At 34.1% G+C, this 72,089-nt stretch overlaps 1 pseudogene; it reads left to right on the top strand.

Annotated features, from left to right (window-relative positions):
* Positions 1–24,733: 24,733 nt before the first annotated feature.
* Positions 24,734–64,352, top strand: LOC149155358 (putative E3 ubiquitin-protein ligase RHC1A; annotated as a pseudogene).
* Positions 64,353–72,089: the final 7,737 nt, after the last annotated feature.

Here is a 72,089-nt window from a genome sequence, read left to right as displayed (position 1 = left end):
AGATACCATTTAAAACAAAGCAAGGTTTGCTTGATTGGCTAGTTATGTCGTTTGGTTTATGTAATGCTCCCCCTACATTAATGCGTGTGATCAATGATGTGTTGATGCCACTTCTTGATGATTTTTTCATAATCTACTTAGATGACATCTTAATTTTCATTAAATATCGTGATGAACATGTCATGCATGTAAGAAAAGTACTTGATGTATTGAAAAAAGAAGAGTTGTATCTTAAGATGTCAAAGTGCGAGTTTCGAAAAACTTCTTTCGTTTACTTGGGTCATATTGTTGGAGGAGGTGAGTTGAAAATAGATCCCTCTGAGGTTGATGCTATTGTGAATTGGCCAAGGCCCAAGATAGTTATTGAGTTAAGAATTTTTTTGGGAGAAGCCCAATATTTAAGGAAATTCATTGCTAATTATTCTCGTATAGCCGCTCCTTTTGCATGCGTTGACAAGTGTGAAAAAGGTCTTTCAGTGGGGAGGCAAAAAACAAAATGCCTTTGATGCATTGAAGGAAAAGATTAATACAGCTCCAGTACTTGCACTTCCAGACTTGAGACAGTCATTTAAGATTCAGATTGATGCTAGCAACTAGACCATGGGTGCGGTCCACATGCAACATGGTAAGCCTAATTTTTTTTATTTAGAAACTTTTAATGGTGTAGTGATTAACTATCCTACTTATGAAAAAGAATTGTATGCATTGGTGCAAATTAAAATGCGAACACTACTTGATGGGTAAGGAAAAAATCATTCTCACTGATCATCAACCATTGCAATACTTGAAATCACAATGAAAGTTGCAGCAATCAAGGCACTTCCGATGGATGGGTTTTCTTCAACAATTCCACTTGGTAATCAGGTATAGGAAAGGTATCTACAATAAAGTTGTTGATATTCTTTCTAGGTCTATTGTTAGTGCAACTACTTTACTCAAGCATAATTTTGTTTTACATGAAAGTTATATTGAACAATATGCATTAGATAATGAATTTCAAAATGTTTATGCAAGCTTGAGTCAAGGTAACCAAGTAGAGGAATTGGATATCATTTGCATGATAACTTGTTGTGCCATCTTGGAAAGCTTTGTATTCCACATGGAGAAAGAGTTAACATCATAAGAGAGGCACATACTTCTCTTATTGTTGGTCATTTCAGTGTAAATAAGATGGTGGCACATCTATAGAGGTATTGTTATTGGCCTCATATGCTTGAATGTATGTCTCGTTTTATTAAATGATGTTCATTATGTGCATTCAGTAAGCCTAGCAATAGGAAGTTAGTATTCTACACACCAATTCTGGTTCCTTCACGACCATGGGGAGTGTTTCTATGGATTTTGTAGGAGGTCTTCCATTGTCGAAAAGAGGTCATGATTATTTGTATGTAGTTGTGGATAGGTTCAGCAAAATGTGTATTTTGATGCCATGTAAAAAACAAGTTATAGCTGAACAAACTTCTCAGTTATTATTTCGGAATGTTTGGGTGCATTTTGGATTTCCGACATCCATTGTTAGTGATGGAGATTCTCTCTTTGTTGGGAATTTTTGGTCAAGATTGTGGGGATTCATGGACACCAAATTGAAAAAGAGTACATCTTTTTATCCACAAACAGATGGCCAAACAAAAGTGCTGAATAGAACAATGATACATCTTCTTCGTGTGTATTGCAACAAGCATCCTAAGTTGTGGGATGAACATTTGCACAATATTCAACATGCTTACAACTGAGCCAAGCACTCTTCAACTCAAACTTCATCATTTGAGGGATGATTGGGTTACTTGCCTAAATCTCCTTTGGATTTTATTTTTGGCAAAGATGTTTCTATTAAAGGTCATAAAAACATAGACAAAGAAAGAAAGTCCATTGAACAAATCTAATTAGTACACCAAAAGGTTCAATAACAGCTTGAGAAAAGACAAGGCAAGTACAAAGCAAGGCACAACAAGCATCGTTAAGATCACAAGTTCCAATCTGGTGATGAACTTTGGCTTCACATTAACAAAGAGAGCCTCCAAGGAGAAGGTAAAAATCTAAAACCAATTAGGTATGGTCCATTCAGAATTTTGGAAATGACTGGTAAGAATGTCTTTAGGCTAGATTTTCCTTCATATATCAAAATTTATGTTGTTGTTAATGTTGAGAATTTAAGGTTGTATGAGCCTCCTTTGATTGAATAACAAGTAGAGAATATTCAAATTCCATCTATTGAAGACTTTTCTCCAGAATTCCTTGATGAGCTTCAATAAGACACTATACTTGACAGAAGAAAAAGGATATTAGAAAGGGGAAGTGGCGATTATCTTTGAGTGGGATCAAGGGTACAAATCCTTTAAAAGCCAAATGGATAGAAGTTGGAAAGGTGAGGGAACTATACCCTCACCTGCTAGACAATTGAAAGTGATCTTTTGGGGTCCAAAAGGCTTCCAATGGGGACGAGTGATCACGTGCTCAAAATTAGGCTTAAACTAAAAGTGGAAGAATCTTAATAAACTTAGCTTCAGATCGAACTGCTCATCATCCTGATTCCAACAGTATAAATGACACTTGAATCTGATCTCATATGAAGAAGTTAGAGAAAGTCAAAGTTCAGGTTTGACTTGGACAGATGGCAGGAGAAGATGACATGGCAGGACTCTTCAAAAAATGGGGAATATATAAATGGCAGGCTACCATTAGCCCCATATTTCGCAAATCACATATCAGAGGTGTGTTTGTGTTAAAGAATCAGCCCTAGAGCAAGTCAGGGTTACGATGCGATGATCACGATTGCACATCATAAAATGGAAGTGTTACACAATCGGCCCCGAAAGGATTAGGTTTTGATTGCGATATCGCAATCACATATCACAAAGTCAAAAGTCCTGTTATATGTATTACCTTGGCTCTAGAGATTGTGATATATTTCGGATGCGATACACTTATACTGCAGTTGATAGTTTCGTCAGGTCCGCCGCTTATCGCAATCATATATCGATGATGCCGCGTTCAAAAACCATAAGACCCACTGGTTCCTGTTGATTGTGATTTGCGATGGCGCTATTAGTGCCGATAGCGTATGACCGCTGCGAGGCAAAATTTTCACCCAGTTATCGCTTTTTGGAGAGAAATTGTAGGATCATGCTGGAAATGGTGCAATTTGTGGAGCGAATATTGGGAAAAGTAGGAGCTCAACCGAAGAAATCCTTGCAGATGCTTTATGGATGTAGGAATTTTCCAGTCCTTAATGGCTTTAATTTTTCTAGGGTCTACCTTAAAACCTTCACAAGATACAATATGACCCAGATATTCCACCTCTTGTACTCCAAAGAAACATTTGGAGTTTTTTTCATATAATTGTTTCTCCTCTATTAGTTTGAGCACCTTGTCAACATGTTGAACATGATCCTTCCAAGACTTGTTGTAGATTAGTATATCGTTAAAAAATACTAACACGGATTTTCTAAGGAAGGGTTTGAAAATTGAACTCATCAAACCTTGAAATGTAGAAGGTGCATTAGTAAGGCCAAAAGGCATGACCAAAAATTCATAATGATCCTCATGAGTTCTAAATGTTGTTTCCAGAATGTCTTCGGTCTTCATTCTGATTTGATGATATCCTGAACGAAGATCCAACTTGGTGAAGTAAATTGATCCATGCAATTCATCGAATAATTGATCAATCACAGGAATGGGAAATTTAACTTTAATAGTGTGTTTTTTGAGGTCCCTATAATCCTCACACATGCGCCATGATCCATCCTTCTTATGCACCAATACTACCGGAGAAGAGAAAGAACTTTGACTAGGTTGAATTATACCAGCCTCTAGCATTTATGCAACCATATGTTCAATTTCACTCTTTTGGGCATAGGGATATATGTACGACGTGATGTTTGGAGGAGAACTTCCTGGAATCAAATGAATAGCATGATCATGATCATGAATAGGTGGGAGGCCTTTGGGAGTCTCAAATTCCTTAGAAGGATTGTCCAATACATTTTGGAGATCTGGACAAATATATGATTTCGACGTGGGAACCTCTAGCGAACATAATTGTGAAATTATGCCTCGTTTTTCTTTCTTTAGAAGCTTTGTCATTCTTTTAAAGCTGATTATCTTTCCCAGTTTCCCTATGATATCCCTTAATTCAACTTCCTTTCCTTCTGAAACAAATTTCATGAAAAGTTCTTGAAAATTTAAAGCTATTGTACCTAAGGATTGTAGCCATTGTACTCCTAGTACACCATCAGCACCACCCATTAGAATGGAAAGCATTGGGCTATTCAATACATATTCTCCCATGGATAGCTTGATATCATGGCACTTTCCATAGAAATTTATGGTTCCTCCACTTGCAACCATCACTTGACACTATAGTGCTGGATATAGGAAGAAAATCAATTCCTTGGCTATCTTAGAATGAATAAAATTATGGGTACTGCCTAAATCATTCAACACTATTACCTTGTTCTTCTTGATATGTCCTTCTATCTTGATAGTTTGAGGAGTGGTAATTTCGGCTAATGCATTAAAAGATATGGTCGGATTCATTTCTTCTTTCTCTAGGGTTTGTTCCTGGTGTATATCCTCTTCTTTTGACATTTCTTGTTCCTTTTCTTCCTCCTCTTCAAAATCTATGTAAAATAATTTCTTTTGTTGTAGATCCAACCCAGAAATATTATAGATATGATATAAAAATATAAGACAATGTGAAATAACCCAGAAATAAGATGAAATGATTCACTTTATTGATCACAACCCTTAAGGTAGGGCAACACCATACATTCACTCCTTAAGGAAGGAGAACACTCCACAAGCCATATGCCTGTTCATACAAGAATACTTCTCTTCATATCTCTCCATGTGGAGTCTCTAGCCTCTATATAGGCCTCATACATACAATACCATGCATCATTACCATGGTTTCCTCATACCATCAACTAATACCATGGGCCCATTACATTATTATTAACTACTTGTGGTCCCTTACATGACATGGGTTAACCACCTTATTTATTACTATGGCCCATCCCATTATTACATTATTACCTTGGGTACCTCCCTTGGTACCCCATATTATCCCCCTAGGTACATAACATTCCACCCCCTAAACATGTTTCGTCCCCGAAACATGGGAAGAACATAAATAATAAGATATACTCAAAAGAGTAGTCCACTGATACCATGCACGTGCATCTAGCCATCCAAGAGAAAGGTGAACCCTCGGTCTCGCTGGTGCCTCGCTCGCTTGAGATGGAAGTTGACTGCGGTAGCTCTTCTGTGTGGATGTGTAGTAGGTGGATCTTTGTTCCTCTCAATCTGTACTGCGGGGTTTGTTGTCCATGTGGCTAATTGGTTGCCATCTTGATTGTTGTCTTGCTGGGTGATGTGGGTGATGATATGTTGAAGTTTTAACCCACGATGGTTTTTTCTTTACTTCACCTTGCTGTGGTGCCTCTTGTGGTGTCTTCTTTCTTATTATGACTTCAACCACTGAATCATCCTCAGATGTATCAGCACCTGTAACATTTTCTGCTTCAGCCTCTGTTTGTGTTTGATTGTCGACCATCAACTGCTCATCATCTGATATGTCAGTCCCTGTAACATCTTGTGCGTCAACCTCCGTGGACTCTACCTGTTTATGGATGGAAATATCCTGTAATGTAATCTTCTTCTTTTTATACCATAGCTTCAAGAATTTCTTCTGCACATTAATATTGATAGTACCCACAGATTCCATCCAAGGATATCCCAAAACAACATCGATATTATCCATCTCTGAAGCATAAAAATCACCATGAAACACATACTTATCCATAGAAAGCTTCAAATCCTTATAGATTTGAACATCCTTATCATCATCCTGTGTATGTGCAATTTGTTTTGCTGGGACTTGCAATTTTTTTGCCAAATTGACATTTATGAGATTTTGCTTGCAACTCAAATTTATAGACACAATGATTTTCTCCTTCTGAATCAATCCATGAACCTGCAATAAGGAGATACCAACAGAAAATAACCCTTTAGGTTCCTTGGTTTCCTTCATTCTTGTAAAAATAAAATCTTTGCTAGGCTGTGTTTCTGTCTGTGTGAGCTTATCCACAAGATTAGCTTTACGGTCAAATCAGTCCATAAGAGCTTTAGTGAATTTGTCCCAAGTCAAGGGCCAACAATAGCAACGTTGATGCCCTTGCCACCATTGCAACCTTTCATTGTCCAAGTACATTGTTCCCGAATTCAGCTGAGTCTCATCATTCATGATGTAATTCAATCTAAAACATTTCTCCATTTTTGCTAGCCATTTGGCTAGATGAGAGCCATCAAATGGATATAAGTCATTCAAATTCAGATCTAGGCCCGCCATCACAAAAAAATTGGCGAAAATTTGAAATGGTCACAGTTTCGTCAATATTGCTCAGAATCCTTATTATGACCTGTTTTCAGAAATGGAACAATCATTCTGCATCTGCCCATGTGATAGAAATCCTGATCCAGGCACTAGAATTCCAGATCTGCGCTGCAACTCTCCCACCATAACCCAAAATTTCTGCAAAAAGAGCTGATTTTAAATCAACGATATCTCCCTCATCCGGACTCCGATTCGACTGATTTTTTTTTTGAAATTAGGTGTTTTTTCACAAAGATTCCAGATCTACAATTAGATCTTGTAGATATGGCACCAGGACTTCTAGATCTGCGCCGCAACTCGCTGTCCTGAAAATTATCTGCAACCCCACTGATTTTTAAATCAGCGATATCTCCTTCATCCGGACTCCGATTCAACTGATTTTTTTTTTTGAATTTGGGTATTTTTTCACAAGGAATACAGATCTATAATTAGATTCTACAGATTTGGCACTAAAACGTACAGATATGATCTTCAAATTCGCCACCCCAGAAACCCTGCAAAAATGAAAAAAAATTCTCCACGGTTTGCCCAAGAAAGTGCTCTGATACCAATTGTTGTAGCTCTGATCCAAAAGATATATGATAACAGAAATAAACCCAGAAACAATAATAGAGAAATAGATAGAAAAGCTTCTTTATTATCAAAACCCTTAAGGTAGGGCAACACCATACATTCACTCCTTAAGGAAGGAGAACACTCCAGAAGCCATATGCCTGTTCATACAAGAAAAAAAAAAAAAAAATCTCCACGGTTTGCCCAAGAAAGTGCTCTGATACCAATTGTTGTACATCCAACCCAGAAATATTATAGATCTGATATAAAAATATAAGACAATGCGAAATAACGCAGAAATAAGATGAAATGATTCACTTTATTGATCACAACCCTTAAGGTAGGGTAACACCATACATTCACTCCTTAAGGAATGAGAACACTCCACAAGCCATATGCCTGTTCATACAAGAATACTTCTCTTCATATCTCTCCATGTGAAGTCTCTAGCCTCTATATGGGCCTCATACATACAATACCATGCATCATTACCATGGTTTCCTTATACCATCAACTAATACCATGGGCCCATTACATTATTATTAACTACTTGTGGTCCCTTACATGACATGGGTTAACCACCTTATTTATTACTATGGCCCATCCCATTATTACATTATTACCTTGGGTACCTCCCTTGGTACCCCATATTATCCCCCCTAGGTACATAACATCTTCTCAGCACACTTATGACCTTTAGTGTATTTGTTATCACAACTATAACAAAGCCCTTTTGCTCTTTTTTCTTCAAATTGTTGTGGTGTCAACCTTGTAGGTTATGGAAGGCTAGGGGCAACAACACTTCCATCTTTATAGTTGTGAGTGGTAGGATTCATTGTTGCCATAATTTTGTTTTCCATTTTTCTTGCCAACATGGATGCCTTCTCTAATGAATCAGGTTCCCAAAGGTGAACCTCATGTTCGATGTTATCCTATAAAGTCCCTATGAACACATCGATCCTATGCTCCTCTGGAATATTTTTTACCCTTATATTCAATTTTTGGAAGTCCTCAATGTGCTCCATCCTTGAACCCTTTTGTTTGATATTTATCAATTCGCTAAAAAAGGTGTTTTTTTTGTATCCTCATAATGTGCTATCATTTGTTCCATAAAAATTACCCAACTAACAATTTTTTTACGAGAGAAAACCCATCGATACCATACAAACTGATTTGGGTCCAAATATAAATTTGCAATGCGTACTGTTGGGGGGGAAAGTATCTAATGCAGAATGCCTCTATCCCACTCTGAAGGTGATAGTACTCCAGCAACAACCGAATGCAAAGCTATTCAAAGTTTCTTCTTTATGAGATGAGAGAGGGAAGAAAAGGATGATCTACTAACCGTTATCTTGCGCTAATAGTCAATCCAGTCTTCACTCCTTGCCGCTTGCTCCTAGCTCCTTGCCCTTTCACCGGCCCAGCTACACACAGATCCTGTAAAAGCACAAGAAAAGGAAACTACAAGAAGCATACATCCATAATCGATTATAGGATTAGCATAAATCAAATATACAAGCATCCGTTCATCATAAAGACACATGCATATAGAAGAACCTCAAATACTTTATTGATAATAGAAGTAAAGTTCTGAGAGAGGTACAACCACAATGGGCCCAATCCAGCAACACCTCCCAGCTGAAAGAAATCTCCTCTTCACCTCCTTCAAGCAAAACACCCAATAGCTCTATACACAAACCAACAGCACTTCCTTACTTGCACAAAATTCCAACCTCCTAGACCTCATGAGAGAGCTCTATATATAGGAGATTTGGAGAAAGGATGAGTCATCTTGAGACTGGCCTGAAGCTGACTTGAGTCCTCTCCCACTTTAGTTAATCTTCAGTTCTTGAGTCCACTTGGAGAATCTTGCTTCCACTTGGAGATCAAGACCTTCTTACTCATCATAGGGCGAATTCCCTGAACCAAGTGTCAGTTTGGAAGCTTCCTGGGCAGTTGACACCTTGCAGAATGATTGTGCCACTTGGCCAATCTCGCCCAGCGCAGGTAGCCTTCATTAGTTTTGACCTTCAGCGCAGGTACAAGGAGGAGCAGTTGACATTCAGCGCAGATGCTCAGTGGAGCAGCTGACATGATCCAGAAATAGCCTGTTTTTGAGTGTTTTTGGGTGGAGAACTGATTCTCAGTGCTGTGGTTTGCAGACCTTGTTCCTCTAAGGGTAAGAACAACATGTTTAGGGACTTTGGATCCCTCAGATTATTGACATTTCATGCTCCATGCTGTTAGGCACAAAAATGTCTATAACAGTTGCCCCCTAAAGTATGAGGTCGTTTATCGGGTGAAATGCTTTATTAGGAGGATCCGAAGTTCATTCAATCGCTGAGAGGTGCCCTGCAATAAAATAAAATACAATACATTATTTTTCATTCTACTTTCATGATCTAGCTGAGGCGGGCATTCCCATGCTCAGCTTTATAAATTCATTTTGGTACACATAACAGACGACTGTCTGATTATAGACTGATAATTCTCTGCTGAAATTATAATCCTTTGAGTAGGATGATCATCTGCTGCAATAGTGTACATATCCAATGTCTTTATATTTCCTGAATATATATCGCAGCCCGGATGGATGAAACTAGATCCAGGGTCTTCAATCTCGTTCGATCTTCACTCTAAGTACAAGTCGATCCATGTGAGAATTGCGCTGAAGTCGAACATGGAAAGACATCACTTGATTACCGGTCAATAATGTAAACCATTAACAAGCGCGAGAGGAATCACCAATAATGACAATGACCCTCAAGGTACTACAGTACAATTCACGTGGTGTGAATAAAGGACTTGGCGTCGAACACCACGCAAAATCTTCTGGTCGAAGGTCATTGATGTATACCTGTCGCCGGAAGTGAGAAACTTGCCATTGAGGCATGCAAGCTTCAAAGTACTGGGGGGGTTGTTCCTAGATCAACTTCTTGGATAATGAGCTGAAGTCGACAAGAAGCGATCCGTCAAAGGAGGGCCTTAATGAATCCCACATCAGTGACACTGAACGGAGCTAATGACTTTAGTGGAGGTGAAAACAATCTGTGAAATATGATTCAGGGTGGCGATCATGGGTGGATGAAGGATAATGTATGGCAGTGGACGGGACACGGTTGGCTCTTTCTGAACACATCTGTTGAACATATAACGACACTGATGTGATGGATCGGTAGCATTACCCCAAATACGGATGGTTTGGCGAAGACCATGGTGATGAGACCGGTGAATGAAACAACCCAACCCGATGTGATAGGAGGACAAAGTGTCATGTTCAAGAGCAACTTGCTACCATCAAAGCTTTGAGGTTCTCCCAATTTTTCCCCAGTCATTTCTGACCAGTACCTCTTTATTTTTTTCAAGCTTGAGGAGGATAACATATGCTTGTTCTATAACCTGCCCTTTGGGCAAGCCCATCGCTATGTTTTAACGAGTTTAGCGATAGGGAAACTCGTTCTCGTCTAAAGACAAGTTTGTCGCTATTTAATCATTTTAACGAGTCTAGCGACAAAGACAACTCGGTCCTTTTCATTTTTAGAGAGTCTGAAAAGGTACAGAAAGTTAACTCCAAAATTCCTTTTTCGTCATCTAATCCCTTAAGTCCGAAAAAGTATAAAACAATACAAAAGGGATCAATTTTCGATAACTTTAACGAGCCGAATAAAACAAGCGCTCGACCTTTTTGTGCAATAATCCCTCAGGTCCAAAAAGATTAAAATCTAGAGGAGGGATAGCTCTTCCGGTCACTTTAACGAGCTGGAAGGCCAAAACTCGGCAAACTTTTCATATTTTACGAGTCAGGAGAAAAGAGCTCAAAGAAGACTCGTCTTTTGAGGAACGAGTGATAAACAGGGATAGCAGCAGATTCCAGGTACAGGTTGGAATTTTCCAATCACGGCAGTGTCACAAGGATGGCTAAGTGAAATCACTCTTCGCAGCTGTTCCTCAAAACGGGTAAACAATCATATGGAGGTGAACGATTGGCCAAATGAAATGGAGGTGGCAGGTGCAAAACACGACCAAGGCTTTTATGGCTAATAAATTTACGATCACAATGGTTATTTACCGGAATAGGTTCATTTTTTAATGAGCTTGAACTCTGGAGGAAACTCTTGCTCAAAAGCTTATGTTTATTTTTTAACGAGCATGAACTATGACGCTAAAACTGCTTGGTTAATCTTGCATGCCCCCAGCATAATAATGCAAACGAGGCGCATGCCCCCCTAGACTTCAGGGGGTCGTTTCATTTTTTAATGAGGTTGACACCGTAAAGAACTATCCTCTTGACTCTTTATTTCATTTTTTAACGAGGTTGACCTGAGATAGGAACTATCCTCGAAGTTTTAGATCCATTAAAAATAGAAGGTTTCATATTCCGCTGTGGCCATTTCCGCCAGATTAATTGGAGGCGGTAGGGCAAAAGTACCCTTTAAAGTGGGATCTTTTAGGAAAATTACCCCGATATTTTGGAGAGAATGATTCCTTCCGTGGATCATTGGAATGCTTCCCGTAATAAATGGTGGCACAACTTCTGTCGAAGTTGTCGTCGAACTGCTTGGTTGATCTTTTCCCTTGCCGTTCGACAACTGCGGATTGCCGTAATCTTTGTTCCTTGTCGAAATCAAAGCATCATTCTGTTGCTTGGAGGTCGACAACATCAGCACCTGGCTTGGGGAAGCATTTCCACTATCAACCATATTTTGACCTGGGTTGGGAAATGGATCAGTCAACACAGCTGGATTTTTCGGACTCTTAAAGAATCTTTTTATTTCAGCTTTGTATGGACAGTCTGCTGTCCAATGATCCTCGTCACATATAAAACATGGACTTTTTGGTTTTCCTTTCCTAGGAGAGTTTGAAGAAGATTTTTTAGGAGATGATTCTCCTTGTTCCTTCTTCTTCCCTTTGTTTTGTTTCTTCTTGCTTCCTGGTTGATTGGTTTCTTTGCCCTTATCTTCTGATACGGCATTTACTTCCGAAGCAAGAATTTCCGCTTTTGCATTTTGATCCGAATTCTTACGGGCTTTCTTTGCGGAAGCCTTTATCGATTTCGTGTTTGCGGTGCCAATCACGCCATCACCGGCATGAGAGTCACTATTTGATTTAGGAGGGGGAGGAATTGAAAATTCCGGTCTAGGGGCGTCAGGTATTTTGTCATAGAGTGTGTCGGACTGAGTATAAACTAAGTCCAAATATTGTGCACGAGCAATAACTTGCTCCTCCGTCACGACTCCCCCCTTGGCCACATCTTCCGTAATAGCCGGAAGTAACGACTTTATAAACCATTCAGCTAATAGCTGATCGGGAACATATGTTTTCACCATCCTACGACGACGACGCCATTCATGTATATGATCAGATATATGAGTAGTAGTTGTCTGTTTGAAGTTGGTTAATATTTCTGTTCCCGTTTCATACCTTATCGGTAATTGAAAATGGGTTAAGAAAGTCGTGGCTAGGGAACTAAAGTTGTCGAAAGAGGCTCTTGGCAATTCAATATACCATTTAGCCGCTGGACCTGTCAATGTCCTCCGAAAAAGGCGAAGTCTTATCGAATCATCGTTAAGGGTGTTCGACGAACACCACAGATGAAAGGTCATCACGTGATTCGACGGGTCTTCACCTAGATTTCCATTGAATTTAGGAATGTCAGATGGAAGTTTATGAGGAATCGCTGGCCACCAAGGGGCATAAGCAATCAGATCGTTCGTTAACCGATGTAAATCAGGTAACTCTAAAGTCGCCACGAATGGTAACTGTTGATTCAGGTTAGGCGAAGCGTAACCAGGGTACGATGGAATCACTTGAGCAGTGGGTCTTTGCATACCAGCATAATGTAATTGATGTTGGTATGATTGATACGGTTGGTGGACCTGACCACTGTAAAGTGGTTGGTTTTGACCGTTTTGGATATACGGTTGTCCACTATTCGCAAAGATCTGCTGCTCAAAACCTTGGTATACTTGCTGGAACTGCGGTTGTTGGTATTGTACAAGCCATGGTTGTGACGCCACATTCTGTTGCGCCATGCTAGCCATTGGACCAAGGTGTGGGGTAATTTTACCCGTTTGTACTTGTGTCGCCCCACCAGTTGGCGATTGTGGTTGTGACCCATGGTCAAGTGACTGTTGCATTACAACCTGAGAAATCTGAGGTTGACATGTAACAGGTATCGCTTGAACTTGAGACACAGTTACAATAGCCAGTGTGGTTGGGATATTTGTCACAGGTACACACTGTTGCATAGAATATACAATCCTTGGTTGTTGAGGTAGCATAGGTACCCAACTACTTGATGCAATTCCAGTATAACCTGAATACTGTTGAGAACTGCCATATGGATATCCTCCCGGAGGAGGTAATGAAAGGGCATACTGCCCCCCATATGGTAGCAATCCGGAACTCAGAGGGATTGTTAGTCCTTGAGGACTAGATGGCCCAAATTGACCTCCATGAGGATCAATCTGTCTAGTTTCAACATAAGAATTACCGGGTATTACTCCGGATGAACAAACTGGAACAGACCATACCGTCGAAATAGTCCCTTGGTGGACTCCTTCTAGCTGTTGAGAGCTAGTTGGGACAGCTGGTATGCCGGCAAACATTGTCGGAGTGACGGCAGGAGCTTCTGCTGTCGCTGTGTCATTTGACACAGTCCTAGATGATGACGGTTGTTCAGACATTTTAAGTCTATCCAATAGATTGCCTAGCGATTCTACAGGAACTTCCACTTGTGGTGGATTAACTTCTGATGAAGGAAATAGAGTGACCCCGACTCCAAAATGAGTTGGAGTACTTGCTTGCGGATCGTCTGCAATTTCCTCTATCGCAATCAAACTCGGTGGAAGAGGAAGACCGTCAGGTCCGTAAAATATTTCTGGTGCCGAAGAAGTGGTTGCTTCGACAGCGACAGTTGTTTGAGGAGCAAAACTCTCTGGACCGGTTACAGATGGAACTGGTTCAGTTACACAAGTGTTTGCCCCCAGACTAGGATCAGTATTACTGTCCTTCTGTGGCTGTTAAACTTCTTCTATAGAGGCAGGGTTTCCAGAAATGTTAGGAGTAACCGGAACCTCGGATGTAGTAGGAACACTTGTTCTAACTTTCAAAGGAGATTTTGACCCGGTTAAACGAGTTCGCTTTGCCCGTACTGTTTTCGATTCCGGGGACAAAGACGGTTGACTCGCAAGCCTCCGCGAACGACGGATTTTCAATTGACTTTCTTCCACGATTGCGGATTACTCGATCAACTAAAATATTAAAAGGGGAAATTTGTGTTTCTGAATTGAATGAATTTTATTAGACGCTTTTAGACACAACTTGCTTTTTCACTTTTTAAGAGTCGAGAAAAAGCTAAAGATGACTCTAGTCCCCTTCGATGTATTAACGAGCCCGAAGTGACAAATGCTCGGTTGGACTTTTTCAGTTAGAGAGTTTGAAAAAGGCCAAAAGAAGCTGCTCTGGAGATCTAGGCAGAGGGTGTGCCAAACCTTTCGCAAAACCATAGAATACGTTTTACGGTACGAGTGGTCGATCTTCGTGAATGCTGTGTTCACTGCATTGCGATCAGTAGGGCGGCCGACACGGTTTCCTATGGATAAAGGCTTTGATCCTATAGGGGTCTCCCAATATATACGCGACGGTACCTGGGAGCACAAGTCCGTATTAGTGCCACCGACTCTCAGGAGGAATCACCCACCTTCGTCGAGATCGACAGTCACTATGTTTAACGACGCCGGAACACGTCTCTAGCTTAGACCTCTAGATGTTTGCGTTATGTTTCAAAGAGTTGTTACGTTCATTCAATATATTTTAAGTTGATATTTTTAAAGTTTTCCTTTCAAGGTTCACCACGAGATGTATTGATACAAATTCCTAAATGCAGTCTAAGATGAGAAGCAAGCTTTTCCAATCTTTTCGACTTATGAAAATCTTGACTACTGAGGGAAAGAGAGATAAAATCCTTTTCACATAGATCAAAGAGCACTCGCTAATGCACTTTTTTCCCTAAATCAACATACAAACTTAATGCAAAATGCAAAAATGCAAGTATTTCTTTTCTCTTCCTTAATGTTTGATTAAATACAAAAAGAAAGCTGTTGTATAACTTTGAATTCAATTTCAAGCGAAAGCAAACAAGTTTGTCCAAAATCGAAAGACACCTTACGATTCACTTGTTTCGACACTTAGAAATATATAAATTCAAACCATATAACGAAAGCGACAAACTCAATCAGCTATGAACAACAAATAAACTAACTCTTAAGATCAGAACAACACTTAATCACAGGTCTAGATCTAAGAGGTCAATGCAAGACTGGTTCACTTTCATTATGGGAAACTGTAAATGACACAAGAAATACAAAAGAACAAATACAGTTTCTTTATACAACTGAGGCGGAATAATGACAAAGGAAGATGGTTTCAGATAGGCCCACTGACTGGCAACAAACAGCAAAAACAATAGTGAAAACAAGGCAAGACACAGCAGGAAACCTCAGTAACTCAAGCCAAGACTGGTCCAGCGGAGGTGTAACACTGCCTGTTTGACCTTCAGCGCAGGTAGTCCCTTCGGGAACTGCGCTGAAATGCAGACTGTCTTTGTACAACCTGCAATGAAGAACGAGACTTTCGTCCGTCTTGGTTTCCGGGTCACAGATTGCTCAAAAATTCACAGTTTTTGCTCAAATCAGAAGCTATCAGTCAAGGACACACTAAGGGATGTAAAGGAGGATGAAAAGCCATCACTAAGAGCTTATTAGAGTCCTTGTGGATCAGCTCTTCAAATCGTAAACTTGCCCAGAAACTGAGCTAGAGTAGCTGCCCTCTACTTTGTGTTTGATGGATTCAAACACAGTTCGATTCGGTACTCCCTTTGTTTATGAAATGAATAACAAGAAACACAACAAACCAACAAGATACGATCCCCAGCGGAGTCGCCAATTTGTTGGGGGGAAAAGTATCTAATGCAGAATGCCTCTATCCCACTCTGAAGGTGATAGTACTCCAGCAACAACCGAATGCAAAGCTATTCAAAGTTTCTTCTCTATGAGATGAGAGAGGGAAGAAAAGGATGATCTACTAACCGTTATCTTGCGCTAATAGTCGATCCAGTCTTCACTCCTTGCCGCTTGCTCCTAGCTCCTTGCCCTTTCACCGGCCCAGCTACACACAGATCCTGTAAAAGCACAAGAAAAGGAAACTACAAGAAGCATACATCCATAATCGATTATAGGATGAGCATAAATCAAATATACAAGCATCCGTTCATCATAGAGACACATGCATATAGAAGAACCTCAAATACTTTATTGATAATAGAAGTAAAGTTCTGAGAGAGTTACAACCACAATGGGCCCAATCCAGCAACACCTCCCAGCTGAAAGAAATCTCCTCTTCACCTCCTTCAAGCAAAACACCCAATAGCTCTATACACAAACCAACAACACTTCCTTACTTGCACAAAATTCCAGCGTCCTAGACCTCATGAGAGAGCTCTATATATAGGAGATTTGGAGAAAGGATGAGTCATCTTGAGACTGGCCTGAAGCTGACTTGTGTCCTCTCCCACTTTAGTTAATCTTCAGTTCTTGAGTCCACTTGGAGAATCTTGCTTCCACTTGGAGATCAAGACCTTCTTACTCATCATAGGGCGAATTCCCTGAACCAAGTGTCAGTTTGGAAGCTTCCTGGGCAGTTGACACCTTGTAGAATGACTGTGCCACTTGGACAATCTCGCCCAGCGCAGGTAGCCTTCATTAGTTTTGACCTTCAGCGCAGGTACAAGGAGGAGCAGTTGACATTCAGCGTAGATGCTCAGTGGAGCAGCTGACATGATCCAGAAATAGCCTGTTTTTGAGTGTTTTTGGGTGGAGAACTGATTCTCAGTGTTGTGGTTTGCAGACCTTGTTCCTCTAAGGGTAAGAACAACATGTTTAGGGACTTTGGATCCCTCAGATTATTGACATTTCATGCTCCATGCTGTTAGGCACAAAAATGTCTATAACACGTACCTCTTGGGTGTTTTGCACATTATGGAGATCGAAATATTTCTCCATCTGTAGTGTCCATGTTATGGGATCCTTGCCATCAAACTTCCTCATATCAATCTTTGGAACATGGTGGGTCTTCAATCCAACATTAGAGTCTATTAAATCATGATTAACATTTTTTTTCTCATCATGAGTTTCCTTTACTACCCTTTCACCATTAGTAAGCATTTATTGTAGCAACTTTGTCAAATCTACTTTCAAATATTCCATGTTGCCTTTAAGCTTTCCTTCTATATCATCCATCTTAGCTTCCATGTCATTCATCTAAGATTCCATGCCTTTCTTTAAACCATCCATCTTAGATTCCGTGCCATCCATGCCTTTCTTTAAACCATCCATCTTAGATTTTGTAATTTTTGTGAGAGTGAATTTTGTTCCACTTGGTCTTGTAATTTTGATATATCATGTTGCATTTCTTCATCTTCTTCATGAGTCATGCTAGAGATTTCATGTCTCTTACTAGGTGTTTCCATTTTCTTTATTCAGGGAATCAAGTAATGATAATAAAGCTTCATTATTCCCTTTAAATTCCTTCAAACTAATTTTTCAACGAAACTTAAGCAAAATTTTAAAAAGAATACACACCTTTTTTCACTTTGTAGGAGCTTGATATTGAATCTGTTGTATCTCTGTAATTTCATATCTCCAAGGTATGAAATTACAACCCCGCAAATCAAATCAAGATTGGATTCTCCAAGGAAGAGTTATGCGAAATCTCCCACCATAACCTGATTATAAACTAGTTCAATAGAGCGAACTTGTACGAAGTGACTCATGTCACTATTTCAACCTTAGGACCTGAAACCAATACAAACCAATCTATCGGTCATCATTTTATTGTAACATTTTACGAAATTTCAATCTGATGCTCAGAGAGAAAGTTATGATGAATTTCCCCAGGTCACCTGTTTGAGATACAATTTAGAAACCTACCATAACCCTAAATTCCTTGGATCCTATCTCCAAAAATATAGCGAGAAAAGACTTGAAATTTGGACCCGAGGTTCACCGATATTTCAGTTCAAATGAGTTTTAATTTCATATTCTGAAACATCGTAGGAAAAACGTTATAGTGAAACTTCCACGATGACCTATTTGGAGCAGGGAAACCCTAGAATCCATAGCTTTGATACAAAATTTTATCTAACCAACTCACAAAATAGAAGAAAAGATAGATCAATCACTTCAAAACTAGCCTCTTCGAGGGAGAAACCTCCTTTACATTAGACAAATGAACAATTCTTGGATGATACAAATAACAAAACATCTTTTCTATATATAGGAGTCTAAGGGGTCACAACATAATCAAAGCCAACATAACAATAATAATACAAGGGCACAATAATAACAATAGTGGGATTCTATGGGGCACAATAATAACAATATGGGGACAATAGGGGCACACCAATAAAAATAAGGGCTACAATGACAATAGAAATGGGGGAATCACTAGTATTATAGGGACCTAACAGAGGATGATCAAGCGCTTTGTCACCGAAGATCCTAAACTATATTTCGAGGAGTTGGCACAACTTCGGAAAAAAATACTCCTAAATTTAGAATTCCAAAAGCTGGCAATGATGGTTACTGATATATCTACGAGGAGGTTGAAAATATTTTTCTTCAAAGGTTTGTCTAAACCATTACATGATTGGTTCAAAGAATTCAACCCAAATAAATCACATGATATGATAGGACAATCCAGAGACATTGAGGATGTCTTTCCCAAAATGTCTACAAAAAAATTTACTCCTCTCCACAATACAAAGACAGAAACTTGTGGTAGGGTAAGGGAAAAATGGAAGACATTAGGGATGAAATAAGGAGGAAAAAACTTCTATTTATCGCAAGGAACCATGGGTACTAGGAAATAGATCTATGGGGAAAGGTAAGATCAATTCTATATAGAGATATAATTAGATAGTGAAGAGGAGAAGGAACTAGGTCCCATGCCATATAGTGGGAATAGAAGTAGTGCTAAGGAAACATGATAGAAGTAGAAAGGGGGGCTAGTCTAGCAAAAATTTATATAACACTCCCTCCCACCTCCTTGGATTAAATGAGGGTAAAAGGAAGGTGTTACTTTGAACTAGCCCAACTTCCATGATATCATTATGGAAATGGGATTACAAAATTTAGTCCTAACCAAAGTTAACATAATTAACATCAGATACTACAATTACAGTAATCTTGTCAATAAATTTTCCATAATATAATTTCTATCTCAAACCAATTCCCAAATCAAAAGTTATGGCACTTTAAAGTTTGTTCACTTAATCATTGCCACCTAGGCAAGGACTTTCGATATGGCATTCATGTGGAACTTACGTCACAACCCGGCCTCACCCTAGTGGTTTGCTGTCAATCCAAGAAACAACATGGACATGGCTACATCCACATGGCACCTATCACATTACCTAGTCCATGGACCCCACAAGTTCGGACCTTAGCATGTCATTTCATTAATTTGCATTATATATTGTTGTAAGAATGTAGGAGTTAAACCTCCCACAAGTTTCGAGGTGGTATGGTGTAAGCATATTTCATGAGTGGTCCATGTCAATTATGGCCCCCCTACTTTACAACAGTTAATAAGTGTGGGTTTGCACTTTGTTGTATATGCGACTTAAACATCATGCAGCCCCTCCCTACTTGATCTCCTCCATGTGGAAACCTATCTAAATCTAAGACCTATATTAATTGTAGAATGCCCCTTCCCTCCTACTGGTTAAGCACGGGGGTTGTATGTAATCGTCAATGACAACAAAAAGAAATTATGGAATATTTTATGTTATGCACCTTCAATTAAGCGTGCTTATTTCCACAAAACATCACATTTTATCTTGGTAATAAATGGAAATCTTGTCTTGTTAATTAATGAGAAATAATTTGTCACCCGAGCACATAAGACAAGTCCTAATGACAACATGATTATGTCAACCTACCATGTGGTGCCCACTGAAGGTGTCACTTGTCATCCATAACTAGCCCCCTTGGCCACTAGGAAACACCATTTTCGTCTACCATGTTTCATGTCCTCAATGTGCATTGTCAACAATCTATCCACATCATTTTCCCTTGTGTCATCCACATAATCCACCCGGACTTCATGGTGTCTACCACCTTACCCTATGATTGGGATCCCACCAAGCCTCCGTCCTCTACATAAATCAACAATTTCATGTTATATGAGTTTTCAATGGGTCCATGCCAAGCTCCCTTGCCTTACCTCCACATCAATGCACCCAGTGCCTTCATGCCAAGACACAAGGAAGACCTAAGCCTAAACCAGGTGTGCTTTGATGGAAATGTCGCTATCACATGATGGAAAATACTTCATCATGCACCTTTTGTTTATAATGCCACTCCAACAAGTTACGACCTAGTGATGGCAGTAACGCAAGATTAACCACTAATCCTTGGATTAAAAAATAATTTGTCTCCTAATATATATGGTTAAGTAGCATAAATTGTGATTAGCCCATGATTAATAAAATTTATGATTTCCTCTACTCTTTTTGTGAATATTCCCAATTCTTTTTATAATTTTAACATGGAACAATTGGCTCAATCGCAATCCCGACACTTTGGAAATTCTCAACACTTAAATTGCGACAAGATTGAATTATATATATATATATATATATATATATAGAGAGAGAGAGAGAGAGAGAGAGAGAGAGAGACAGAGACAGAGATGATGCAAATATGTTTCTTTACATCCATTTTGAAAAGTGTTTAGATAATATAGAAAGTAAATAAATAATTTAGAGTTTTGTTTAAAGGAAACCAACCATTATTAAGAGAGTTTTAAGGTTTTTTAGGAACAACCTACCATAGTTGAAACTAGGTTGGTCTTGAATTAAGTTTTAAATTATTATAGATTAGAAATAAAAAATAGCAAAACATTTATAACAAAAAAAATTATGTGACCTGTGTATTTTAAGTAAAAGGGCTTAAATACTTTGGAGTTAAATCATGGATAATCTTCTTCACTTCCACAATATTCAAGAAATCATATAGACATTATCAACTAACATGTAGACAACATGAAATATATATCGCACCCTGTTTGGAGTTGTTAAGATGTTTCCTTTTATAGAAGAGGTCGATGTCAATTACTTATAAATGTTAATCAATTCCCATCAATCAATATCTACTCAACTTTGTTAATCAACTTAATGATTAATTTATTGATGACATGATGTTTGGTTACATTTCTAATATGTTTTATTGTTTTTTAACGAAAAAGACCATAATTTTATTTATATAAAATAAATATATATTTTGGTATTCATGAAGGTATTCAAAACTAAATGCATTGTCATTAGATGGAGCAACAACTCTGCATACCTTCCTTAATGTCACGAAGCTATATTGATAGTTTCTCCTTTGTTTTAATGAACATTAGTTAGATCTTTTATAATCGATTTATTAGCTTCAACAATATGCAATATGTGATTAGTGGACTCATGATTCTTCCCTATTGCCAATTCAAATTAATCCCAATGGACATGACTACAAAATAATTGGACATGGATAGAAAATTTGTAAATCATTTATCGATAGAAAACCTTCATCACCCAAAGAAACTTTTCTAGAACAAACTCCAGAATTCCTTTTTGGTTGCGATAAATTATATTGTATTTTTGGAAATGTAAATTATTAGATTTGTTTGAGTTGATGTTGACAAATTGTTTTCCATAAAAATGGCAACTTTTCTAGAACAAACTCCAGAATTCCTTTTTGGTTGCGATAAATTATATTGTATTTTTGGAAATGTAAATTATTAGATTTGTTTGAGTTGATGTTGACATATTGTTTTCCATAAAAATGGCTTTCCAACGAGACCTCATTTTATGGAATAAAATTTAAATTATTACGTGTAAAAGTCTGGCTTCTAAAACTAGTTAAGTGTTATTTTGTTCATTAAATATTCTAGAAAGTTTTATTAATATTTTTGTAGTTTTTTTTAAATAAATTTAAAACTTAAAATTATTAAAAATCAATTTAATTTAATCAAATAATATTCGAAATAAATAATAATAAAACAAACCAGAAATAATAAAAAATCGTTTAATATAAATGAGGGAGAGGTCAATATATATTTTAATCTTATGGATGAGAGGTGGAGGACCCTGTGGGTTGAAAGTGGGCCCTACCCACTTCACCCTGGTTTTTGTTTTGTTGTTGTTTTTTTTTTTAACCTAAAGCACCCTTTAATAACTCCCACTTTATAATATCTATGCAAGCCCTTTATACAATACATTGTGTTATGTAACCCCGGGGTTCTCCTCCCCAGATTTTTAATATTAATATTATGTGTCATAAGTAAGCGATGAGGAGCCAGGGTCTCGAGGACCCCAAGGTAGTTTATTTTTTTACATGAATAAATTAAACTATTAAGATATTAAAAACAATAAAATAAATGATTTCAAATAGCGACGTATTTAAGCTCCCCTTGTGATATATATGTGCAACCTCCTACATGTTACACTGGAATTCATCCTTGAGGGTTTTAGAATGTGCGTGATATGAAATGTCCGGGGAGCCGGGGAATGAGGGTGAGGTGGATCAAGACCCCGATGAGTGGAGTACAGGCCCACCATAATATTTACATTAAAACACCAACTACTCTGCCAGCTTGGGAAATTATTTCTCGAGAGTTTTCAAATGAATTGAATAGGAAATTGCCGAGGATTTTTTTTCTTGGGTTTTCAATACATTAAAATATTTTAAAACAATAAAAATAAAATGAATGTAAATAAAATAACAAAACTGTAATATAAAATATAAATACTAAATAAATAAAATCAAACAATAAAAATATAATATATTTGTCAGGTAAACTAAGAGGTGAGGCTTCTGAATTAAGAAACAAAGGGCAATTGGCCATACCTATGTTAAATTCCTGGAAATCGGATTTTCAATACGAAAAAAACCAACCTACACGGATTTTTCAATACGACAAAAACCAACTTACACATATATTTAGTTTCATTAAACTTGTTTTCATAGTTCACATTAATAATTAATTTAATTTTAGTAATAATTATGAAAAATTTGTTTTTATCAAATTACTATTTTAAAAATACAAAATTAATATTTAATTTTTATTTTCTATTTATTCATAACATAAATTTATAAATATTTGCTTTATACAACTTTGATTTGAATTATATCTTTCTAAATTACTCATTTAAAAATACAAAATTGATAATGTTTATTTTCTATTTATTCATAACACACCTAAAAATATTTGCTTCAATTCTAGTAGTATTGAATCCTTCCCTACTAGTTTTTAAGGGACAAAGTTTGTCTACATAAGCAAAGTTTGTTTACATAAATTCAATATTACCCTTTTTCATCTCTATAATTTGATGTCTTTGTAAAAAAATTGCCGAAATTTTATGGCTTTTTCGTTTTAGTTTCCTTTATCAATTTGTTGTTTTTGCCGATATTTTATCCTTATTAATTTGTTGTTTGTGTGTGCCTTTGTTAATGGATCATTAAGCGATTTCCTTATATATTTGGATCATTTAGAAAGTTTGAAAAAAATGATCTCTCCATTTATAATAATTGAGGTCATCTTCTATTTCGCAGCCTGATATATTTTTATTTGACCGTCCTTCAAGTGCATCCATGGACATTTGTCCCATTGTAATGGATTCATATTATCATCTGGCTTATTAGTATGCACAAATTTAAACGAAGTGACACCTATCCTCAACAGTTTTTGTTTGGAGTGCATTGGAAGTCTTGTAGAGATCCACCGGAGACTAAAGCCCGATGGAGACAGGGTCAGGGTTCGAACAGAGGGCGTCCAGATTCAAGAGAGTCTGCGTCTACTGCGGCAGCAGTCCGGGCAAAAAGCTGAGCTATCAGGCAGCAGCAATTGAACTTGGAGACGAACTGGTGCTTCGATCTCCACCTTCGGTCGCTCAGGTTAGGGTTTCTCCCTTCGACATTTTTATCGGTGTTTACGATGGCCATGGCGGACAGGAGGCCTCTGTGTTTGTTCGTAATTATCCCTACAAACACATCGAAACGGAGAAGGTTATTGTAGTTATCCTTCACGCAACGTTCTAGACCAGCATTCAGGGCAGCCGCAACAAGCACAACTTGGGACCAGTTTGCCTTCACAGCAGATCTGCACTCGCCATTCTGGTCTCGGCCGGACAGTTATCCGTGCGCTTTTGCCACGAACCAGAGCAGGAGATCTCAACATTCGCATGGTCTTTGTTTGGATCTGGGGCAATCACTCGCTCTCCGAAACACAGTCTTAGCTTCAGATTTGACAAAGATCTATCAGATTCGGTCACCCAGAAGGCAGAAAAGCCCACGCTCTGGCCAGATCCAAAGATCTGTACACATCTTGGCTCGGTCCTTTTCCGAACCGCAGTCTCAAATCGAAGAGAAGGGTCTGCATGGAAAATCTGAACAGTGCTGCCTGAAGTCTGGAAATCCCAATTTATTTTGCTGCCCCTACCAGATGAAGTTCAAACAATCTCAGAGAATCGGGGTCCGCATTGCCGTCAGCGAAGGACTCGCAACCCACTTCACGGATCTGCTACCTCAGACCTTGGGAGAACGAGGCAAGGAGACGGGACGTTCATTTCAAGCATAAGAAGATATAAAATCCCCAGATCCGTTGTTGATCAATCAGATCGGGCTCTCGTCAAACAAATCAGCCAAGATCTTGCAGGTCTGCTCCCCCGGATGGGAAATAGCCATGGCAGATCTGCTCGAGGAAGCTCAAGAACCCCTGGCCTGGGGTCAAGGCCCTTATCTGACTCCTTTCAGATCCAGATTTCTCGGCCTTCAAGCAGAACCATCATGCAATGGGTTAGCCCTTCAGATCTGGTGTAGGAACTCAAACTGAATCTAGAGCGCAGAATGGCGATCCCATCAAGCCTTCTACGACTTCTCTTTCAAGGTAAACAACTTGAAGACCCTCTTCCCCTCTCTGCTTACAGCATTTCCAGGAACAGCTCTATGGTGGTAACCCTTCGTTTGAGAGGAGGTGCAGCGGGACAGTCATCCTCTACTCGGCCTTTCTCATACAAAGACGCAGTTCACTCTGAGAACCCCAAACCCCCGGAAGCCCTTAAATCTAAGGCCTTCTTGGTTGACAAGATTGAAGAAGTTCCCTCTGTTGAACTCATACATGAAGATCTGGCTTCCCATCTTCAAGAATTTGCAGAAAGAGCCATCATTTGCAGATTTAATGGATTGTGGCCGCGATCTCAGGATCTCTATGCATGGATCCATGCAAACTGGACACATCATTGTAAGATCTTTTTTTGTTCGAAAGGTTACTTCATTGTTCTATTTGATAATAGTAAGCATTATGAAAAGGCCTTAGCAGAGGGCCCTTGGTTCATGGGAACTGCAGGGCTATTCTTGACTCCTTGGTTCCCAGATTTTGATCCAGCTACTGCAGTCATTACCAAGATAGCTGTATGGATATGGCTTCCAAACTTACCTGCCCACCTATGGAGTACTCGTGTCTTCAGAGCTATAGGAGACACCTTGGGCAGCTTCATCAATGGAGATTTATGGCGGGAATCCAAAGGTCTCTACTCATATGCAAAGTATGTGTGGAGTTAGACCTGAGCAAAGGTATTCCAGAACAAATCAATCTCAAGATAAACGACTTTGTCTGGACCCAGACACTGGATTACGAGAATACTGCTTTTCGGTGCCGCCATTGCCACCAATCTGGGCATTTGCAGAATACATGCCCATCTCGCCCGGCAAAAAAGAACAAGGCCAACGTCTCCAAGCCCAAGTCCAAACGATGGGCTCCTTGCTCTCCTCCTCCAGTCGTGGATTCTGATTCCTCCAGCTCTGAAGATGAAGATAGCAATGAAGAATTGAATCAGGCCCCTCATTTCGTGGTCCCTTCCACCGATGGTCTGGCGCCTTCCTCTGACTCAGCCACTGCTCAGAAACGTGTCCATTTGTCCTCCTCCTCTGATTCAGAAAAGGAGGGCTCCCCTGTGGAGGACCCCAATCTTCAAGTTGTTATCGGTCATCCACCCCAAAATGGTTGGGTTGAAGTTAAAAAAAGGAAAGGGAAAAAGCTTCGTGTTGAAACCTCTACCCTTTCAGGGTAGTATCCAATGCTTCTTTAGGCTACCAGTGACTTGTTGTAGCTCCTTGCTTGCTTAACTCCTTCTCCAGAACCGAGGTTCATAGTCCTATCATTTCCGGTTGCCGGTATCCTGCCTCTCTGGAATGTATCCTCTTGTACAATATTTTTGCTTAATAGAATTAGTCTTAATTCAGAAAGAAAAAAAAAACAGTTTTTGTTTGGACGGGAGTCAAAGTTACCCTTTTCTTTTTTAATTTTCTAGTGAGTATTAATTTAAAATTTTGGTGTGCAACGTATTATTTGGTGTATCTCCTTTTAAGAAGGCTTTGATTATCTACAAAATAATACAAAGATTCATGCACTGAATAAGTGAATCATAGTTCATTCTTGCTAAAGGATTTGATTATCTACAAAATAATACAAAGATTCATCCCGTGAATAAGTGAATCAAAGTTCATTTTTGCTATATGATTTTTTTGGCATGTTTTAAAATTTTAACTTGTAAATCTTTAAGATAGCAAAATAAATAAATAGGGATAGATTATTTAAATGATTATTTACAAAATAATTTTAACTTGTAAGGGATTATAAGCGCGCCAAATAGGAAAAGGTTGGGATGTTTATTGTGCAAACATTTAAGAGGTTTACCAATGCTAAGGAAACATGAGGTATCATTATAAGCATAAGTATTACCTTATTAAATAAGCATGATAAGTTCACAGGGGCTTTATTTGCGGAGCAATATCATAGCATGTACGTTCATATTGGGGGATATATATTGAGGAAAAAATGACATAATATATTGAGCATATAATAGGGGGTAAATGGTTTTTATAGGTTCGATATGAAAAATGGAGCTCATAGTTCATGCAAAAATATAAAGGGGTATAAAAATGTTAATGAAAAATGGATACCTACAATAACTAGTGAAAGTAGGGTTTTTCAAATTGGGAAGGTGTATTGGGCTTGTATTGGTAGGGGGTTAAATAAAGTGATTTTTAGAAGTATTTTCCAATATATAGTCAAATTAAGGGTATTGTTTAGTATGTTACGAACGCACATGTTATGTCAGGCCTTCATTGAGTGAAGCCCCCATGAATAATTTCTTGTTTAGGCTCCATCATTGTTGAATATGAGGCTCTCATCATTCTCTTATGTGTTTTCATTCATGTTGGGGAAACCTTTATGTAGGATATTACCTCATAAAAAAGTATAATGCGGAGGCACTTGGTTGAGTAGAAATAACATAGTCTCCTGTAACAAAAAATCATGCAGTAGTCGAGGAAAACTACGAGGATTGAACTAATAAAAGGTATTATAGGCATAGGTGGAAGCAAAGGTGCTAGTATGGTAATACATTCTAAATAGTAAATGGGTCTACTTAGGGTGACTTCTTATTGGGAGCATGTGATGTTGTAGGGTATACAAGATTGTAGGTAAGTTTCAAATGCCTACTTATAGAAACTCTAAGTAAAGACCCAAACAATGGGGGACCCATCATTGAAGATCCATAGGAGCCCTTCTTCCTATAAGAGTATCCAACACACTTACTTTCTTATTGATAAACCACACTTAAAGGAGGCATAGATATATTTAAATTTGGTAACATGCTAGCACTTATGTTGTTCTTATCATTTCTAGATTGCGGAAGTTTCTAGATATTTTAATTTGGGAGAGACCATTTATTTGATAGGGATAAGAAGCGTAGTTTGTTTCAAAGAATCTTGAAATTTTTTTTTACAAGTTGCTATTCTAATATTGTTCGTGTCCCATATGTTTTGTGTTTGTGTCATAAAGATGAAATGATCATTGAATAGCTTAACTATGATACAAACATATCTATTTTCGTAGAATTGAGAGCTAGATCCCATGGAGATAGAACCTTTGCATATTTACCTTTTTTTTTGTAAATTAAAAGACTTTATATTATCATAATGTCTTCATAGTACAGAGTTCTCACGTCTAGTCATATCTGGAGATTCTCACGACCTTTAGAGAATTCAAGAAAATTTTCGAACTATTCCTCTCAAAGGAATCCATAAAACAAACACCAAAAAATAAACTCGTGACATTCTAGATAAATAGTATAAACCATAGGTAGAGACCATATATACCAGTAAACATAATAGACATTAAGAGTCAGAAGAAGAAATGGTATTGGATCCCTTGCACTAGAAGCAGCAGGTGCAACAGTATCAAAGTTGAAATGAATATGTCATTCTACATGGGTGAGCCTTGAATCGAGCCTATCCATGGAGAAGAATTGGTTTCTCAACATCGTTTAATGTCCTTTAATGAAGCAAGTTACACATTGTACCTTTCCACTTGTTTATTTTTTAGTACTAAACCAAGCAGAGCCTTCATCTACCATTGTAGCACTACAATATTGAGAGATTTCTGTTTCTGTCCCCTGTTGTGACCTGGGTCAAGAACCCAACAAGAGACATCATCTAATATCTGAGAGTCAGAGTATTTTCAAATACTCCAATATCTGTGTAGAATACTCGATTCCATTTCTACGTTTTACTTAGAATTCGTTTCAGTTTTGTTTGTAGATAGTTTCTTATTTCTTAATATGCATTTTAGTTTTAATCTTACAAATTGTATTTTTCATACTAGTTTGTTAGTTGATCGTGCTTTCGAATTATTTTGTTCTTTCAACTCTCTGGAATTATTATTCCTATAAAAGTGGTTTTTATATGTTTTAGATTAGTATCTTTCAAAATAATAAAAAGTGTCAGTTCCACTCTTCTTATGGACAAATACATTAATTATAGCTAAAGTATAGGTTTTGTTAATGTGTCGTGATTATTTTTATACAGATTGATGTTTCACTTATTTGGAATTTGTGGTTAAAGCAAAAGCTATACCTATGGACAAATTAGTGAGACACTAAAAATTTATTTCCTTAATTATCTAAACATTCTATTAAACAATATCATAATATAATTTTATAATGCAACATAAATATGGATGATCTCATTGAGTGAAAAAACCCAACTCCTCACAATGTACTAGTGAGTAAGTGGAAACCAAAACCAATAAAAAATGGCACTAAATCATTTAGGATCCCTAGTTTTGAAACGACCATCAATATTTTAGATAGGGGTTTAGAAGTGAGAAAGGAGATATTGAAAAAATGAATAACAATATTTTTCATTACCAATATTTTCTTGATTTATGCGCATCGGAAAAGAATGCGGTGATGATAATATTGATCGTGACTAATAAGTTCCCTTTTAGTCCTTCATTGGTTCTACTACCTCCCATTAGTTAGCAATGTAGTATTATTTATCTAAGGTAACCCTTCATTGTAATAATGGAAGGGTTAAGAAAGGATGATATCTAACTGATGTCCCTCATTATTAATACAAGAATGTTGTAACTCATGAGCGTCTCAACATTAATTATCAACTTGGGTTCATACAAGCTTAAGAGGTGTCGACACTATGTGTGCAACATGAAATGCATTCTTCCTTGGTTGATGTGATGGAACTAAAGAGAAACTAAGTTGTACAGAATCCACTTATGCTTTCTAGGCTATGAGAAATTCTTGGAATTTATAGGAAAGTGAAGAACAATAAGTAAACCTACTCTATCTTTGTAGAAAAGTAAAGGACAAGAAGTAGACATATTCCTGCAAAAATGTAAAGGATAATAGATAACCCTAGTATAATTTCAGAAAGAAAAAGAAAACCAATTCAATAAAGAAAACAAATCTATTATATTGTGCATTTAAAATACTCTTGTAATCGAAAGAACGCATTTGTACACTGAAGCCTATTTTGCAGAAAATAAGGACATTTTCGCTACACCTACTAGGTCAAGAATTATAAGGGATCTATAATATTTCAGATTTCATCCTCAGGGTTGAATATAGATTACAATATGCTAAGGAATGATGAATATTCTTTAGGTACAAATCTAGATATGTTTTGATGCAATCTATGGGCTGGTACAATATGACCTTGTTTTTCCATAAGAAACAATCGAGAGTAATTTTATGCATTCTACTTGTGGTTTGAGAGATGAATAAGGTGAAATAGGGATAAGGATAGGTAAATAAGGCCTTTCTTAGACCTTATTCCCATGATGAATCAATCTATTACTCAAAATATTAAATATGGAGGCTCCCGTAGGTTTAAAAGATAAGAATTTATTTACTAACATATTACAAAACATATGATAACAAGTAAAAATACAGTAATATAAGAAAGATAGTGCATCATAAAGAATATTAAATTGCATAAAACAATTATTTCTAGATTCACTAAGACAAGATGTATAAGGAAACTTGTAAACAAATTATTTTATCAAGCTACAAAAAAAACAATATTTGAAAGTGATATCACATAAATGACTAGTTGAACTATTACATGGAAGGTAAAATTACAAAGAGGGGGACTGAGCACCTGGGTTGGGCCCTAACCCATGGAGACTTAGGCACTTAAATAAAAAATGGTCTAGAAACACAATAATGCATCTCATTAATTAGGAAATGTGCTAATACATAAAATATTACATAACTGAAATATTAGGTAAAAATCCCTCACTACTCTATGGTTGATTCTAACTTCAGCAAAAGTTCCTCTAATGCGATACTGAAGCCTCATATTTATAAAAAATAGATCATGGGAAACCTCCTTGAAGAGAGGATTGCTTCCCTGCAAAAATCCTAGAAAATAGGTTCTAGTTCCCTGTGACCTCACAACTACAAGGAAGGCTAGTAATTGTTCTGAGCCAGTCGATTTTTTATCATCCTTCAGTAGGGGATGAGTCCCATATTTTCTGTTGACTAGATTCCCTGTGGTATGTACCAAATATTCTCAATACTCTACAAAATAAACACATTCAACACACAAGATATGCTAATCATCTCTAAGCCTTCCTAAGAACATATTAAAGCTAAAAAATACATTACTAAGTGTAGAAGGAGAGGTTTGATGTCATTAGGAAAAGTTATATGGGCCTTAATTTGTACATAATTTGGTGGCCCATCAAACCCCCTACTAAAGTTGTTGTTCATCCTCTGAGAAACATATTCATCTTGTTTTCTCTTTTTTTCTTCACTCATTTCCCTAATGGTTTATTTGACATATGATATTGTGCTTCATGTAGGTTCCCCTGCTAAATGAAAGGCTAAATTTTCCTCAACTTACTTCCATTCCTTTTGTATCAAGGGTCTTACGCTTCCTCCTTTCTCTTCTTAGTCAATCTTCTCGATCTCTCAATGTCCTTTTGAGGATCTTGAGACACTGTCTTTGGTGTTGGCTCATCCCAACTTGTTTCAGTTGTTCTTGTCTCACTTTTTGGATTTCATAAACTTGTATTCTCCTCTGCCTCTACCTCTATTTTTTCCTTTGTTTCTACCTCTTCTAAACCTCTTTAGGTCGTTGTCTAGGTATCTATTGTCAATGTTGTTTAAGGATTCCTATGCAATAAGGAATTTTGTAGCAGAGGAAATATCTATATTTTTTCCTTCCAAGAATAGGAAAAGAGAATACTATTAACTAATATTCTCCTACAACTTCATCACCAACCATCACACTGTGTTCTAGAAAATAATCAGACTACATAACTTCTTTACTATCTGAATTTAGACTATAAAATACAAAACAAACATTCTTTGATAGCCAAGATAATTTGAAATTTTTTTCGAAATGTGATTGGGAAGGACTATGAATTACATTTCTTTTAGTGACCACCTTTCCTTTTAAGTCATTCAAGGCTTTTTTGGCTATTCTAGAAAAAAATTAGCTTCCTATAACAATTTGTCTGTCTCCTCTAGCAATGTCTATAGGATACTGTAGCAATTTTCGCATCTTGTAGTAGCACCTATAGGTTCCTATAGCATTCAATATGCAGGTCGATAATTGTACTTTACTCCTTGGTGGTGGAAAGTCTTCACTTTTATTATTTGATTCTTTTTTACTTCTTTTTCACTCTTCTTTTAACAATATTGCATGCAAAACAAGCTTGTAGTTAAGTGAGTTGGTCTACACCTACCCCTTGATACTCCACATCCTTTATCATGAGTAAAAGCTAAAAATCCACTTTCTTGACTATTTCCCACTTTTGTCTTGTTCCTCTCCCACACGTGTTGGTGTCTTGCTGGAAAAGTGAAGCACACTGCTAGATATGGCTAAGGTTACCCGCTAACTAGATATTTTTATAAGAAAGCATTCCTTCTCACACTTTTAATGTTTTCTAAAGCTAGAAAAGGTTCAAAAGGTGAGGATAGAGAGGTGGATACATGTGCCTTACCCTGAGTGTTGTTTGTGTAGGTAACATGGATGCTTCTATTATATATGTTGAGTTTTCCTTTGATGATCCTGAATAATTAGATGTTGTTGCTGCCTTTGATGATCCTACTCGAGATTTTGATGTTGCTACTGCTACTTCTAGGGAAATTCTAGAATTTTTTAGTGTTGTTACTGCTACTCGAAAATGACTATGATACAAGTGGTTGAAGTGTTGTTTCTATCAGTGGTTGAAATCCTTTAGTGGCCTATAAGAGGTCCTATAGTTACTCAGGGCTTATTTTCTCATCCTCTAAATATGGTGGAGTTTGTGGCTCCTTTTATACACAATGGAGACTTCGGCTTGTAGGGATTCTCAAGGCTACTACAAGACTATGTGTTTCCTATAGAAATAATGGAAGGTCCTCAAAATCATGATTTTTTTTTTATGTAGCCTTCACAAAATTTTCATAATTCATAAGGAAGTTATTGGTTGTGATGGAAAGGTGTTTTCTACTTGTGCCTGATGGGAAAGAGTGGAAATATTGGACTATTTTGAATGAAGAGTGAGACAATGAAAGGAAAAATTGAAGGTGGAAGGTGTTGATGGAATGTATGGATGCCAGTAAGCTTTGGATTCTTTTTACTTACTTTTACATAGAGGGAATATTGAATCTGTACATTTTTTCCAAATCTAGGCTACAAAATGTGTCCACTTCTTGTAGCAAATTTATTTAGTGAATATCTCGCAAATGTTAGATTGTCTTCTCCTAAATTTTTTTGACCATGTTAAGATGACCCTTATGCATATCCTCATAAAAAATTTCAGCTAATGGATGCATGAATATCAAGAAAAAATGAGAAATTGCCAGAGGTGATGACAACCAATTTCTTGGAAAATATACACTAGAGTTTCCTTAAATATTTTAAGTATGTTTCCATCAACCTTACGCATATCTGATTAAAAATATTGAAAAATGGATGCATATTTTTCAAGATATGGTCAAAATAATTTCTTCCCCTCTTTTATTAATTTCGTGACTTCCTGTAGCATTGCAGAGCCTTCCTATAGCAACTCAAGATAGTGAGGAAAACAAGTGGGAAAGGCTTGGGAAAGATGGGTGGAAGTTGGGTAATGGTGGGATAATGGATGAAAATGGTGTGGGGAGGATATGTGGCTTTTCTAAAGGTGCATGTGCTTTTGGTTGCAACTTGACATGGCTATATATCCTATTGATTTATGTTGTACGTACACATTCATCTCAGTAAGAAGAAAACTTTTTTATTTTTATCTTTTTCTTTTTATTTTTCCTTCTTTTTTATCTTTATTCTTCTCTATTTTTCCTTTTTGAGACCCATTAGATGCCTCATTGAGATTTTAGGCTAGTGGGTCTTCCCTAGGTTCCTTAGAGGAGGCTTTCACCTAGGGATATTTATTATTTTTTCTTTTTTTCTTAGACTCAGATTCAACCTCATATAGGTTTTCAGTGAGTCAGTATTCCTCAAGTGCCTCAATGAAGGTTTTATATTGAGCATTATTATCCTTTTTATTTTTTTTCCTTTTATTTCTTTTTTCTATCCTACCCTACTTGAAAATTAAAATCTCTTTCAAATATAGGAATAATTCCAATGGAGCCATCTGCACAACCAGATGATAGATTAACTCTTATGTAGGTTTGAAAGATATGCTTTGATATATACTTGAATATGAGAGACTTGTTGCTTTGACTGTGATGATGTCAAGAATTGTTGAATAAGAGAGTGACGCTCTAGATTAATGATCTTTTTGAAGAAAAGTTGAATATAGTTGTGATTCCCTTGGTTCACTTCCTCATATGGATCATTTTGTATGTATTCTTCTTCCATGCCATTCAAATATTCAACTATTTGTTGATTAAAATATTGAACAAAAGGATTTGATGATATGCATAGTATAAATTCCTCAATTTCAAGTCCCAATGGCTACTCTCCAGGAAATTTTGTCCATGATTCTTTATTCTCCATTAGATATTATTCTTCTAGATTTTTTTATTCAACGAAAGAAAGAGAATCTATTTTTTCAATACTCTTCCTGATCTGAGATGAATATTACTTAGAACAAGAGGAGATGTTTGGAAATTTTGGTACCTCAACATTGTAAGTGGGATGAGTTACTTTATTGTTTGTATTAAAAAATGGTCATGCATGGAGATGAATGGGAGCGGATCCTTAAGATGGTTGTGGTTGTTGTTGTGGTTATGGTGGAGGTGGATGGTGTTGAGGTTAGAATTGAGGATGCTAATGATATTGAGGAAAATGTGGGTAATATTTTGGATTTTTCTCATAAGATCCTTGCCAACCTTATTTCAAATATTGGGTTTGAGGATGGCATAGCCAAGGTTGCCAAGATAATGTGATATTCTAATTATTTTAGGATTCTTGAGTATAAGATTGAAATTCTTGGGAAGTATATTGCACCATACCTTATTGATGAGGCTATGAAAGACTCATTGGAGCCACATGTTTAGGTGTTTGGTTTGCTCCACTATCTTATTCATTAACTACTCTTAATAATAGTAATCATGGACAATCTATTGTAGCATGTGTTTCTTCACAAATGACACAAATTTCAACATTCTTTTTTGCTTATTTTTCATTCTTAACATATCTATTTGTTTACATAGTTGGTAAGAACGTTAATTTTAAAATTATCTACAAAATTACCAAGTTTGGATTGACTTACCAATCTCTATGTTTGTTTACTTACTCTTTCCATTGCTCTTGATATGTGCCTACATATTCACAGAGGAAATTTCAGCTTAAAACTGCCCATTAAATTTTCATGTAATTCCTATGTCAAAATATGTAAACCAATCAAAATCCTTTAAATTTAAAAATAGGTACATGTAAATATTTTAGAGGGAAAAGAAGAAAAAATATTCTTTTTAATTGTAGTTTTGACTTATCTCCTTATAGGTTTACTCAAATTTCAAGTCTAAACACTTATTAGATGGAGAATTAAATTCCACATCCAACGAGTCCCATTATGCATACTTCTAAGAAGACCCACATTGATAAAAATTCAATATACAATACAAAAATGTGTTCAACATGATTTTTAATGTATCTTCAAAATTTATCGATGTGGGGCCTCTCAAAAGTATGCATAATTGGTACTCGTAGGATGTGGAATTTAATTCTATGTCCAATGAGTTTCTACACTTGAAGATTGAGTAAACCTATACGGAGATAAGAAAAAAAATACAATTAAAAAAATAGTTTTCTTATTTTCCCTCCAAAATTATTAACACTTATTTTATTATTTTAACTATTATTTTATTATTTTTCCTCGGGAGGCTACTTTTAGGCTAAAATTTCCTCTAATGTCACAAATTTCTTTAAATGATAACTCGAATACATCCCTTTACCCATTAGATTATGGATACCATTGGACTCATCTCTAATTGTTCTAAGTAATATGGTTTTTAGTGTGTCAAATCCTAAATTATGCAATTTTTTTTCTCTTAACATTATACACAAATCTTTCTACAATATCTGCGGGACTCTCATCTTCCTTTTCACTCATTTTAATGATTTCATCTTTAAGATCGTGTTCTTTATATTTTTCTAAAAAAAAAATCTCATATCATCCCATGATTAGCTGAAGGCAATATTATGTTTCATTGGGCATCACGACAGGGTTACAGGGGGTGTAAAATCCCCTTACCACCCCCTGCATAGGGTCTAGGGTAGCACCCTGACAATTTATTTTTATGTGAACCTACAGATGTTGGGAAAATCAACCCATGGTTTTACGCACATTTTTTTGTGCATGGTTTTGGCCCTGATTCTTTTTCCCATGGTATTTTGTGTTGGGTATATGTTTTATTATTTCCATGACTAGCTCCACATGTTGTTACGTTGCGTTGGGAACAACACGGGGGTGGTAGCCCCCTGCGCAGGGTCCAGGGAAGCACGCAAAGTTTTTTTTTTTTATGTTGACCCATTACTGGTTGGGCGGACCCAAGGATGATGGCAAAACCTACCCATAGTTTTGTGCATGATTTTGGCACATGGTTTTGGGAATTATGGTTTCTCCCATGCTATTTTGTAGATACGATCAAGGGAACTACAGTTATGTTCTAATCCAGGGTTAGTGGATTAGGGTTTATGAATGCTTCGACATGTATTTAATGTATTGTAATATTAAAAGGAATATAATGAAAAATCAATTTGGTTTTCTCGGTTTTGGGTTCGAGGAGAAAATTGTTGTGTATAATTTTATGTTCTAGCCATTGTATATTTTTTTTGTTCCTTAAGAATTCATATGCAGGTAATTTCTATATAGGGTTAAAACCTACATTTTTTAGATCTGGTAAAGGGAAATACAGTTATATTCGATTCCATGGTTAATGGATTGGGGTTTATGAATGCTTTGGCATGTATATAATGTATTGTAACATTGAAGGGAATATAATGAAAATTAAATTTAGTTTCCTAGTTTTGGATTCTAGGAGAAAAATATTTGTATATTTATGTTCTCACCTTATATAATTTTTGTTTTTAAGAATTCACTTGTAGGTAGTTTCTGTACAGGATTAAAACCTGCACTAGTTTCTTAGGATCTATACTAGAAAAACACTATGCCATATCTTTATGGAAGTCATAATGGCCTAGTATATAAGAAACAATTTAAAATTTTGGAAACTTTTTGAAATACTTGCTTTATGGAAAGCCCCTTTTTTTTGTATTATTATGTTGTATGGGGCAATCAAAACAACATTTTAATACAAATTATAACCATTCCATTTTTTGAAAAAATAGCACCAAAAGCAACACAGAAGGAAGCATTGGCATACAATAAATATGGGCTCATATTAGTGCACTCTAACTACTAACTTAACTCCATAAAATTACCAACAATAAAATAATGCTAGAGAAAACTTGGAATTAAAAGATGGTCCAAAAAAAAATTGCTCAGGAGAACAATGGTCTAAATTGGACATTAAATTTAACCTTGGCATGGTTTACACCATAGGGAAAACCCTAGGAAACCTTAAACAAAGAAACAAATCTAAAATCCATGGATCCATAACCCTCAGGGCAATACCTTTACCCAAAAATATTCAAATTAGTTTTGTTATGTAAAATGAAGGAGGTTAACACCTGCTCTAATACCATGTTGTAGATCCACATAAAAAATAGAGGATCAAATGAGACCCAATAGAAAAACTTTGTTCCAACAAACCCTAAGTCTATATAATTAAAAGATGAACCACAACTAATGTGCAAGAGAAGAGAGAGAGAGAGAGAGAGAGAGAGAGAGAGAGACCCATACTCATAACAATACTTGGATGACAAATCTTCCATAAAAAGAGATCCCATCACATTATATATGTGCCCATAGCCTAAAGAATAAGAAATTTTATGAGTGATCAAAATGATATTACCAATAAGAGTTGAGTTGATACAAAACCTTTCATCAAGAGAGGTTGTGGACCAAGTATGATGACCAGGTTAGCATTAATAATCTAGGTATAAAATAATTTAGTGTTGACTAGGTTGGATTTAAGTTGAACCTAGTAACAAAATAATAATGACTACAAAGGAAGGTCATCCTTGCCTCAAGTAAAGCTTACAACATCATCTTAACTAATGTTAATAAAAATTTACCTACATGTGGAATGTCTTATGGGTAGTAGGATAATCATATACATCAATGTCCATTCATCTTCTGAGATTATTCTACATATGGTGAACTCCAATTTTAAAGGTAGAAATTTGATAAGTCTAATTAATCCAAAGTGTGGATATCCTTGGATTGCTGGTGTTCCAACTTCAAATATTATAATTTCTCATAATCTATCATTCTGATAAGTCCAATATCCTTTTAGGGACCGATGAATTAGAATGTACACCAAGTCACTAGTAGGAGCACTGTGAGTGAAATTGTACATGGCTAGATAATCATGATCAAAAGTTCATACATAGATGCTGTAGGAATACCAAACCAAGATGAACACATGGAGTCAAGTAAGCCCTTGCCTTTTATAGCTAAATGAGAAAAAATCGACTTTTTGCATGTATAGGTAGATATTAGGTTACCATTTTGGGAGGCTAAGTTGCTCCAAGGAATTATAATGAAGCCATATTTTAAATCCTTGTCCAAGACTCCAATGTACAATGATAAAATCCCTTTTCTAATCCAAGGACTCGGGTTAAACCATGACAATTCAAATTCAACAATGATATTTAACTTATGGCAATTGCTTTCCTAATTGAAGTAATCCAACATATATTAATTCTATAAAGGGTGTGTTAAAATTTTAGTCTCTCATCAATCCAATACAAGTGTTGTTTTGTTTCCAAACCCAATACATAAATTTCATATGAATAATATTCTTATACATAAGAATTTATATAAAGAGACAACAAATTGGACATTGATCCAGATTTAAGCAGGAACGCAACAAATTACAGAGATAACCATATACACAAAGATGCAGCGGAAATAATACTTCATTTCATTAATGGAAAATACTGACATATGCTTACAAACAGAAATGGCAATAAACTAGCTAGGGCGATGGTAGCTTATCTCTGAGAAGAGATGTGATGGCTACATGCCTCTGAACTGTTATGAACTGTATTACAATGAGGCTCGAAGGCCTATTTATTGTTGAGAAATAATGGAAAACCCTTCACATACCGAAACCTAACCCTAGAAGATGAAACGCCAAATTGTGGGCCCCGTTTGGGTAAATTGGTACATCAATTTCCCGGGGTCGTAACTTTGGCATACGATCTCCGTTTGACGCGTACGATAGCTCGTTAGAAAGATCTATCCGAGTACTACCACTTTGGGAGGCAAGATAGGGCTCGGTCGCCCCAGAATTCCAAAAAAACGTCGTTTAGGGCCTCAAAACGGCTCCGGAAGTTCAGGACCCGAAAAACTGCTAAAAATAGTAAACTGTGCTACAATTAAGGAAACTGAAAATGCTGAGAAAGACAATGGTGGGGGCCCAGGTGGACCTGGCAGGTGGCCACCAATATCCACCTGGATCAGACATACAAGCTCCATCCACATTCTTTGTCCTGGTGAAGTAGTGAATTCTTGACTCGTTAATACCAACCAGGGTGTTGGGGCATAACTAGCCTATGGTCCATAATACCAACTTTTTCATGGCTTATTTCTACTTTCTACATCATAATATTTGTTAGGGGTGTCATGTAGATCCACTTCTTAGGGAAGACACATCTAGTACATGTATGTAGTCCAAAGAGTTATACAAATCCATGCCCTAAATTTTTTATTTAAGAAACAAAGGATTCTGACATAGGCACTAGGGACAAGCAATTGTCTAAGATAGACACTTAAAATAAACAAGACTTAAAATCTCCATCTGCATCCTCTTTTCTAGTGAATTAGTCCTCAATTGTCAATCCCAATGAACGTGTCGACACATAACCAGCCCACCAATCTTGATACCAACTTTTCCATGGCTTATTTCTACTCTCTACATCATACTTTTTGTCAAGAGTTCCCTCAAGCTCCACCTCCAAAGGAAGACACATCCAGTACATGTTTGTATCCCAAAGAGTTGTAAAAATTAGTGCCCTAAATCTTTTATTTAAGAAACACAAGATTTCAACATGGGTACCATGGCTAGGAAATTGTCTAAGAAATACGCTTCTCCATAAAATGTCTAATTACATGTTATTTGATGCTCTTCCATCTGATGTCCTAATCCCATCTACTATTACTTTTTTGATCCAATAAGGATGAAAAATGACCAAATATAAGCTTGACATCCACCAAAGTTATGTTCATTTTTCATGCCAAATGACAACCCACACATTCTAAAACATTACAGGCAACCCTTTTAAGAAGTAAAACATGGAAATTATAAGTAACATAAAATAGGTCTTGCATGACATAGGGAGACCATTTACTATTGCTAATGGCAAGAGCCCCTCATTTAGGCAAAAAAATTCCTTCATGTGAGAAATAACATATTTAAAAAAATCACAATCCACGATAAGCACACCATTATTATTCATTATACCTTTGTTTGACCCCATTACCATATGTTTAACTTAGCTATAGGCCCTAGATTATGCATTAAGCTATCATTAGTTGGGATGCCACCCCTACTTTTGGTACCTTCCCGAGTAGTATAGACAACATGCTTCCATAGAAATAACACAAGCAATAAGAAGGTACAGGGATAGGCAAGTTTGTGCATTAGTCAATCAACACTGTAGTTTTTCTCCCTATCCTATAGTTCACATCCTAGGTAAACCCTACTACACTTTCCTATTTTTGTATGGATGATTTGAGACTTGATTTGGAACTCTACTACAATCATCACCACAATAAGAGTTTTCCTGTTATTGTAGGTGGGATTTTGGGTGTCGAACCTCGATTGCTTTGGGTCAGAAAAGGATTGATCATGACCTCATATCCAATTGAGGACAGGAAGGGAAGATACTTTTCTCTCTTATAGAGTATATTCAATCTGGGAGGAGTCATAGTCGACTTCAAAAAAGCCAGCATAGGGAGCATAAGTGTGTTTGCCTATGAATATTGTCTCATGAGGGAAAAGGATGTTGTAAGTTATGCCTAAAAAATGCCATACACTAGAAATGTTGCATACAAGGCAGCGTTGGGATCATTTAAGGCCTGGTCATTCTCCTATCCGCTTCCCCCCAATTTGGAGCCCTGAGCTTATCTCGATTGCCGATTCTCTGAATATTTGGCAATCAGACTACAAAGTAAATAATTTGACTCCACCTATGTCTGCCAGATTGTTGAATATCAATCGACAATACCTAGTTAGTAGAAGAAGACTAGAGATATCTAAAGCACTTGAGTGACTGGGGAATTGTAGCAGAACCATTTGGAATTAGGAACCTTCTCACCGAGTCCCTCTTCTTCATCATGATTACACTTCTTCATTAGTATAAGATTTCAAGGAATCATAATAATCCCAAATATAATTAACTTCCAAATTTTTGTGAATGTACCATAATTGTTGATGGGATTTGACAACTCTGCTTAATGTCATGGCTCCAAATCATTCCATGGTACTCTACGTTTTCCCTCCTTGACCAGTGCATAGGCATGACCCTCCTGTGACTCTCTCTCCATATTACTCTGGCCTCATCTGAGAACCTGTGTATCATGTTGAAAAAAAACATTAAAGCTATCCAACAATCCATGGTCCATAATTCCTTAACCCACGAATGATTAGACCCATGTTCCAGCCTCTCGAGAGTGCCTCATAGTAGTAGGGTTTCTTCATCATTAAATACCTCGAAATTCAATGTCATGGTTGTTCAAACACTATTTGTGGTCACATAAGTTGCCTAGACCAATACCTTATCGACCTTGTCCCTACGTAGGGTCATGGACATTGATTCTACTCATGGGATCCTAGTTTCAATAATCTTCAGTGTGACACCCATGGTCCCGTGGTCATGCCACAGGGTAATTGACTGTAAGGCTCCTTCCAAAGGGCACAAGCTCCCTTAGACATAGAAGAGATGAACCATGAAATCTCGAACTATCCTCGAGCTCGCAATGGGGGCAAAACGAGTTTCTTCTTCAGAAGTACACCAGCACTCAGAACCGTCGACTGACCCTAGCCATGGGTCGCCTTGTTCTTGTCCTCGTCGAATGACCCTAACCATGGGTGGCCTTGTTCTTGTCCTCATACCAATCCATGCCCAGATAACCATTGTGCGAAAGAAGGGAAATTATGATAACCCTCATGATCTCATAATCGTCGCGTAAAAGGAAGAGAAATTAAATAAACCCATGCGAAAGAAAGCGAAATTGGATGAACCGGATTCGAAAAGGCGCACGACTCATTTTTAATTTAAAATAAGTAAAAAATAAATACCTAAGACGAAATCATAATTTTAAGATGAAATCATAATTTCGTCTTAAATAAATGTCTTAAAATCCACTCTATGCAATAGCAATCGTTCTTGTTTACATTAAAACCCTCTATATAACAGCCATCGTTCTTGTTTACATAATTTTAACTTATGTGAAATGGTTATACTTTAATTATAATTAAAGTAAGATGATTTTGTATCAATATATATTTCTATTTTTTATTTTATATATATTTAAATTAAATATTTGATAATAATATTTAAAATGAATTAAAATAAGTGATTTTCTATAAACATATGGTTATATGATTTTGCGAAATGTAGAACTTTATTTTGGCGAGGGTTTTCTTAGAACGTAATTTTTAGGGTTTTTCTTCAAACGACCAAAGATGGAAACTTCTTGTACATTGTTGTTCAAAACCCTTTGGCCTTCCAACATTATTATGTGTTCTCATATAAATATGGTATATTTATCCTAAAAAAAATAAAAACCTTAATGAAGATTTACAATTATAACATTTAAATGAAGATCGATTAATCATGGTCGTAAGTCTTTGTAAATTTTGAGGTTTGATTTACCTTGCATACCTTAATTCTTTATGTGTTTGAAACCCCGGATTTACTACCGTGTAGAGCCAGCCCATAAAAACCACACCGAAAACTAAACATCTTTAATCTAGCTATAAACTAAATGTTTAAATTTTTGAGGGACGGTCCACCTCCTGAACTAAAAAATATGCACTTAGATCCTAAAGGTAGCATTCATTCTGTGCATATACTTCTATCTATCTACCTGCAAAGAAGAAGAAGCAAATGTATACATCTATCTACTTATGTCCACTGTTCAAAAAAATATTTTAATTTTAATTTTAGATAAGGAAAAGGGAAAATATTTTAATTTTAGTTTTAGATAAGGAAAAGGGAAACTAAAGGATATGCAAAAACAAAAATTAAATTATCTTGAGCCATGTCCGTTGGAATAGACTATAAATCTAGAAACACAGAACAGACAGAAAACCATATCAGTGCAAATAGTCTCCTAACAAACTCTCTATTGTTTTTTCTGTTTGTCACATCAATATTTCATAAAACCTGGAAAGCTTGAAACTCCAACTCTTCATTAAATTCTCTATTGTTTCTTCTGTTTGTCACAGCAATACTTCATAAAACCTTGAAAGCTTGAAACTCGAACTCTCCATTCCCCAGCTGTTCCCCATTTGAGCCATGGAGGAGAAGAGGAACAACACCGTCGATCCCTTCTTCAGTATCGACGCCGTCGTCTGCAGCCTCTAAAATCTCTATGGGAACTGGTGGGTATCTCTTTCCTTTTCCCAACACAGATATCTCTGACATAATCATAAAAAACTCTTTGATCCTTACGCATCTATCACTCTGTACCCAAATTCAGAAACCTCAGGATCTCCCAGTAAAGCGCCGTCACAGGAAACCTGGATGAATGGTCAAACGCCCCTATGAAAGATTAGGCGTGAGGTCGAGGGCCAGAGAACCGGGTATGTGGATTGCAGATTCTGGGGGAGAGTTCAATTGTTTGACATCTCGAATTTGAGATATTCTCAGAAACTACAATCAACATAAATTTAGTATAGAGTGTTTAATTGAAAAACAATCAATTGTACCCATGGAAAATGTACTTCAAGTCATTGGAATGGCACATGAATTTCATTTGAATCATTTTTTTCTCACTTTCCTTTCACTAAAATAAATGACACTTACGGCAACTCTCAACTGTTTGGTGTACTAGTCCATGCAACAACCAGACCTTCACATAACTATTAGACCACAACTTTAAGATTTTGGAAAACATTCATGCAAACTAAAATAACACAAAATTCTTCTATTTTCTTGGACATAACTTCAAAGTACATTACATAACATCATAACTGAATATGACACCTCTCACCTGATATTTCTGTCTACTAAGAGGAGGATTTGGGGGATGGCCAAAAGTGGCCAGAATCCTCGCAAAAAAATTCAAGAAATCTTGTAGCAACAATGTATGAATCATGTTTTTGATGGTGGAAATGGATTCAGCAACATCAAAAACCTTTGGGACGCCCAAAATCTTGAAGTTTAACACCTATCAAACTCTTGTTGAAATTTCCATGATTTTGAGGGAAAAAAGGAGTCTAGTTAGACTACTATCATTTCTTTTATTTAAATTGGAAACGTTATATAATATTTTTTATTAAATTGAAAATGTGACACTTGACATACAATCTTTTTTTAATTAAATAGAAAATGTGATACTCGTCATACTATATTTTTTATAACTAATAACTAATTTGGAAATGTGACATTTGTATATGATCACTATATCTATTTTAGAATAGAGCTTTTAAAATTTTAATTTTATGAGCCACTCATATAAATTAAATGAAAGATAAATATCAAATATCAATCTATAATAAATATTAAAACACTTTTTTCATCATACATCTCAAATTACTAAAATTAAAAAATCTTAAAAATTAACTAAATTATTTTATTTGCAAGTCTCATTAGCACAACCAATTGAGGATGGGCCTAGTCACCAAGGTGACTGAGGATCAAACATCACGGAGGTTGTGCAGGTGCTAGGGAGAGGAGAGACACCAAAATCTAGTGAGCACCCGAGGTTGTGATCCTGTGAATTGACGGCTTAGATGCCCCTAGGTACTAGTTTCTCAACCAACAGGTCAAGCCTAAGAACACACACAACTTGACCAAAAAAATTATATTATTATTAATGATAAAAATAATTAATAGATAACTTAAACATAGATACATTTTAAAAAAACTTGTAACAATAATATTAATCATGGATATCCACCACATTTTATCATGGAGATTCTTAATGTGTAAAAAGACTTTGCTACAATACCATGGTTTATAGCATGTTTTATCAATACCACATACCTAAGAAGCTATAACTCAACTCATATGCCACTTGTTTATATGATATTTTTTTAATTAATGAATTTAATTAAATGGGAAAAAAGGCATAACTACTTTTAAAATGAATCTGAGCCTTTGATTTCTGTATAGTACTAAGAATATTTTAGGGAGGTTAAGCCTCTACCATATATATATAATAGTATTCACAAATCAAATTAAAGAATTTCATGATAAAGCCGATGTAAATAGAAATTTTTTTAGCATTGTATATATATATATATATATATATATATATATATATATATATTCTCAGTGTAACTTATAGACGAAATAGAGGAAATGTCTTTTTTCATGGCGATACAATTTCAAGCAAGATTGGATTTTTTTCTTGTTTAAAATACATTTTTGAATGCATAACTGGAGTAAACATCTTGAAAATTCCATAGGGTACTAGAATTCTACATATTAAACAACTTGAACTCAAGTTTTTAAAAATATTTACAAGACTTTGGTTAAAATTGACCAAAAAAGTTCCCTAAAACGGTCACTTTGGTTGCATTCCTAGATCATTATAATTTTGTGGACTTAACAAGTCAAGAAGGTTGGTAGTGTAGACAATATTTTGGAAATGATAATGGTTGTGGATAGGATCCATATAATCCAAGAGAAAGTGTTTTCCATTTTCATCCCTCTTAGTATTGCAAATGTGACAGTTTCTTTCTTCCAAAGGTGTTTTGGAAATAGAACAATACCCGATTTCACTTTGAAGCTCATGGTAATTAGTTCTTATCTTCATAATGTTCATTTTCTTCTTAATAGTGGTCAACAAAGAAATATAATGTTGGTTAACAGAATGGGGATGATCACCTCCTTATAATATCTTAGTTTTGCTTTTCCCTCTCACTCTTTATCATCCAATAGCTTATCCTTAAATTCGGAAGTAATAGTATTTTTGATATTATATTTATTCTCCAAGATGATATCCCCCTTCCCCCGAATGGTTGAGTCGGGACTGGGTTTCCTTATGCCAACCTCGCTTGAGGTCGGCATTTTGACTAGAGTTTAAAGTTATTTTCTAGAACTTCTTGAATTCCATGTTGTAAAATTTCTTCTTATACATGAGATACCTAAACATAGACATGCTTCTATCTTCAATCAAGAGGATATGATAGGGAGTATTTCCTTTAATCTTGAGGTTGTAGGTTATAAATTTCTTTTGGATTAGGTTGGCAAAATTATCTAGAAAAATTGCAATCACAAACCTCACATCCATATAAAATAACAGGCTCAAAGAGGATTTTTCTTTTTTGCTCCAAATCTAAATATTAGTCGACTTACAATTGTTTTCAAGCTCATAAGAAGCTTTACAACCTCCAATAATCATTTGTCGTTCCTATAATTCATGTTGGGTTGATGAGGAATGTCAATGCCTAAATATTTGTATCAAGAAACATGCACCAAGTAATTGTTATCATAGATGAAATTTTCATGGTTGATCTTTTTGGATTTAATTATCATGACTTTAGTCTTGTGGGTATTAACACTCATACCCATCTTGGAGTAGTAATCATGGAATATTTTATGTTAATAATAATAATAATAATTTAAATATAATTATTTTTTATGTTTTTTAAATTTTAGTGGGAGAAGTACCATGAAACAAGTGTGAAAAGAACACTTATTTAATTAAAAATAATAAAAAAAGCATAACTACTTTTGAGATAAATTTCTACTTTTGATTTGAGAATAGTACTAAGAATATACTAAAATATTTTGTGTTGGTTAAATATTTATTATCCACATAATAATCATTAATAATTAGATTGCAATTTTGAAAGTCCTATTCCACAATAAATATTCCTATTTGCATAAATATAGTAAATATTCATATTCACTATACGTCAAATTCTACCATCTGCCTAATAATTATTCATAATAAAATAAATTAAAATTTTAAAATTTATTTTCTCTTGGACTTTCACATCCATTTTAAATTTAGAAATATATGTCATACTATCAACTTTCTTAATTTATTTTAAAAATTCAATTAATCTCTTAATTTTTTAAGATTCACTAGACGATATTAATTTTGGTGAATGTTAATCATCAATTAATAATACATTTAATAATTTCTATTCCTTAATTAAAAATAATATATATATAAAAACTAAACTAATTAATTATTCATAAATATTTTTTCTAATAAATAATTAAGAATATTTCATATCTATTATTACGTGAGATAAAAAAATATATGAGTTTTCCCCTTCTGCTATAAGTATAGATATGACCATTCAAAATTCAGAACAATGACATGCTACGAATCGCAATTCAATAGTGGGGGAATACCGAAAGTAGTAAAGTTTCCATTGATTACTTTATCTTTTTTCCATTTTTAAAGTGATTTTTTTTTAAATTGTTATTTAAAATTTAATGTTAGAATATATAATTATTACATGTGATTTTTTTTTGTTGTCATTATATATTTAATTATTGAATTGGTAGTTATTGTTGTTACAATTTTTGTTTTTTTAAGTAGTTTATTTTTATTAGTGAGGAAGTTGTTGAGACATAGTTTGATAAGTATTTTTATCTAATTAGTTAGTTTCTAGGTTTGAGTATGGTTGATATATTTTCTCAATGAATTAATTATAAGTTTAAAATAGTTTTCTTATTTTAAAACATTATTTGATGTATTTATGTTTGTAAAATTATCAACGTTAATGTAGAGTGCTTTAAAATTAATTTAGTATTGGAGTTAGCTCTAGGCCTAAATCCCTCGTGGGAAGGCCTAGGGTGACAAAGAGGAAGACAAACATAAAATTTTCATTCTTTTTTCTGGCTAACGTTCAAGGAGAAGGAACTAGTCTAAACATCGAGTGCTACTGATCTACCTCTTTACAAAAATATCTATCAAGGTTTGTAGAGAGTTGTGTGTAGCCAATATGTGGAACGAGACATGAAGAGATATGAATCAGTAGTGGAACTGGTGGGTATCTCTTTCCTTTTCACAACACAGATATCTTTGACATAATCATACAAAACTCTTTCATCCATGCGCATCTATCACTCTGTACCCAAATTCAGAAACCTCAGGATCTCCCAGTAAAGCGTTGTCACAGGAAACCTTGATGAACTTGTCAAACACCCCTCTGAAAAGATTAGGTGTGAGGTTGAGGGCCAGAGAGCCTGGTATGTGGATTGTAGATTCTGGGGGAGAGAGTTCAATTGTTTGAAATCTCGATTCTGAGATATTCTCAGAAACTACAATCAACATAAATTTAGTATAGAGTGTCTAATTGAAAAAAAATCAATTGTACCCATGGAAATGTCTTTCAAGTAATTAGGGATGACACATGAATTTCATTTCAATCATTTTTTTCTCACCTTCATTTCAGTGGAATAAATGACACTTACAACAACTCTTAGGCATACTAGTCAATCCCGCTGCATGTGGGGATCAGACCCTCACACAACTATTGGACCACAACCTCAATATTTTGGAAAACTTTCATTCAAACTAAAGTAACACAATATTCCTCTATTTTCTTGGACATATCTTCACAGTACATTAAATAACATCATAACTGAATATGACACCTCTCACGCGATATTTCTGTCTACCAAGAGGAGGATTTGGCGGATGACCAAAAGTGGCCGAAATCCTCGCAAAAAATTTCAAGAAGTATTGTAGTAACAATGTTTGAATCATGTTTTTGATGGTGTAAATGAATTCAGCACCACCAAAAACCTTTGGGGCACCCAAAATCTTGAAGTTTAACAACTATCAAACTATTGTCGGAATTTCCATGATTTTGAGGGCAAAAAAGGAGTCTAGTTAGACTACTATCATTTCTTTTATTTAAATTGGAAATGTTATATGATATTTTTTATTAAATTGAAAATGTGACACTTGACATATAGTGTTTTTTAATTAAATTGAAAATTTGATACTCTTCATAGTATATTTTCTATAACTAATAACTAATTTGGAAATGTGACATTTGTATATGATCACGAGATCTATTTTAGAATAGAGCATTTAAAATTTTAATTTTATTAGTGCACTCATATAAATTAAATGAAGCGTAAATGTCAAATATCAATCTATAATAAATATTAAAACACTTATTTCATCATACATCTCAAATTACTAAAATTAAGAAATCATAAAAATTAACTAAATTATAATTTTATTTAAAATAATTATATTATTTTCAAGTCTCATTAGCACAACGAATTGACGATGGGCCTAGTCAGAAAGGTGACCAAGGATCAAACCTCACGGAGGTTGTGCGAATGCTAGGGAGAGGAGACACACCAAAATCTAGTGAGGACCCAAGGTTGTGATCCGGTGAATTGACGACATGGATGCCGCTAGGTACCAGTTTCTCAACCCATAGGTCAAGCCTATGAACACAGACAACTTGACCATAACAAATTATATTATTATTAATGATAAAAATAACTAATATATAACTTAAACATAGATACATTTAAAAAAAACTTGTAACAATAATCTTAATCATGGATATCCACCACATTTTATCATGGAGGTTCTTAATGTGTAGATAGACTTTGCTACAATACCATGGCTTATATCATGTTTTATCAATACCACATGCCTAAGAAGCTATAACTCAATTCATATGCCACTTGTTTATATGATATTTTTTGAATTAATGAATTTAATTAAAAGGGAAAAAAAAACATAACTACTTTTAGAATGAATCTCAGCCTTTGATTTGCGTATACTACTAAGAATATTTTCCGGAGATTAAACCTCTACCATATATATATAATAGTATTCGCAAATTAAATTAAAGAATTTCATGATAAAGCCGACATAAATAGAAATGTTGTTAGCATCGTGTTATATATATATATATATATATATATATATATATATATATATATATATATATATATATATATATATATATATATATATATATAGATATATAGTGTAACTTATACAGGAAATAGAGGAAATGTCATTTTTCATGGCAATACAATTTCAAGCAAGATTGTATTTTTTTCTTATTTTAAATACATTTTCGAATGCATAACAAGAGTCAACATCGTGAAAATTCCATAGGGTACTAGAATTATACATATTAAACAACTTGAAGTCAAGTTTTTAAAAATATTTACACGACTTTGGTTAAAATTGACCAAAAATGTTCCCTAAAAAGGTCACTTCGGTTGCATTCCTAAATCACTACAGTTTTGTGGACTTAACAAGTTAAGAAGGTTGGTAGTGTGGAATATATTTTGGAAATGATAATGATTGTGGATAGGAGCCATATAATCCAAGAGAAAGTGTTTTCCATTTTCATCCGTCTTAGTATTGCAAATGTGACAGTTTCTTTCATCCAAAGGTGTTTTGGAAATAGAACAATACCTGATTTCACTTTGAAGCTCATGGTAATTAGTTCTTATCTTCATAATGTTCATTTTCTTCTCAATAGTGGTCAACAAAGAAATATAATGTTGGTTAACAAGAAGGGGGTTGATCACCTCCTTATAATATCTTAGTTTTGTTTTTCCCTCTCACTCTTTATCATCCAATAACTTATCTTTATCATCCAATAACTTATCCTTAAATTCGGAAGTAATAGTACTTTTAATATTATATTTTTTCTCCAAGATGATATCCCCCTTTTCCCTCAATGGTTGAGTCAGGACTAGGTTTCCTTATGCCAACCTCACTTGGAGGTGGGGATTTTGGCTAAATTTAAAGCTATTTTGGAGAACTTCTTGACTTCCATGTTGTAAAACTTCTTCTTATACATGAGATACCTAAACATAGACATGCTTCTAGCTTCAATCAAGAGGATCGGGTAGCGAGTATTTCCCTTAATCTTGAGGTTGTAGGTTATAAATTTCTTTTGGATTAGCTCGATCTTCTAGCAAAATTATCTAGAAAAAATGCAACCCCAAACCTCACATCCATATAAAATAACATGATCGAAGAGGATTTTTCCTTTTTTCTCCAAATCCAAATATTAGTCGACTTACAATTGTTTTCAAGCTCATAAGAAGCTTTACAACTTCCAATAATCATTTGTCGTTCCTATAATTCAAGTTGGGTTGATGAGGAATGTCAATGCCTAAATATTTGTATCAAGAAACATGCACCAAGTAATCGTTATCATAGATGAAATTTTCATGGTTGATCCTTTTGGATTTAATTATCGTGAATTTAGTCTTGTGGGTGTTAACACTCGTACCCATCTTGGACTAATAATCATGGAAGATTTTGTGTTAATAATAATAATTTAAATATAATTATAATATAAATAATTTTTATGTTTTTTAAATTTTAGTGAGACAAGTATCATGAAACAAGTGTTAAAAGAACACTTATTTAATTAAAATAATAAAAAAGGCATAACTACTTTTGAGATAAATTTCAGCTTTTGATTTGAGAATAGTACTAAGAATATACTAAAATATTTTGTGTTAGTTAAAAAATTATTTTCCACATAATAATTATTAATAATTTGATTACAATTTTGGAAGTCCTATTCCATAATAAATATTCCTATTTGCATAAATATAATAAATATTGATTATATGTGGAATTCTACCATCTACCTAATAATTATTCATAATAAAATAAACTAAAATTTTAAAATTTATTTTTTCTTGAATTTTCACATCCATTTGAAATTTAGAAATATATGTGATACTATCAACTTTCTTAATTTATTAAAGAAACTCAATTAATTTCTTACCTTTTTAAAATTCAATAGACCATATTAATGTTCGTTAACATTAATCCTCAATTAATAATACATTTCATAATTTCTATTCCTTAATTAAAAATAATATATAAGAAAATTAAATAATTATTCATGAATATTTTTTCTAATAAATAATTAAGAATATTTCATATCTATTATTACGTGAGAACAAAGATATATGAGATTTCCCCTTCTGCTATAAGTATAGATATGACAATTCAAATTTCAGAAGAATGACATGCTACGAAAGGCAATTCAATAGTGCGGGAATGCCGAAAGTAGTAAAGTTTCCATTGCTTGGTTAGTTTATCTTTTTTTTAAGTAAATTTTCTTTTTTAAATTGTTTTTTAAAATTTAATGTTACACTATATAATTATCTATTTATTTATTTATTTTTGTGTCTGATTATATATTTAATTATTGAATTGGTAGTTATTGTTCTTATCATTTTTGTTTTTCAAGTAGTTTATTTTTATTAGTTAGGAAGTTGTTGAGACATAGTTTGTTAAGTATTTTTATCTAATTAGTTAGTTTTTTTAGATTGAAGTTTGGTTGATATATTTCTTCAATGAATTAACTACATATTTAAAATAATTTTTTTATTTTAAAATATTGTTTGATGTATTTATGCCCGTAAAATTATCAACGTTAACGTAGAGAGCTTTAAAGTTAATTTGGTATTGGAGTTAGCTCTAGGCCTAAATCCCTCATGGGAAGGCCTAGGGTAACAAGGGTCATGGAAGTTAGAGGAAGACAAACATAACTTTTTTATTCTTCTTTTTGGCTAACGTTCAAGGAGAAGGAACTAGTCCAAACATCGAGTGCTATCGATCTACCTCTTTACAAAAACATCTATCAAGGTTTGTGGAGAGTTGTGTGTAGCAAAGATTTGGAATGAGACGTGAAGGGATATGAATCAGTAGTGGAACTGGTGGGTATCTCTTTCCTATTCACAACACAGATATCTTTGACATAATCATACAAAACTCTTTCATCCTTACACATCTATCACTCTGTACCCAAATTCAGAAACCTTAGGATCTCCCAGTAAAGCGTCGTCACAGGAAACATCGATGAATTGGTCAAACGCCCCTCTTAAAATATTAGGCGTGAGGTCGAGAGCTAGAGAGCCGGGTATGTGGATTGCAGATTCTAGGGGAGAGAGATCAATTGTTTGACATCTCGATTTTTAGATATTCTCAGAAACTACAATCAACATAAACTTAGTATAGAGTGTCTAATTGAAAAAAAATCAATTGTACCCACGGAAAATGTCTTTCAAGTCATTCGGAATGGTACATGAATTTCATTTCAATCATTTTTTTCTCACCTTTGTTTCAATGGAATAAATGAGAGTTACAGCAACTCTCATGCATACTAGTCCATCCTGCTGCATGTGGGGATCAGTCCTATTGTATCACAACCTCAAGATTTTGGAAAACTTTCATGAAAAGTAAAGTAACACAATATTCCTCTGTTTTCTTGGACATAACTTCACAGTACATTAAACAACATCATAACTGAATATGACACCTCTCACCTGATATTTTTGTCTACCAAGAGGAGGATTTGGTGGATGGCCAAAAGTGGCCAGAATCCTCAAAAAAAATTTCAAGAAATCTTGTAGTAAGAATGTTTGAATCATGTTTTTGATGGTGTAAATGGATTGAGCACCATCAGAAACCTTTGGGGCTCCCAAAATCTTGATATTTAACACCTATCAAAATATTGTTGGAATTTCCATGATTTTGAGAGCAAAAAAGGAGTCTAGTTAGACTACTATCATTTCTTTTATTTAAATGGGAAATGTTATATTATATATTTTTTATTAAATTGAAAAAGTGACACTTGACATACAATGTTTTTTTAATTAAATTGAAATGTGATACTCATCATACTATATTTTTTATAACTACTAACTAATTTGGAAATGTGACATTTGTATATGATCACGATATCTATTTTAGAATAGAGCTTTTAAAATTTTAATTTTATTAGCGCACTCATATAAATTAAATGAAGCATAAATTTCAAATATCAATGTATAATAAATATTAAAACACTTGTTTCATCATACATCTCAAATTACTAAAATTAAAAAATCATAAAAATTAACTAAATTATAATTTTATTTAAAATAATTATATTATTTTCAAGTCTCATTAGCATAACCAATTGAGGATGGGCATAGTCAGCAAGGTGACCGAGGATCAAACCTCATGGAGGTTGTGCACGTGTAAGGGAGAGGAAACACCCCAAAATCTAGTGAGGACCCCAGGTTGTGATCTGGTGAATTGACAAATTAGATGCCCCTAGGTAGCGTTTCTCAACGCACAAGTCAAGCCTAAGAACATAGACAACTTGGCCAAAAAAAATTATATTATTATTAATGATAAAAATAATTAATAGATAACTTAAACATAGATACATTTAAAAAAAAACTTGTAACAATAATCTTAATCATGGATATCCACCACATTTTATCATGGAGATTCTTAATGGGTAAATAGACTTTGCTACAATACCATGGCTTATAGCATGTTTTGTCAATACCACATGCCTAAAAAGCTATAACTCAATTCATATGCCACTTGTTTATATGATATTTTTTTAATTAATGAATTTAATTAAAAGGGAAAAAAAAGCATAACTACTTTTAAAATGAATCTTAGCATTTGTTTTGTGTATACTAATAAGAATATTTTATGGAGATTAAGCCTCTACCATATATATATAATAGTATTCACAAATCAAATTAAAGAATTTCATGATAAAGCCGATGTAAATATTGTTAGCATGGATATATATATATATATATATATATATATATATATATATATATATATATATATTCTCAGTCTAACTTATAGAGGAAATAGAGGAAATGCCATTTTTCATGATGATAATTTTTTTAGCAAGATTGTATTTTTTTCTTGTTTTAAATACATTTTTGAATGCATAACTCGAGTCAACATAGTGAAAATTCCATAGGGTACTATAATTCTACATATTAAACATCTTGAACTCAACAAGTCAAGAAGGTTGGTAGTGTGGAAAATATTTTGGAAATGATAATGGTTTTGGATAGGAGCCATATAATCCAAGAGAAAGTATTTTCCATGTTCATCCCTCTTAGCATTGCATATGTGACAGTTTCTTTCATCCAAAGGTGTTTTGGAAATATTAAAATACCCGATTTCACTTTGAAGCTCATGGTAATTAGTTCTTATCTTCATAATGTTCATTTTCTTCTCAATAGTGGTCAACAAAGAAATATAATGTTGGTTAACAAGAAGGGGGTTGATCACCTCCTTATAATATCTTAGTTTTGTTTTTCCCTCTCACTCTTTATCATCCAATAACTTATCCTTAAATTCGGGAGTAATAGTATTTTTAATATTATATTTATTCTCCAAGATGATATCTCCTTTTTCCCCAATGTTTGAGTCTAGGTTTCCTTATGCCAACCTCAGTTGGAGATGGGGATTTTGGCTAGAGTTTAAAGTTATTTTGGAGAACTTCTTGACTTCCATGTTGTAAAACTTCTTCTTATACATGAGATACCTAAACATAGACATGCTTCTAGCTTCAATCAAGAGGATTTAAAGGAGTATTTCCTTTAATCTTGAGGTTGAAGGTTATAAATTTCTTTTGGATTAGCTCGATCTTCTAGCAAAATTATCTAGAAAAATTGCAACCCCAAACCTCACATCCATATAAAATAACAAGCTCGAAGAGGATTTTTATTTTTTGCTTCAAATCCAATTATTAGTCGACTTACAATTTTTTTCAAGCTCATAAGAAGCTTTACAATCTCCAATAATCATTTGTCGTTCCTATAATTCAAGTTGGGTTGATGAGGAATGTCAATGCCTAAATATTTGTATCAAGAAACATGCACCAGGTAATCGTTATCATAGATGAAATTTTCATGGTTGATATTTTTGGATTTAATTATCGTGACTTCAGTCTTGTGGGTATTAACACTCGTACCCATCTTGGACTAATAATCATGGAATATTTTATGATAATAATAATAATTTAAATATAATTATAATATAACTATTTTTTATGTTTTTTAAATTTTAATGGGAGAAGTATCATGAAACAAGTGTTAAAAGAACACTAATTTAATTAACATAATAAAAAAGGCATAACTACTTTTGATAAATTTCAACTTTTGATTTGAGAATAGTACTAAGAAGATACTAAAATATTTTGTGTTCGTTAAATATTTATTATCCACGTAATAATTATTAATAATTTGATTACAATTTTGGAAGTCCTATTCCACAATAAATATTCGTATTTGCATAAATATAATAAATATTCATTATACGTCAAATTCTACCATCTATCTAATTATTCATAATAAAATAAATTAAAATTTTAAAATTTATTTTCTCTTGGATTTTCACGTCATTTTAAATTTAGTATTATATGTGATACTATCAACTTTCTTAATTTGTTAAAAAAACTCAATTAATCTCTTAATTTTTTCAGATTCAATAGACCATATTAACAATTAATAATACATTTCATAATTTTTATTCCTTAATTAAAAATAAAATATAAAAAAATAAAATAATTATTCATACATAATTCTTCTAATAAATAATTAAGAATATTTCATATCTATTATGACGTGAGAACAAAGATATATGAGATTTCTCCTTCTGCTATAAGTATAGATATGACAATTCAAAATTCAGAGGAATGACATGCTACGAAAGGCAATTCAATAGTGCGGGAATGCCGAAAGTAGTAAAGTTTCCATTGGTTACTTTATCTTTTTTCTTTTTCTAGGTCATTTTTTTGTAAATTGTGTTTTTAAATTTAATGTTAGAATATATAATTATTACATGTTACTTTTTTTCCTGATTATATATTTAATTATTGAATTGGTGGTTATTGTTGTTATAATTTTTGTTTTTTAGTAATCTATTTTTATTAGTTAGAAAGTTGTTGAGACATAGTTTGTTAAGTATTTTCATCTAATTAGTTAGCTTTTTAGATTGGAGTATGATTGATATATTTTTTAGCTTTTTATATGGGAATATGATTGATATATTTTTTTAATGAATTAATTACATATTTAAAATAATTTTTTTATCTTAAAGCATTCTTTGATGTATTTATGTCCGTAAAAATATCAACGTTAATGCAGAGAGCTTTAAAGTTAATTTGGTATTGGAGTTAGTTCTAGGCTTAAATCCCTCGTGAGAAGGTCTAGGGTGACAAGGGTCATGGAAGTTAGAGGAAGACAAATATAATTTTTTCATTCTTTTTTTTTGGCTAACGTTCAAGGAGAAGGAACTAGTCCAAACATCTACAAAAACATCTATCAAGGTTTGTAGAGAGTTGTGTGTAGCCAATATGTGGAACAAGACGTGAAGGGATATGAATCAGTAGTGGAACTGCTGGGTATCTCTTTCATATTCACAACACATATATCTCTAAAATAATCGTAAAAAACTCTTTCATCCTTACTCATCCATCACTTTGTACCCAAATTCAGAAACCTCGGGATCTCCCAGTAAAGTTCCTTCACAGGAAACCTCGATGAACTGGTCAAATTCCCCTCTGAAAAGATTAGGCGTGAGGTCGAGGGCTAGAGAGCCGGGTATGTGGATTGTAGATTCTGGGGGAGAGAGTTCAATTGTTTGACATCTCGATTCTGAGATTTTCTCAGAAACTACAATCAACATAAATTTAGTATACACTGTCTAATTGAAAAAAAATCAATTGTACCCATGGAAAATTTCTTTCAAGTCATTGGGAATGTCACATGAATTTCATTTCAGTCATTTTTTTCTCACCTTCCTTTCAATGGAATAAATGACACTTACAACAACTCTCAAGTGTACTAGTCGATCCTGCGGCATGTGGGGATCAGACCTTCACACAACTATTGGACCACAACCTCAAGATTTTGGAAAACTTTCATGCAAACTAAAGTAACACAAGATTCCTCTATTTTCTTGGAAATAACTTCACAGTACATTAAAGAACATCATAACTGAATATGACACCTCTCACTTGATATTTCTGTCTACCAAGAGGAGGATTTGGTGGATGGCCAAAAGTGGCTAGATTCCTTGAAAAAAAATTCAAGAAATCTTGTAGCAACAATGTTTGAATCATGTTTTTCATGGTGGAAATGAATTCAGCACCATCAAAAACCTTTGGGTCGTCCAAAATCTTGAAGTTTAACACCTATCAAACTCTTGTCGGAATTTCCATGATTTTGAGGGCAAAAAAGAAGTCTAGTTAGACTACTATCATTTCTTTTATTTAAATTGGAAATGTTATTTGATATTTTTTATTAAATTGAAAATGTGACACTTGACATACATTGTTTTTTTAATTAAATTGAAAATATGATACTTGTCATACTATATTTTTTATAACTAATAACTAATTTGGAAATGTGACATTTGTATATGATCACGAGATCTACTTTAGAATAGAACTTTTAAATTTTAATTTTATTAGCATACTCATATAAATTAAATGAAGCATAAATGTCAAATATCAATCTATAATAAATATTAAAACACTTATTTCATCATACATCTCAAATTACTAAAATTAAAAAATCATAAAAATTAATTAAATTAGAATTTTATTTAAAATAATTATATTATTTTCAAGTCTCATTAGCACAACCAATTCAGGATGGGCCTAGCCAGCAAGGTGACCGAGGACCTAACCTCACGGAGAGGACACACACCAAAATCTAGTGAGGACCCCAGGTTGCGATCCTTGGGTGAATTGACGGCTTAGATGCCCCTAGGTACCAGTTTCTCAACCCACAGGTCAAGCCTAAGTGTTAACGGGAAAAGTGTCTACTCAGAACGCCCCTATCCCACTAAGGTGTGACAGTACCTTAGAAACCAACAGAGAAAACTACTTTCGTATTCTTCTTTATGAACTATAAACGAAGAGGAATAGGATGAACCAACCTGTGTCTTGCGCTAGTCCTTTGATCCAATCTCTCTCCTCTTTGCCAGCTTCCAGCTACCTGCTCCCTTACTTGCCTAGCTTCACCAAGTTCCTGCAAGATCACAGAAGAGGAAAACTACACAAAGACATGGATTTATATTCATAAATAGCTTAGGATCAGATTTAAGCTAAACATGCAAGTATAACAAAACATCATTGATACACAAGCATGTAGGAGAAACTCAAATAGTTTTATTGATATAACAAGAAGGTCCAGGAGGAGCTACAACCGATGATTCCTGATCCAGCATCAACCCCCCAGCAAAGGAATCCCCTCTTCACCTCCAACAAAGCATAAATCACCCAATACTCTGATCTCTATCTCAAAACCAACAACAATTCTCTGCAACGTACAAAATTCCAGCCTCTGGATCTCTTGGTGAGGGATCCATTTATAGATGTATGCAAAGAGGATGAGTCAGCTCGTGGATTGATTAGTGGCCTCTCTCTATCAGTTCTTGCTTCCACTTAGAGACTGAGAGCCTCTTACTCATCACTGGTCGAATTCAGTGAGGCAAGTGTCATTGGAGAAGATTCTGGAAGCTTCCATTGTCTCTCCACCTCGTGGAATGACTTTGCCACTTGTCATTCCCCGCTCAACGCACCTTGGTAGTGCATTCAAGTGCGTTGAAACGCACCTAGCCAGTGTATTTGGGTGCTTTGCAACGCAGCTAGCTAGTGGAGCAGCTGAAATGATCCTGATTTGACTAGTTCTGAGCAGTTTCTGGTGGAGAACTTCTGGGAGAAGCTGTAATTTGTTGACCTTGTTTCTTTAGGAGCTGGAACAACACTTTTAGGGACTTAGGATCCCTTGGTTTATGGACATTTCATGCTTAGAGCTATAAGGCACAAAAATGTCTATAACACTAAGAACAAAGACAACTTGACCAAAAAAAATATATTATTATTAATGATAGAAATAATTAATAGATAACTTAAACATAGATACATTTTAAAAAAACTTGTAACAATAATCTTAATCATGGATATCCACCACATTTTATCATGGAGATTCTTAATGTGTAAATAGACTTTGCTACAATACCATGGCTTATATCATGTTTTATCAATACGACGTACCTAAGAAGCTACAACTTAATTCATATGCCACTTGTTTATATGATATTTTTTTAATTAATGAATATAGTTATAAGGGAAAAAAAAGAATAATCACTTTTAAAATGAATCTTAGCCTTTGATTTGTGTAGCCTACTAAGAATATTTTATTTGAGTTGTTTATATTATATTTTTTTAATTAATGAATTTAATTAAATGGGAAAAAAGGCATAACTACTTTTAAAATGAATCTGAGCCTTTGATTTCTGTATAGTACTAAGAATATTTTAGGGAGGTTAATCCTCTACCATATATATATAATAGTATTCACAAATCAAATTAAATAATTTCATGATAAAGCCGATGTAAATATAAATGTTGTTAGAATGATTATATATATATATATATATATATATATATATATATATATATATATTCTCAGTCTAACTTATAGAGGAAATAGAGGAAATGTCATTTTTCATGGCGATACAATTTCAAGCAAGATTGTATTTTTTTTCTTGTTTTGAATACATTTTTGAATGCATAAATGGAGTCAACATTGTCAAAATTCCATAGGGTACAAGAATTCTACATATTAAACAGCTTGAACTCATGTTTTTAAAAATATTTACACGACTTTGGTTAAAATTGACCAAAAAAGTTCCCTAAAAAGGTCACTTTGGTTGCATTCCTAGATCACTGTAGTTTTGTGGACTTAACAAGTCAAGAAGGTTGGTAGCGTGGAAAATATTTTGGAAATGATAATGGTTGTGGATACGAGCCATATAATCCAAGAGAAAGTGTTTTCCATTTTCATCCCTCTTAGTATTGCAAATGTGACAATTTCTTTCATCCGAAGGTGTTTTGGAAATGGAACAATACCCAATTTCACTTTGAAGCTCATGGTAATTAGTTCTTATATTCATAATGTTCATTTTCTTCTTAATAGTGATCAACAAAGAAATATAATGTTGGTTAACAAGAATGGGGTTGATCACCTCCTTATAATATCTTAGTTTTCTTTTTCCCTCTCACTCTTTATCATCCAATAACTTATCATTAAATTAGGAAGTAATAGTATTTTTAATATTATATTTATTCTCTGAGATGATATACCCCTTTTCCCCCAATGGTTGAGTCAGGACTGAGTTTCCTTATGCCAACATCGCTTGGAGGTGGGGATTTTGGGTAGAGTTTAACTTTATTTTGGAGAACTTATTGACTTCCATGTTGTAAAACTTCTTCTTATACATGAGATACGTAAAAATAGAAATTTTTCTAGCTTCAACCAGGAGGATAGGATAGGGAGTATTTCCCTTAATCTTGAGGTTGTAGGTTATAACTTTCTTTTGTGTTAGCTCGATCTTCCAGCAAAATTATCTAGAAAAATTGCAACCCCAAACCTCACATCCATATAAAATTTCAAGCTCGTAGAGGATTTTTATTTTTTTCTCCAAATCCAAATATTAGTTGACTTACAATAGTTTTCAAGCTCATAAGAAGCTTTACAGCGTCCAATAATCATTTGTCATTCCTATAATTTAAGTTGGGTTGATGAGGAATGTCAATGCCTAAATATTTGTATCAAGAAACATGCACCAAGTAATTGTTATCATAGATGAAATTTTCATGGTTGATCTTTTTGGATTTAATTATCATGTCTTTAGTCTTGTGGGTACTAAAACTCATACCCATCTTGGAGTAGTAATCATGGAAGATTTTACGTTAATAATAATAATTTAAATATAATTAATTTTTATGTTTTTTAAATTTTAGTGTGAGAAGTATCATGAAACAAGTCTTACAAGAACACTCATTTAATTAAAATAATAAAAAAGGCATAACTACTTTTGAGATAAATTTCAACTTTTGATTTGAGAATAATAGTAAGAATATACTAAAATATTTTGTGTTGGTTAAATATTTATTAACTACGTAATAATTATTAATAATTAGATTACAATTTTCGAAGTCCTATTCCACAATAAATACTCTTATTTGCATAAATATAGTAATATTCATTGTACCTCAAATTCTACTATCTACCTAATACTAATTCATAATAAAATAAATTTAAATTTTAAATTTTATTTTCTCTTGGATTTTCACATCATTTTAAATTTAGAAATATATGTCATATTATCAACTTTCTTAATTTAATAAAAAAACTCAATTAATCTCTTAATTTTTAAAGATTCAATAAACCATATTAATCTTCGTGAACGTTAATCATCAATTAACCATACATTTCATAATTTCTATTCCTTAATTGAAAAAAATAAAAAAATAAAAAATAAAAATATTCCCAATTTTTTTTTGGGATAAATAATTAAGAATATTTAGGCCGATAGGCCTTTCCTATGCATCAACAATTGTCAACACTTTCATCCTCCTCCGTTGGATCAAGTGAGACACTTTCAACCGTTGATTTGAAGTGTGACTGCTTTTTCCAAATATCAGTTGAGTTGCCTTCTTGACATGGCAAGATATTTTTACTGCTTTTTCTAAATATCAGTTAAATTGCCTTCTTGACATGGCAAGATATTTTCACTGCTTTTTCTATCTTCGCTGGCTTTTGCCAAAAGCCAGCTTGGCTTTTCTGTATTCAAATTTCTCTAATCCATAATGAATTAAACAGTCTTTTGATAGAAATCACTAGATATCAAACTAAATAAAACATTTCAAATTATTTTATATATATATATATATAAGGTCTATATTTTAATAAAATATTATACATAAACCATTTCAATTTCAATTTTTTTTGTTCCTTTTATATATATATATATATATATATATATATATATATATATATATATATATTAATTACTTATTAAATTAATTAATTACTTATTAAATAAATTATTTTAGATTTTAATTTATATCTATCTTTAAAAAAAACCACAAAATAACCCTAATTAACTATGATAAAAATATATTCCATCATTATTTTCTTTTCTAATCTTCTATCACGCATGACAGCTTAATGGATTTCTGATTATTAAAATATCTAATTTAAGATTAACACCCCCTCATTGAAAGCTGAGTTGACACTGGGAGCCTAGATGAACTCATCTCGATACAGTCCACGAAATCCCAACCGTGTAACTTGTAAATTCTCAGCTTTGATCTCCCAAAAGTCTTCCACGGGCAACGTTCCTGTAAATAATTGCATGATTCCTTGCATGCCTTGAGTTTGGAGCTGTAACTGCCATTCCTGGGCGATAACTTCGAGGATTTTGGGCTGAATTCTGCTCGTAGCGCAGCGCGATCAATATATTTGAGCTTCATCGGGCTTTTTAACATTTGGATTTGAATAGCGGTCGTCGTAAGGGTTTCGAAGGTCGTCTTCCTGAATTTTCAGGGTTTATCAAGAAGGGTTCTAGAAGTAGTTCTCCCTACTGGTGTCATGCTTGCAATCGTATGTTAAGATTATTGACAGGAGAGCCCAGTGTTTGTCCCGCTAGTGGCGGAGGGTTTGTAGAGGAATCAAGCGATGGCATTTCGAGCTCCCGAACAAACCCCTTCGAGGGCTTCTTAATGGAGGGCGGAGAAAGGCTTTCTATGGCTGACCTCATGGCTGACCTGCTCAACCTGATGAGTAACCAAGAAAATAGAGAAGGCCGCGGTCATGTCCCTGACATGAGTCTCAGACGAGGCGCGATTGGGGGTAATGGCCCCATGGTGTTAATTTTGGGCAGTGATACAGGAATCGAACCCAGGACCTTGCGTGAAAATATTGGGGATTATTTCATGGGTCCTGGGTTAGAACAGCTGTCTCAGAACAATAGGTTGGGCTCTCCTCCTGCCTCGAGGGCCGTCGTGGATGCAATGCCCACGATTAGGATCAATTCCCGACATCTGATTAACAATTCGCACTGCCCTGTCTGCAATGACCGGTTCGAAGTCGGAGGCGAAGCCAGGGAGATGCCCTGCAAGCACATTTATCATTCAGATTGTATACTTCCCTGGCTGGCTCAGCACAATTCGTGTCCCATCTGTCGCCTTGGATTGCCGGGCGACTTTCCAGCTACATCACAGGCTAGATCTTCATCCAGGCCCAGAAGTGCCGCGTCATAACCCCCGGCTGCCAAGGTAATGTCCGGGGATCTCAGGATGCCCCTTGTTTTATGCTGCGCAAAACAGTAATTCTAGGAATTATGTTTCAAGTGGAAAGAATACCAACGTTAATACTAATAATAATTCAAGAAGCAGAGACCATGGACGAGGTTCGACCAACGGAATTTAATGTGGTCTGTACATTCTTCCACTGCAAATCACTGTTCTCATCGTGGTCAATATGCTTCAAATACAAATGATAACGTTATCCGGAGGCAGCCGTGATGGCCCTTTGAGGAAGGCAATGGTTCTCCTTGGAGGATCAAGCTGAGTCACTCAGTACTCCAGTATGTTGACTGTAGACTGTAAATACTGGTTACATGGAGTACTATATTTTAATAAAGTACTATACATAAACCATTTCAATTTCAATTTTTTTTTCCACACACACACATATATATATATATATATATATATATATATATATATATATATATATATATATATATATATATATATATATATATATATATATATATATATATATATCTATATATATAAATTAATTAATTACTTATTAAATAAATTATTTTAGATTTTAATTTATATTTATCCTTAAAAAAAACCTCAAAATAACCCTAATTAACTATGATAAAAATATATTCCATCATTATTTTCTTTTTTAATCTTCTATCACGCATGACAGCTTAATGGATTTTTCTGATTATTAAGATATCTAATTTAAGATTAACACCCCCTCATTGAAAGTTGAGTTGACACTGGGAGCCTAGATGAACTCATCTCGACAAGCAAATTGGAGGAATCATTTTTCCCTGTGCAAGATAATAGCAGATAAAGCATAATATTTTTCGGACTAAACATCACACATCTTCCTCGAATTGAACCGTTCAAGCACAGAGCGACATATATCTATTGATATTCATTTACTGCATATAGTTTGTAAATTTGTCTCGATTTTGATAAAAATTTGTAAAGTTTTTTTGGATTTTCGTAAATTTAGATTACATGTGTCAAATTTCAAGATTTTAGATACTTGGGAAGTTTTTGATGGGGTTGAATTTATTTTCACCATCAAAAATATGATTCAAACACTACACTTTTTTTAATTTTCTTTTGGGCAATCACTTTTGACCATTCACACAATTACTCATTAGACCTGGCCTTAAATAATTAAATTAGTTAAATATTTAATAATAATAATGACAAGTATATTAATGTTAATATTAATAATAATAATAATATTTATTAAATAATTAGGTTATTTAGTAAAATATTTAATAATAATAATGATAATTATATTAATTTTTATAATGTATTTTTGATAAATCACATTTCAAGTTATTAATTTCTTCCAAACTAATATGATTTATCATCATAACAAAAATTAATTATATTAATATTAATTATTATTATAATACATACATAATAATATATTAAATTAACTTAAATAATTAAATATTTTAAAATTTATAAATAAAGAAATTAAATTAATTTATTATGTATTTTAAAATTATATATATATTTTTGTTTTTAAGGTTGATTTTTTTAAAAAAATTCTGATTTATTTTCCAATCTAATTTATCTAAAACTTAACGAGAATGCATTGAAATCACAAATTAAATTTAATGAGTGAACTCAAAAAATAACAACATAAAACCATAAGATAATTATTCAATATAAAATAAAATTAAAAATATATATAGTTTGGACCACCGGGAAAACTATCAATTCCCTTTCGTTATCTATCTTTCAAATGAGTATTTTCTTGCCATTGAATTTTTTGGTTGACTTTCGAGCTTTAAACTTACCGAGATGTACACTAATATGCAGGTGAGGACTTTGACCAAAGGATAATGGAATATTTCATCAAATTGATCAAGAAAAAGCACCGAAAAGATATTAGTAAGGATAGCAAAAATGAAATAAGACATTCAATGTGTTCCTTATAATATAGATATAAACAAAACATCTAAAGAAAAGTAATTGCACAATGATCTAGTCCAAGAAAACAACGTTTTCCACGAATCAATTAATTCTTCTAAAAAAATTCAACAATTCCAATTTAATAATCCTATCGGCCTCTCTTTGTACCTTTTGGGACAATTGCTAGTTCATATCTATTATTATTATTACGCGAGAGCAAAGATATATGAGATTTCCCCTTCTGCTATATGTATAGATATGACAATTCAAAATTCAGAAGAATGACATGCTACGAAAGGTAATTCAATAGTGGGGGAATGCCGAAAGTAGTGACGTTTCCATTGGTTAGTTTATATTTTTTTGGTAAGTCATTTTTTTTAAATTGTTATTTAAAATTTAATGTTAATAATATATAATTATTACATGCTATTTTTTTTGTCTCATTATATATTTAATTATTGAATTGGTAGTTATTGTTGTTATAATTTTTGTTTTTTAAGTAGTTTATTTTTATTAGTTAGGAAGTTGTTGAGATATAGTTTGTTAAGTATTTTGATTTAATTAGTTAATTAGTTAGTTTCTTAAATTGGAGTATGGTTGATATATTTTCTTAATGAATTAATTACATATTTAAAATAGTTTTCTTATTGTAAAACATTGTTTGATGTATTTATGTCTGTAAAATGATCAACATTAATGTAGAGTGTTTTAAAATTAATTTGGTATTTGAGTTAGCTCTAGGTCTAAATCCTTTATGGGAAAGCTTAGGGTGACAAGGTTCATGGAAGTTAGAAGAAGACAAACATAATTTTTTCATTCTTTTCTTTGGCTAACGTTGAAGGAGAAATAATTAGTCCAAACATCGAGTCCTACTGACCTACCTCTTTACAAAAATATCTATCAAGGTTTGTAGAGAGTTGTGTGTTTCCAATATGTGGAACGAGATGTGAAGGGATATGAATCAGTAGTGGAGAGACCCCAATACCGTTAAATCCTCCCTTGTGCATTAGCATCTCATATTTTATCCTGCTGAGAGGCATTGCGTGAGTTAACCCGTGACCCTCCAAAAATCAATTGTTGCAATTGTTTTGTTAACTTGCTTTGTTCACTTCTTCCACATAAAAAAATATTATAATAAAACTTCAATAAGGATGAAGGAAAGCTTAATTTTACTGTGCCTTTGGTGGAAAGATCCCACTTTGCAGTGTTGGTCACTTGGTAGTTTTACAAGAAGATTTTCCCCCCTAAAAGCCTCCATTTTTTTCACTCTTCTAACAACTTTCATTTTCTTTCATAGGTTCTTGAAAGCATTGTAGACACAAATTATCTCGCTTGGAATGGTGGGGTTATTTACATATCGAGATGTGAAGTGGGTGTTGCCTATCTCTCCCAATTTCGCAAAGGTTTGTCTTAATTTTTGGTAGTATGAGTAGAGGAAATGGTAGCTGAAGGATATATGTTTATATGTCTACTTGATCGTAATTAAATGGACATAAAAAAGAAAGTTAGAATAGAGCATAGTAAATACTTGAAGATTTGAAATAAAATATGGTTTTAAATACCTAGCTATGACTGAGGGATTTGCATTGATGGAGGGGAGTTATGTTTTCGGCATAATGATATTATTTTGATTTTCCTTACGGAAGAATGGTATGGTGTTGAACTAGTCAAACAATTTTCCATGAGATGAAGTTATTCCCCCGATAATGAAAGAAGAAGTCTTGTTTGCAAAATAGAGAAAAAATCAATATCATGTCGTTTTTATTGGAATGTCCTTTAGTTAGGCCAACTATGGTCATGAATTTGAGTCTATGTTGGAATTAGCCATTGAAACAATAGACAATTTCTATTTGTAGGAATTATTGACTAATAGATATTATTAAGGCATGACGAATATAGAAAGAAAAGGAAAACCTATAGAAGATGTCCTCAAGAAAATAAATAGATATTTGTATTTTGGTCCAAGGAAGATATATGCCAATGCTATGGTAGAAAATAATATTGGTTGGAGGAGGAATGAATATTGGATTGTGAACAAATGTATTGAAAAATGTGTGGAATAATAAGACAAAGTCATGAGAATATTGTAGTGTGAATCACACATTATAGTTGTAGCCAATATATGGAATTATGTTTGAGTTGATGGGGTACCTAGTATCTCCATAAACAGAGTTTGAGTTTGAAAATGACACAAATGATGATGTTTAACCCCAAAAACTACTTTGTAGTGCATTTTTGTGGTAAGCAGGAAACCACTTGTGAGAGGGAAGTGGATAGTTACTCTTTTAGAAGTCTGATGTAGGAGAATCATAAGAATAGTTGAGAGTCATCCAAAAACACCAAAATCATGGTTTACAGTTAGATGAGAGAAACCAGAGCATTGTTGAGGGTCATTCGAGAAAACCTATAACACAATTAAAGTTCAGTTGAGAAAACCCAAAGAATTATTGAAGACTAGCAAACAAAATTGAAGGTTAAGTGGACAAGGAATCCTAGAGAGTTATTTTTTCCATGTAGGAGGTTTGTAAGAATGGTTAAGGGTAATCCAAGGAAACCTAGGATGAGGATGATGAAATAGGACTTAAAGGTACTGGTACAAAGAAAAATATGGTTGAATGAACCAAGTACATGAAGGAACATCCTAGTAGACTAGCGATTGTAGAGATTGGTGACTATAGATTATGGTGGATGCTTGTTTTGTTATATGGATGTCAACTTTTTGATAATATTTTTAAATCCCATGTTAGACACTGAATATAATTTTCTAGTTGACGTTATGAAAAATAGCCATTCAAGGGGAATGTGAGAACATGTAACTACCACTTGTCATGTTTTCATGATCATATATTTAATTATTGAATTATCGGTCATTTTTTATAGAGTTCTAGTCTCGATGAGGACTTTGTTCCTATTAGTTAGATGTCTGTTGAACCCTAATAGGTTGAGATATTCTCTCCAACTAATTAGCCTCCTTGATTAGAGTATAGTTGAGATATTCATTGAACCAATTTATTACATGCCTAAAATAGATTTCCTATCTTAAAACACAGTTTCATGTATTCATATTTATAATATTAGTAATGTTTATGTAGAATACCTCAACTTAATTACCAAAACAATTTATATGAAAAGGTGAAAATTATTTTCATTTTACTGTATTTAAATATTAGTATGGTGAAAATCCTCTGAAAATAAAGATTCTTGATAAAAGAATGTAATAATCACAAGTTAATGTAGTTATGTATTTTGTCATGTTGATTTGTTATTACATTTATAAAACTCATTTTGGACACCATCATGCATCTTCCAAAGGTTTTTCCTTGTCCTTTATGTATATAAGTGGTGTCAACTTCCTTGTCCTTTATGTATATAAGTGGTGTCAACTATATCAAAAAAATAAAAAATAAATCCATTTCAAGTTCTTTGTCAAGCACATTACTTTCTAAACCACATGTTCATAGTTTCAAGTTTGTATTATAATGTTATACTACATACTTTGATTACTTTCTCAAACAACATATGTTTATAGTATTTAGTAATTTGATATTTGTATATATAAAATTTATTTTATATATATATAACCCAACTATACTAAAGTATATTTGTGTTTTTTAGAAGAATATTATTTTATGTAAAATTTTAGTATAATATGAAAATCAATATTTTTGTTATTGTTGAATACCAATTATATTATAAGGGTGGCAGAAGCGGGAGGGGTAATATTTTGTACCAACAAATAATCCGTAATAAGATTTACATGGGGATTAGGTACACCAACCAACAATAAAGTAAAACTTCTAGCACTTTGGAAAGGCTTGGATATCGCTCAGAGTCAAGGAATCAAATAAATAACTATCATTAGGGATTCTCTGCTTGTGATCATAATATTTTTCAAATTCCAATCACACCCATGAGCCCTTCATCTTTGTAGTTATGAAGGGGATCAATATCCAAATCAAAATAGTTGAAAATTTATCTCTATTCCATGTCCTTCACCACTTGAATTGTGAGGCCAAAAAATTGGAAAACAGAGGCTTGAAATTATGGGAGGGCAAATTTGAAATTAGTGGACATGACATGGGATTTATCCCTATTCCGTAGTCAAATCATGTCAAATTTGGAGATCAGGGTCATCAATGATGACGTTGAAAATTTCATAAAAGCTATGTTAATAACGTCCCGCGTGATGGATAGTAGGCTCAAGATCATATCAAGTATCCACTTGGTAGTCGAATGGAGTTTTGAGGTTCTCTGATGAGAGCTTCATTGGGTTTCAAATGCTCGGAGGACAAAACCATAGAAAAATGTGAAAATAACACCCCCAAGAAGGCGGCATAACATTTGTTACTATTAATGACAAAGAGACGGAGGAAAATTCCACCTCGCACGACTAAAAATTGGCTACAAGGCTGTTTTAAGAGATCTATCGAGTAGGAAAATTACTTAATGTCCATGAGGATCAAAGAGTTGCAGGAATTAATGGTGAAGGAAAAGTGTGATGAAGGGAGAATGGAAGACACGACTTGTATAAGCCAACCTTGTCACACAAAAAAGCATGTATCTACCTCCCTTCTGAGTGTCTTCCTAACAATTGTGTTAGGTTTCATGGCTTGGTGATGGCACCTTTGAGTGTGCACCCTCTGGAGACCATGATGGATCGGTGGAAAAGGGTGGTGGATTTTTTATTGAAAATAATTATGGGAAGTCTAGACCTCCTCACACGGAAAGTAGAGTTGTTGGAGAAGGATCGAGCTGCCAATGTAGAACACATGGATGCAAAATTTGATAACATTAAGGTGAATATGGATAGAAATATCATTAAGTTGGAATCCGACCTCCACTACTAATTCTGATCTGGTTAGAAATATTTTGTTTACATAGGCCTACGAGATATTTTTTGGATTTCCTGGACCCGTTCTCAATCACCAACAATAGAATCTTGGTGCTGGAGCTGATGGTGCAGGAATGAGTTAGATGAAAACTCAGTACAGGGAGGAAGCCGACCCTTCAAATCACGGTTAATTATGTTTTGTGATGTCATGCAAATATATAATGATTTTGGATCGATTTTCTTAATCATAAGGGAAAAAATCAATGTAAAACTTTAGCTCATAGGGCTCATCTGGGCAAGAGAGTTATATTATGGTTATACTAGAACATAAAAGTAGCTCATAACACTGAAACAAGTTTTGTCTCTTATGATAAAATTTTGTCTCTCATGATATAAACATTTCTAACCATGTAACCAAGATTTTATAATACAATATTTCATTCTGTTATAAAAAAAAATATCAATCATCTTATAAAAAAATAATATCAATACTAATGTTAGATATAAAAACTGTTATGGAAAAATAAATATAACAGGTCAAATAAATCAATATCAAATATTATAATATGAAAATGATATTATAATATTAAAAAATATGTTCTATATTGTATATATTTATATTTATTTAAAAAAATTATTAACATAAAATATAGATCAATTATAAATCTTATAACTGGAATATGATAATATAAATAAAAAATGTTATGGAAAAATAAATATAACATGTCAAATAAATCAATATCAAATATTATAATATGAAAACGATATTATAATATTAAAAAAATATGTTCTATATTTTATATATTTATATTTTATGAGATAAAAATTAATTATAAATATTATAATAGGAAAATGATAATACGATATTTAAAAATATAAAAGATGAAAAATCATATTTATATTATATTTTAATGTAAAAATATTTATTAATACTAATAATTCAATTTTAAAGTTATATTTAAATTAATTGATAAATCAATTTATAAGACATTTTAGTTTGTCAATTTAATTCAGAAATATTTATCTCCACTATTTAAAATAGAAAAATAAAATTGTCTTCAATTACAACATTACCCACGAAGTATATATATAAGAAACTCTAAAAAAAAAAGACGTATATTACTTTACATGTTCTATTAATTTTTTTTCACATATATTATCTTTATATCATATCTTCATCATTTGATATTAAGAGTACTTAATGAATTACCAAATGGTTGTATAAGGGATTAGTATCTTAGTGGCTTATGAGTTCTCAGATTATTTAGATCATATTTAAAATAATAATTTATCAAAATATAAAAATATCATTAATTTTTCTTATAAATTTG

This window comes from Pinus tabuliformis, chromosome 9, assembly GCF_031772625.1.
Source record: "Pinus tabuliformis cultivar Carrire ecotype Pingquan chromosome 9, CPIR1, whole genome shotgun sequence".
In the NCBI taxonomy this organism is placed as follows: domain Eukaryota; kingdom Viridiplantae; phylum Streptophyta; class Pinopsida; order Pinales; family Pinaceae; genus Pinus; species Pinus tabuliformis.
Note: the sequence above shows the minus strand (reverse complement) of the source record. Positions and strands in the feature narration are given on the sequence as shown.